This window comes from Enoplosus armatus, chromosome 11, assembly GCF_043641665.1.
Source record: "Enoplosus armatus isolate fEnoArm2 chromosome 11, fEnoArm2.hap1, whole genome shotgun sequence".
Taxonomy (NCBI): domain Eukaryota; kingdom Metazoa; phylum Chordata; class Actinopteri; order Centrarchiformes; family Enoplosidae; genus Enoplosus; species Enoplosus armatus.
This window is the reverse complement of record NC_092190.1, coordinates 6,476,400-6,548,488: the sequence shown is the minus strand read 5'-3', so window position 1 is coordinate 6,548,488 and position 72,089 is coordinate 6,476,400. Positions and strand designations below refer to the sequence as shown.

Sequence of the window (72,089 nt, the reverse complement as noted above, 5' to 3'; positions counted from 1 at the left end):
GCAATGGGGTGATGTCAGCTTCATGACCAGGGCTGAAGTCTCTGATAACAGCACGCTTCATTGGATCACACAATCCCTTACTTCACCCCACCGCCTGGTGGGATGACAATGGAGGGTTAGAAACACTGAGGCCCTTCACCAGCACTGATATGATGCCACGATCGACTACAGACTCTGCCAGCCCAACAACACACATACATCAAATCTGGGTAATGTGTCTAATGAGAAGAACATGTTTTGAGATAGAAAGCACCAGGCCAGTAGTTTCTTTTAATGTTAAGTAAAAGGGCGCCTCGGTAGCTCACTGGGTAGAGCGCGTATCACATAGGCTGAGGTCTTCCAGCAGAGGCCAGGAATTGATACCGGTTCGGGCCCTGCTGTATGTCCTCCCCTCTCTCTGCCCCGCATTTCCTGTCTCCAAGTTGTCACTATCTAATAAAGGCTAAAAAATGCCCATAACTTAACACTGCAATTGGATTCAAGTATCTAGTCTAATCATGAACAGGCAGTGCAGATGTCACTGGAGACCTGTATGGCTCAATAACACAGGGTGTGGAGTCAAGTGAAATAGATAAGGTAAAAGTTTACTTGGTTAAAAAAACACAACAGACAACCGGATCAAAAATGGCATAAGCAGGCAGGCACGATATTCAAAAAGGCAGACAAGAAGACTGCAACACTAGAGCTGGGAGGACACAATAAACATTCTGGAAAAAGGCCATGATTAAAGGGCAGGTATACATATATCAGTTGCCATTTTATTAGGTACACCTAACTGAAACTAATGCAATCTAATACAACAGTCTTGCAATAGAGGATCAAGGATCTTCCATGAAGGTTAAAATGTTCAGTTTTTGTTTAGAGAGGTGTTGATTCAGCTTTAACATTTTGGAGGATGTAGTTTGTGGTTTGAACTGTATTGATTTATACTGACAGGTGTTTCTATTATTTTGTCCAACACGTCTATATAAGTGAGGGTGTGCTAAATAACACCTCTCTGTATGTTGCAGTAGAGTTTAACAGCACCACAAACTACAGCCTCCAAAATGATCTTCAGTTGAATCAACGCCTCGTTCAGACCTGCTTCAACAATCAGTAACTTTCACTTTCACAGCTTTGGGTGCAGCTTTTTTGTGACTAAATGTTTTATGCAATAAATCACACACACACACACACACACACACACACACACACACACACACACATATTTACTGCCTTTGTGGCTATCCATGCGTCTTCTCTTTTGCTCTCCAGTACGGACAAACAGCCGTTGGACTGTCTGTGGGCATGTACAGTATGCTTGTGCATGTGTGTGTGTGCATGTGAGTTGTCTCATTGCTGTTTGTGATGCTGCTTAATTAACTGGACAGGGAGGGTTGACGGACATCTGCTCTCAGCCTGTCGTTTAGGGTAGCTTGACCCCCAGTAAGTGTGTGTGTGTGTGTGTGTGTGTGTGTGTGTGTGTGTGTGTGTGTGTGTGTGTGTGTGTGTAGAACAAGCAGGTATGGACATTGGCCAAGACTGCCAGATAAACGTTGGATCTCATGACCAGATGGTGCCAGCTAGCGTCCCCTCTGTAGACTGGTGACCGCTAAAAACACTCCCCTCAGATGTAACCCCGGTGCCCTGCATCAAACTGTCAGAGAGAGCAGTGAACCAGTCTGGTAAAGACACACAAAGCACACACACACACACACACACACGCCAACACAACAAAATGATGCGGATAAACCTCACGGAAAAGGCAAGTATCTTTTACTGAAATGTATTTCCATCCTCAATCAATGCCGAAGCCACAACCTGTTTGGAGAACAGAAAGACGTTTATCAAATAGCCTGTCAATCAAAACAATCTTCATTCAGACAGTTTTTTATACTTTAAACTTGTCCTGGGGCAGGATGTTCCTTCATACACTTTACCAAGTTTCCCAGGTGCACATGCAAAAGCAGAGCCCCATATCAGGGTCCTCTGCCTTGCTTCAAGCTTTATATCAAGGTTATCTAAAATTTAGAACTTAGAAAAATGACAAACAGCAGCCAGGATCGGTAAAGCTTATCTAATTTCCTAATTAAGATGATAAATTAAAGTCCAAACACACTTTTCCCCTCCTCTCTCCTTTGTCTCTTGTTACCTCCTTCTCTCCCCTTTTCTCTTCACCTTCCTCCTCCTTCCTTCATCAGTCTGTACTTTAAACTTTTTCTCTGCCTTCTTGTCTGTCTTAATCTGAAGCTTTTCTCTGCAGTTGGCAGTGTGCCTGGACTTTGCTCTGCCGCTGTTTTTGCTGCCTTGCTGTGAGCAGTCTTCCACTCGATCCTTCCCTCCCTCCCTCCCTCCCTCCATAAAGTTGCCACCACCTCCTCATCCCCTCCTATCACCTCCTCCTCTCCTGTATCTCTCCAACCCTCCTCCCCCACAGTGTCTTGTGGATTGGGTTGTGCGGAGCTGTCAGTCCCTGGCTGGGCCTGCCAAGCTGCACGTCCTGGTCAGAGGGGAGGCCGGGGCAAATGGTCGGGCGTTGTTGTGGGTCCGGCCGACCTCCCACCACTGAGCAGCGGACCCCCTCAACAGATTGAGCCTCCAGCTGGCCGGCACGGGGCCCGCCATGGCCCCATGCTGAGGGCACACATGCCACAAAGCACAAATTCCCACTTGCACACAAACACGCACACATACACCAACACACTAAGACTCAAACATACATGCAGACACACAAACACCAATCTGCAGTGAACTCACTCATTCACTGAAGTTTAAAGAAAAATGCACTAAACACAAGAGGATCTCAACAGTCAGCTTTACACAAAGCAAAACATACTTCAGCTGTGTCACAATTCATTTTTGAGTCATCTCATCAGTCCCTTCAGTTCTTTGTGATTACAGTATTTCAGTCAAAAGTGACAGCCACAGCTTCTCCAATCCTTTTCAAAAAGAAATAATAAATAGTCGTCTTTAAAAGCTATTCAGATGTCACTGATTCAATTGAATAAGTTCCAGTGACAGTGAAAATGACTTCTCTGTACTCGGTAATCTCTGTAATGCAGTGTAAGAAGTGTAAGTGTAAGTTCAGCGGTCCTTTCCAACATAGTCTCATGGATGTCTGTGTGACTTTGGCTTCTAAAAATCTTCCTCCAAAAACTGTAGTGATAAAAAATGGCAAGTACTTTCAAAATTTGACTTGTTTTTGTGGAAACATTGTGGCTTACAACTACTGCAGAGACTCGAGGTCGAATATGTGTTCATTCTTGCCTCTACAAGAAACGCTGTCTAATTGTTTAAAACAGTTCACGGTTCTCACAAACCCAGTGGTTGAGTAGAAAATTACAACCTCTATATACTTCTGCTCCAAACTACCATATTTTGATCCGTGAGTTGAGACTAAGATGGTTCTACAAATCTTGGTGGAGTCCGAGGGATGAACAGAGGGAGTTCTTCTTTGTTTATGATCTGTTACTGTAGTATTGTAGGTGTAGTCACACCTTGTTAGGCAGCCACTGTACCTATCTGTCCTTCCTCTCATTTACAGTTAATTCCCAGTTTGCCTATGTTGAGTTCACTACCTCTCTCTGTCTCTCTCTCTCTCTCTCTCTCTCTCTCTCTCTCTCTCTCTCTCAGCTAGGTGAAATTCTTCCTGTCTTCATTAGCTACACTTGCAGAGGGAGGTTTCCTGCCTGCCAAGGTCCTCCGGGCCCCCAGACACCAGTGCAGAGGCCTCCAGGGGCCAGAGGAGCCAGGCTGCACACTGTCGGTCTGCAGTCTGTTCTCCAGTTGTGACAGCGAACGCATCCTTATGATGACAATTAGTGGCTGTTAGAGTGCACAGATGAGCAGGGGAGGCAGGGGAGAGAGAGAGAGAGAGGGTCGGGGGGGGGGGGGGGGGGCAGGTGGTGCAAAAAGCAGGACACAATTAACAAACATGGGAAAAATACCCGCTAATGAGGACGGGCAAAGCTCATGGGACCTGGCGAGATGGAGGGGTGAGGGAGGGGAGGAGGGATTATGACTTTAACTCTACATCAGGGGAGCAGGGTGGAGGAAAGGGGGGAGGCAGAGCAGGAATTACTTTGTGACAACACACATATGAGGTTGAAAGACTAAGAAAGGACACTCTTCTTCATGGGTCTTCACAGGTCAGCTCGGTGCCTGGTAACTGAGACCTGATCTGGGACCCGAGTTGGGCCGAGTCCAAATTATATTCTGTCTAATTGGGTTGGGTAGATTGTATTGCTGCAGGTCCCGGGTCTGTGTCAATATGTCTAATACTCAAGTGGATCTAAGTGGACTTTTTATCACCTCTGATCATGTGGTGTGTCGTCATCATCACAGGAGAAAAATGTTTGTTTTATTCCATGACGGAGAGCATGAACTGTGAAGAGTGGGGAAAACGGAGACTGTCCTCCAAGAAGAATGCCAGCATAGGTTGTTTCAGCAAGTGCCCCACAACGACATCTGTTCACGTTGAAGTGACAAAGTCCTGTAATGGCTGCAGTAATTATGACGAGAGCAAAGCAGGAAGTCATGTGATTATAGAGCAACAAAGTTAAGAGAGAGTCGATGTTAAAAGCATGACCAAACAACCTTGTTCCATAACCTCAACCTTAAGTGTTTATTATTGTAACCATGATGGTCCCCCAACCTTAATGAAATAGTCAAGTTAACCCAGGAAGGCCCAGACAAATGATGTTTAAATAAAGTTAAATTTGAAAGACTTGTTGGGAAAATGACATGTATGGCTTCTCTTTATGTATGTTGGGTTTAGGCAAGTTTCCCACAGCTCTCTTTAAAGGGTAATTCCGGTATTTTTAAACCTGGGATCGCCTCAGCTGGCAGCTGCAAAAGGACTGCAATGGCTGGGCAACTGCACGTCCACTAAGTGCTTGTGCTTGTAGTGGTTGTTATCCTAAGTGTCTGACAACATTATGAAAAGGATCCCTAAGGACAAGGAAAAGGACATTTTTGTTAAAGAGTAAAAAGAACTCACGTTTCCAACGTTGTCTTCCTGCAACAACACACCTCTTGTGAGATTTCAGAACGAGACTTCTCCTTGAGCGAGACTTCTGTTTCAGAATCAGAATCAGAAATTCTTTATTGATCCCTGGGGGGAAATTACACAGTTACAGGTGCTCCCATTCAAGAGTAGAAAGTAGCTTAAATTTAGAAATGAGAAGTATGTACAAAAAACTCCAGCGCCCAACGTGGTTAAACAAAAAGGATCTTACTCTTTTCACCTCAAACTTAACATGACTCAATTTAAACCCTGAAATTAATTAAAATATTGCTAGACTATTTTTCGAACTACAGTGACACAAAATATAAGTTAAGTGTCAGTTTTGGCCTATCCAGATCATACAGTAACAACATTGGCAATGCATCCACACCCGTGGGACTATTTCTCTCAAGTTTTAATGAATCATTAAGGAGAAGAGACTCTGCAAACATTTTGGCTCGAAGCAATCACTGGTGTCATTAAGAAGGTACCTGTTTATGTAGGAGAGAGACTCGTTACTACTGACACTGCAAGTCAACAATCACTGCTCCATCAAAACCTCTTTTATCTATTAAGAAAATAGTTCCTTCCACTACAAATTCCTCACTGATGACAGAAAAAAATAGACACCTGCCGTGCAGTCTGACGCATGTTTCTGATCTCAGCTATTAACTAAAAGTTAATTTAAAGTTTTAATAAACCAAAATAATTCTTTTTGGCAGGAAGATCTTAACTAAGTTAGGTCAAGAGGAGTCCAAGCCAAGTTTCAAGTACTAATTAAACTGATTGACTGAAAGTTCTACGTATGTAACTTTTGCTGCACATGAATATATATTTGAGTTTTTCTATAATTAGCCACCAAAAGTCATATCAGACCAAATACGGATATGGAAACTAATCCCCTGCGTTGTATTGAGCAAGATTACGCTTTATTGCTTGTGATATTTGTAAGAGGATGATTGTGCTATTTCCTCTTTCAAAAGGTCCAAGTCTCCAGCTCTGGTTTACCCTTCGGGTGAACTTCAGCTTGACCTGGTATGGCATCCCTAAAACCTGAAGTACAGATCCTCTGCAATCCCACGACACCATCATACCCCGTCTTCTTCCCATGACCCACATCCAGTCTGTGTATGAGCTGTGCATCATCACGCACCGCATCTATTGTCTCCCAGCACAACAAATGAAGGGTTAATAACTGGCTAACCTAGAGAGACATGTAGCTAAAACAACAATAACAAAAACAACAACAATTCACAAAGCCCTCCCCCCAAAAAAGAAAAGAAAAAAAAAAACTGTGACAATGATGCCATCCAGGGAGCACAAGTCCTCTATTGTTGAGGGCTGACACGCCGTATTGTGCCTGGCAGACTACATTGCCTCATAGCAGCTGGGATGTGCTGGCAGGGGAAACAGGCCTGACTGTCATCAGCTGGGGGAGATACAGTGTGATGCAAGCAGCATTACATCACATATGATCCTCCAGGCAATCGCCTCTACACCGCTCAGCACTGTTTGACTGGCTGTAAGAGATGCTATGGGTTCATCTGAGGACTGACAATACAAACCACTTGTTTTTCTTTTTTCATCCTCAAAACTTCATTGAACACGTTTCTGAGAGAATGTGGACGTGAATTTTGATAGAGACGTATTCAAATTTAAAGGGTTTTTTTGGGATACATATACGAGCTTTGGAGGTCATTTTTGCAATTTTTAAAAGTTAATTTTATACCTTAAATGACTCTTAATCGTTTAATACAGATTAAGGTTATAGCTATTAAGCTTAATTAATAATAAGAGTTTCCCCCCACAGCTTGCAAATTAAGCAAACTTTAAGGTATTTCAGTCCAGAGAGACAAAGACTCTTTTTTAGGAGGTTTGTCTGCTCAAGACTTGGTTTGAAATTTGTTTCCTACAGACAAAATCCCCCCCCCCCCCCCCAGCACAAATTCACAAATTGCAATTCCAGGTGCTCCAGTTTCCTCCCACGGTCCAAAGACATGCAGATGAAATGAACTGGCAACTTCTATCAGGAGGCAGGTTTGAAACGGAGAGGAGAATAACAAAAAAAAGAGTTATCCAACTTGTATGTACAAGTTACAAGAAACCCCTACATGCAGCCCGGAGGAGCATGTTTCAGCCTTGAGTTCTGTGATAAACTGGCTGCCTGTCCAGAGTGTATCCCTCCTCTCCCCCAGTGGATATGCTACAGCTAACAGCCTGTGTGAATGGATGGATGGAATAACAAACAACCTTTAAAGGTCAGAATCTACACTTGTAGCACATTTTGTTTGGTTTATTAAACTTTATATTTACTTAATATTATACATTATGTACTTTGTTTTCTTAGTATTGTCATTTTTTCTTTCTCCATGTTGCAGTTCCACTATACCGCCACTTCCTGTTATTCCGTTTATGTGACACCTACGTCTATCTGTCCTGGACTCTTGCTGAGGTTTCTCTTTTTGTCCCATTGAGGCTTTTTGTACAAATGGAGGGTCAAAGCATAGAGGATGTCCTATGTTGTACAGATTGTAAAGGTCTTAATGAGGAATTTGTGATTCTGGACTATTGAAATAAACTTTTATTGACATTTATCAAAAGTATGAGATTAAATTGACCTTGAAGGATTAAATCATCTTCACAGACTTCACAAAAAAGACACATTTATCAGATAATTTTAATATCATTCCTAGTAATATTACATCTATACACAAGCACATAAGGTCACGTTTCAGTGTATCTGTGTGTGTGTAAAAATGCCCCCATAGATACTTGCACTGGTTTCAAGCCTTGTAAAATACACAGAATCTAATGTCTACAAGTCTTGATGCAATTAAAATAATGTCTCCCCATTATCTGCATGCAAACAAAATTAGCTACAGGGCTGTTCTGTCAGTTTTGAACTGATGAAAATGTTGACCTAATCGCTGCACTTACCACACACACACACGAACACAACCACAAACATGCACAGATGCACACAGACAAACAGACACACACACACACACACACACACACACAGTTTTCTCAGGCAGGTCCTAATTGCCTATAAATGTCAGTGTGAGTCAGTGTGCGATTGTCTTCTGGTAAATTAACTGGTGGGACTGGCACCTCCTCATTAGACAAGAGATACACGACACAGTGAGAACACAACACACTGGTCAACCCTCAGTTTGCAGCTACTGGCTACAACCCTGAACTCCCCTGGGATTTTATCAAAGACAGAAAGAGGTGGTGTGTGTGTTTGTGGCTGAATGCGTGTCTGTGTGCATATGTCTGTATGTGCGTGCACATTTTGTATTCATGCGTTTGTGCTCGTGTGTGCATCTGAGTCCTCCTGAGGGAAATTAGTCGTCTCTACCCTGCTCTATCTCCAGGTCCGTCCCTGATGTTTTCTCTCTCTGCCAGGACACTCCCACTCCCATCGGGCCACACTGCGGCTAATTGCTAAATACACTGGCTGTTGTTTCAGATGTTGCCAACAGTCTCTGTAGAGATAATTGGGAAACAATATCCAGAAACATTTTATGCTGTCTTTTACAGAACCAGCGCTGATCTGTCAGTTACAAGTTGACATGATCACATGAACCTTACTTTGTCTTAGACACCAAGATCCAGGTTTCTGCAAAGGAGGTTGTGTTTTTGGTCCAATTGTTGGTCCCATGTTTGACTGTTTTTGTTTGTTTATTAGCAGGATATCAAAAAACAAATTGTCAGAAGATTATGATTGTATTTGGTGGAAAGTTGAGCCATGACCCAAGGAGCAGGTGGTACGTTTTAAAGCATGCGGCTCTGTGAGGCTTTAGTTAGAGCAAAATGCTAACATCAGCATGCTCACAGTGACAATGTTGACGTGCTGATGTTTAGCAGGTATAATGTTCACCAAACCAAACCAACCAAATAACAATCATATGACACTGTTTAGCAGTTGTGTTTGGAGTATACTGCCTACTTCACTTCCATCTCGCACAAACCTGCAGTTGCTTTGTCCCACACGAAATGCATTTTTAGTAGCTGATGAGCCGGTTGTGTGAATTCATTCCTTTTAACTACAAAATAAATCTGAAAGAGGCTCAGATTATCTCTTGGTTGGAGTTTTAGTGGTTTGGTGAAAACCCGTCATTTGTGAAAGTGATGGGCCTGCAGACTACTATTCATATCAGCATCTGAATGGATCTGTAGCTTTTCTCCTTGACCGGCATCACTTTGTGAGAGCTCACACAGAGCACAGCGCCACTCTTCACAGCACTCTGTGAACTTTAGTCAGTCGTTTCTCTAAAGGTGTAAAAGCAGAGCAGTGAGCATCTTTCAGAGCCCTGGAGATATATATATATATATATTTATTATGTATTTATTATCTGCTGCCAATTTAACTTAATTTTCCAGCTGAAAACGTGTTGTCTGTCATTTCTGCGTGAAACAAACAAGCATTGAAACAGTTGCTGCTCCTTGAAACGAGTGTGAGAATAGAAGGTTTTCAGGCTGAGCAGCATGTATGAGCCATCTGTTAGACAGTGAATGTGCCTCTGCTTCCTTCACTGTGACAGCACTCACTGTGAATTACACTGTTACCGCCAACTGTCTCTCATACTGAAAAACAGGGACGACTCTGTATACAGTATGCTGATGGTACACAGATTATAGTGGTCAGCCTGTCGCTCATAGTCCAAGATAGAAAGAAAGACAGAAAAGAAAGAGACAGAAAGAAAGAAGTGACACCATTCAGACTGTCACATAAGTGTCTCCTCTGTGGGTTTGGATGCAGGTGTGTGTTTCGTCTCCCAGGCTGTGTTGTCTTTGTCTTTGTATGACACACTGAATAAGGACAAAACACACACATGAACACCAAACCAGCCAGTCTTGACTAGTCAAAACCAGCATGAAGTGTTTCTGTGTATCCTACTGAGGAAGGAGTAATCCAATTTGAATTTTTACATTTAAATTTTGATGCTTAACATGTTTTTTATTTCCTCATATGTGCGACTGCTTACGTTTTGCAGATTTCCACTGATATCAATACAGCCCACACTAAATAAAAGATGGCGCAGGATTTCTTCCTCGCTTAATGACTGCAGTGATCCTCAGCAGCATCACGCTCAGTGCTGCCACTGGTGGATGAAAGTTGTGTTCCAACAGTCTATGTTTGATCAGTTGTTATTGGGATTTAACTTCCAGCCACAAGTGACTGCACTGACACAATGCTCCTGAGCAGCACTCATCAAGACATCTGATGCCATCTTTGATTTATCAGGAGTTGTATTGACTTTAAGGGAAATCACACCCTTTTAATCGGACTAAAGCTGGATTGATAGTCAACACAAAAGGTTAATGGGAGTCCAGCTGTGCATGCCTACAGCATGACTGAAGGTAAAACGTCAGATTTTATCTGTTAATACCACCACTGCAACACTAGACACATGTGTCATACATGTTCAGGCTGTATGCTTTAATTTATATTCCTCACAGTATCTGTTTCTACATTCTTTAATTTGCTATGTGAAACAAAGTCATGGTGATTACATCCAGGTAACTTATGACGTTATTTCGTTATGTGTCATTACTGAATAGGAAACACAAGCAATCACTGTGCTTATGTTCATTCATTTGATCGAGAGTGGCGATTGTGGTGAGTCGAAGGTTTGCAGAGGAGATGGCTTTGCTAGATGTTTGTTACTGAAAACGAGAAGATGAACAAACTTCCTTAATGTTGTCTTCACTCTCAACAATTTCCAACGCCATCAGGAACGTGTGGGAGAAAACACAGGCTGACCAATCCCAGTTCTTGCAGTCCCATGCAGCCGACATGCATTTTTTAGAAGGTGCATGTCGGCCATGGGTTAGCCTACGCACGTAGCTGCAGTCGGTACAACGTAACCCCTTAACACAGTCTTAAGTCATGTTTTTGTTACTTTAAACCCGCCTGACATTGAATGTTTTTCTCCCAATAAGTCGTTAAGAAGAAGCCCTCTCTTCAAATTGTTTATGTTGACTTCAAAGAATATTCAATCATATTCAAAAAGTGCACAAAGAAAGTAAAGAGAAACACACACACACACACATGCAGAGAGACAGAAACACACACACACACAATGTGAAGCCTCAGACAGAGAAGGAGGATGTGTCTGAAGGCGACAGACTTTCTTTATTCTTTCTCTTTTTGTGTTCTCTCTCTCTCTCTCTCTTTCACACACACACACACACACACAGAGGCATCTCTCTTCTGCAGCAGCCTTTCAATACTCAACTGTCACTGAGACTGTATGGTGACCCGATCCTATTCTGCTGGTACACACACACGTGCATACACAAACACACACACCCTTTGTCCCTACTCCATATATAGTCTCTTTAGAGTTAAAGCTGTGTGTGTGTGCGTGTGCTTAGGTGTGTGTGTGTGTGTGTGTGTCAGTAGGAGAGCACAGGGACGCCAGTGCTTTTAGTTAATCTTTGCCGTGTCGTTGCTAATAGATCAATTACTTGGTGTTGCAGTGTGCCACTGGGTCATGTCAATGTCTCTGTGAATGAAATAGAGCTGCAACTAACTATTATTTGCATTATGGATTAATCTATTGATTATTTTTCCCAATTGTCTATGAAATCATCCGTTTGGCTAGCCTGTCCATCACGGTTCTGCAGCAGGTCATTTTTGGTCTTCTAGGTTTTCTTTTGTTTATAAAATATCAGGAAATTGTCCCCGTCACAATTTCACAGAGCCCAAGGTGACATCATCAAATTGCTTGTTTTGTCTGACCAACAGTCAAAAAACCCAAATATATTAAAATAACACATGAAATCCTCACATTTCAGCCGAAAGAAACAAATATTTGACATTTGTGCTTTGCCAAATGGGCAATATGTCTGATCCATCACAATTATTATTGATTAATTTTGTCAATTGACTGAACATATACTAAAGTGCTACACGTTAGCCTTATAATGCTAATTTTAACTTTAATTTTACTTTTTAACTTTCCCTAATGTGAAGACTTGAAAATATGAACAGCTCTAATAAAGTGTTGAAGTTGTTAATATTTAAATTAGTCTGCAGGATGGACTTTCCTGCACTGTGAAAGTTAGCACATGTATGACAGTGGGGTGGCTGTATGTTTTGGGGGTGGCAGCAGTGTGTGTGTGTGTGTGTGTGTGTGTGTGTGTGTGTAGCACAATGTTTGTACTGTGGGGGTATGCAGACAGATGGCCGGGACACTTGTGCGTCTGTGGTTGAACAGTCCCACCATTGTCTGTGTCACAGAGAGAGTGGATTGTTGTGGCGGGCCGTCACACTGTAGTGTCTGTAAATCTCACATGTTCTGAGCACCAAAACACACTCTGACTCCCAGAATGTGTCGACAGATCATTTATCTCCAAACGTGACCTTTATTTAAGACCCTATTTTTAAACCCAACCCTTTTTGACATAAGGTTATATTAACCATAAACACAAGGTTAACATGATTACTGAAGAGGGGTTTACTTGCTATGTCTTAGTTTTCACAGTCAGTTAACAGTCAGTTAACACACCGGTTTTGACTTTGGTTGTGAAATTATGAACAGTGGGTTTTATATTGTATGACACTTACACTACATGGCCAAACATACAGTATGTGGATACCTGAACACACAATGTAAACACTAGAGCATCATACCGGTATCAGAATAGATGATTGTTAAGTATCTCATTCAAAAACCATGAGTTTACACCAGAACCCTTAGTTCTAATGAAGGGAATAATACTACAGGGTACAATATTTAAGACATAAACAAACTTCCAACTTTGTGGCAATAGCTTGTGTTTGTCCCTGTTTCAACATGACAATGACCCCGTTCTCAGTTCGGTGTGGAGGAACTTAACTTGTCTGCACAGAGCTCGGACTTCAACCCCATCCAATACTTTAGGATGAACTGGAACACCTACTGTAAGCCAGGCTTTAATGCACCAAGCTTGATGTGTATGGTTGTAACATCACTGGTTTAATTCTGTATCCTTGGTAAGTAGTCCACCTTTCTCTCTCCCTGTATTTCCTTTTATTTTCAACTGTTAACTAATCCAATAAAGATAAAATGTCTTAAAAAATAATCCTTAAAAATAATAATTTTGCATAATGCCTTATTCCCTATACCAAAGATGACTCGTATGAGCATTTCCTGATCTGCCACCTCTACAACAAACAACACCAGTCCTACTGTGGTTCAGACTAAAGCAGGAGAAACATGTTAAATATATTTAAGAAGCATTTTTTTAATAAGCAGTGACACATTATTATATCCTCCGCTGCCACATCCTTCGTTTTCCACTTCTATGCTGACGATGCCCACCTCTTCAGGTCCACATGGACCCTCTCCGCTGCCACCTGCTCTCCCCTCACCACCTGCCTGACAGATGTTTAAAAAAAGATACAAAACTGGCTTCACATTACACCTTCCCTCCAAGACTGCAACCTTGGAGTTAACCATAACCCCGGCCCATTCTTTCCTCCCCCCGATCACCATTTACTGCTGCAGAATCACATCCATGCTTTCACAACAGGCTTGATTACTGCAACAGTATCCTCTATGGCAACAAATATTTGTTAGTACCAAAGCCCTTAACAAACTCCTGTATGTTCAAAATTCTGGTGGCCATTTGTTTACCTGTACCCACTCAAGAGACCATATCACACCAGCTCTCCACAAACTTCACTGGTTTTCTGAATCAACTATAAAATTCTTCTCATGACCTACAACACCCTCTGTAACTTAATTGTATCTCCCTATAGCTCCGTAATCTCCTCCACCAGTCCTCCACCCCCTCTTATTGCTGCAGGTCCAATGATGCCAAGGTCTTTCAATCATCTTACTGATCTTGTAGCTCTGCTGTCTTCCTTTACTTCTTGACAGATTTACATAAAACTAAACCTGGTGGAAGATTCACACACCGGCATCCCACACAGACAAACACATCAGTTAAGACCCAGAGAAAAACACAAGAGTGAAAATACTTTCCATTATTTCCCAGATCTGAAAATATCAAGCTCCAGTCGTCTTTATGTTTGTTTGCTCTGAAAAGAAACAGACATGTTTAAAGTGACACCTCATTCTAAAAGTGTACAGATGGGATCCAACACAAAAGAACTTTGAACCAATTATCATAATCTCTCTCTCTCGCTCTCCCTTCATTTCCCCTCATGATTAAACATGGGAGAGTTAAATCAGACGATTAGCATGCTGTCAGGGAGAAGTCTAACTGCTGTTGTGTTTCACAGTGTGAGAGACAAAGCGCTGGCCTGCACACCGACAAGCCTCCCCGGCCAGCTACAGTAAACTGGTAAACACACGTCTGTTTGGCTCAGCGGGGGATGACAAACACCCGCCGAGGAGGCAGAGATGAGAGGGCGGGAGGAACTGAAGAGAGAGCCCGTTTTGACTCTTTGGCTTCTGTGTCTCTTGGCGCCTAATGTCCAGAAATCTGGGGCCAAACAAGTCATTCTGAAAGGTCCCGGCGTGACTGCCAAAAGCCGAATGGATGGAGACAGAAGGAAGAGGGAGCGGGGGGGTAAAGGGCAGTTTATTTTAGAGAGGGAGATTGGACAGTGGACTCACCTTCAGTTTGTTTTTTAATTTTTAAGGTTGGAGGGAGGGAGTGGGTGGACACAGGAGAGAAAAGCTCTGATGAAAGAAAGTCCCAGTCGGATGCATAGAGCGGCATTTCCTCCACTATGTCTATTTTTATATCAGGACAGCTGTGAGTGTATTATGGCTGTTCTTGCACGCTGACTTAGAATAGAAAAACTTGGTTTGATATACATTTTGACACGGTATTTTCTGTGGCCATGGTAGAAGGTCTATTAATTTCTCGACAGGTGAAGTGTTGTGTATTACTGCGAGCTCAGATTTCTTCTTGACCAATGACATAACCCTTTCTACTACAGAAACCCAGGAACTTTTTTTTTGGTCCATTCGTTTGGACGTTAGAGTTTCCAAAAGAAAACTATGTGATAATTGTGATGTTGTCTCATCACATGCATTACAATGGAGTCCAAAGGAGGGTGCTGCTTCCTGTAATTGGCCCTTTAACACAGAGTGTGTCGTCGGTGACGTTTGCGCAAGCGCACTTTGGATCACCATAATTACGTCACGGTTTGCGCTATCGGAAATTTTCCAACGGTTTCTGAAAGCTGAGACGTTGCGCTTTACAGCCAATACGGTGTCATTACGGTAATTTCACTCGCGCCTCTCAGACATTTTGAGGCTTAGGTTTTAACCCTTTAAAACCTAAACCTGACTGTAAAGCGCAACGTCTCAGCTTTCAGACACCGTTGGAATTTTTCCGATAGTGCAAACCGTGACGTAATTATGGTAATCCAAAGTGCGCTTGCGCAAACGTGTCTCCTACGACACACTCTGTGTTAAAGGGATAATTTACCTAATCTGACAGACAGACAGACAGTGATGCACAATAAATACTTTTAGTTACTAGTTTAGGTCCTGGTCCTCTTTGGTTGAAAAGGGCCCAGATTGTCTCTGCATTGCTGTATACCAACCAACATACATGTACTCCTATTTTTCGTGCCCTCACTCAGTGACATTTGGAGGTCGTTGGTCTGAGTTGATGTCTGTCTCCCTGAAGCTCTCAACGAGGCTGATCGGCCTGGCCGCGAGCCTGCCGCGCCGCGCTTTACCGTGCCGTGTAACCATGCCGACAGGATTGGGCCGGGGTCCAGGAAGACAGTCGGCTCTGGAAGCTGTCAGCAGCAGCTCCGTTTGACAGCATGCAAATGTATGCAAATGAAGAGGTCCAGCCATGACACCTGCACACAGGAGGAATGGACCATGCCCTTCCCAACAGAGGACTCAGGATGGTGGGTACGCTGCCCAACACACACACACACACACACACACACACACACACTGCAATCCTTCATTAGTTTCTTTTCACTCACATTAAGAATTATTGTCCACAATATAATGCTTATATAAACAGCCCAAATCCACCAGATCTTTAAAACCTTTCACACAACCGCTCTGCTTTCTGAACGTATATATTCTTTCTGTAAATCTATGTTATGTTTAAAAGTTTCCAAAACATTCAGAATCATGGTGTGTGCTATTGTACTGAGTGTCTCCTTCACTTTAACCTGACAAACAGGTTAGTTATTTCTTTATAGGTATTTGTGGCGAGGGACTACTTGATTACTTGCACAAACAAACAAAGTTCTGTTAGTGCTGCTTCTTCGTTATACAAAATGGTATGACACAGCTAATATGACATACTTTCCTAATTTTGGACTCGGTTCTCTGCGCTCCTTCAAAGTTCAGCAGTAGGTCAAAAGCGCAAATTTGTGTGTCAAAGTTCACCCAAAACACTCAAACAATTGATTGACCAGAATTTGTCAACTTAGTGTGTCCACACTAAAAACTTGTTTTGTCAGAGTTAGTCCAGACTGACAAGATCCGACTTGATCAGTAAAATTGAATGTAATGTGGTTTACTGTGCGGATTTATTTGTTGAGGCTGTTATTTTTAATAATACACAAGTTGTAAGTTGCACCTGCATTGCATTATGGTTGACTGAAAACACTGCTGATTAAAAATACACTGCTCTGTAGTTGAGTTCTCCTCGTGTGATTGTTGAATATCACAGAGAAAACTCTAGTTGTAAGACAAACGCACTGTTTATCAGTGTTCAAGTGCATCCAGGTGAGTTTTCCCCTCATTATTGACCTCTAAGGCAGCACAGCCAACACACGTTCTCCACCTTTTAACTTACGGCGGAGCTTTTTCCAGGCGTCAAAGTAAAGTCATTTTGGTTTATTGTTCAATGGGTCAAACTCGTGTACCTGTGTGATAAAAATGCACGACGCTGCTTGGCCTCTCCTCGTTCCTCTGAAGTGTTTTGACTCCTGCACTGACCCTGCCGGCTGGTTTTGGCATTCCAGCAGGCTGGAGGAGAGGAGGAGTGAGCTGTGGCCCCCAGCAACCCCTGCACACACACACACACACACACACACACACACACACACACACACACACTGTCCTTGGGTAGAGGCGTCCAGGGTTTCTGCTGGTCAGCAGAAAGAGAACGGCTGTGTGATGGCACAAGTGTGTCTGTGTGTGTGTTTGGGGGGGTTGTAGCTGTCAGAGCAGCCCCGAGTGTGTGTGTGTGTGTGTGTGTGTGTGTGTGTGTGTGTGATTTAAAAGTAAGGAGAAGTGGGGCAGCCTCAGGGAGGGAGCTGAAGTCTAGTGGCTCTGGTCCAGACCTTGTACCATGTAAACTGCCTACACACCCAACCCTTCAAAAACCTCATATTTATGACACACACACACACACACACAGACACACACACACACACACAAACAAAGACTCTCCCCTTTGCCCTTGACTGTCTGTTTTGGTGTGTGTGTGAGCAGATGGACAGGTTCGTCGACCCTGAGGGAAGAGAAGAGTGTGCTTCTCCTACAGTCCCAAAATACAAACAATACACACAACAAGAAGATGAAAGAATAGTAACACAATTAAAACAAAAGAAGCAGTATTGTTAGTTTGGCCTGCGTTGTCACTTTTCACATATTAGTGTCAGAGTAAAGTTAGCAGTCTTAGCAGCAAGATGAATGCAATGATAAATGACACCATGTTAACATTCCTGACTTACATCAAGTCAACAAACACGTTCCCAGTTTAATATATGAGCCACCGTGACTTTGGGGGGAAAATATTTTACCTTTATTAAATACTACCTATAATCCTTATTGGTAATATATAATTAAGTGTTTCAGAATGACTTTCTTAACTTTGATATTGCTAACAGAGACATATTATAAAGCTTTAAACAGGCAACACACTTATTTAAGGTTTAAATATTCAAGAAATAGCATTGGGCCTGGGTGGATTATAATACAACGAAATAAACTTAAAGAAGGGACTTTCAGTTTTCTCCCCATAGTGCTCACAGCAAAAACAAACAATACATTTCTAATTAGACTGAATGAAAGGGACTAGGCATTTCAGGCCTGTGCTTTATCCTAACTACCTATGTCTCTTCCAGAAGTCGGCTATTTTCATACTGAAATACAACGCGCAGTAAGGAAAATGGTACATGAATACATATATGTAAATACAACAGGCTCAACCACAGCTAAGGTTCTTTTAAGTGGCTAAGCTAATGGCTTATGACTAAATAAGTTGTATCATGAGTGTAACAAGCCACACAGAGTAAACGTCTGGCTGCAACCACTAGCTAGGATGTTTATAATGTGGGACAATAAAATCCTCTTGTTTTTAAAAAAATCTTTAGTGGGTCATTTCAGCACAAAGCTGGTTACAGGATCACACGACGGAGATGCTCGTCAATGTAAAAAAAGTGAAACGAGAAGCCTCCTCTGCATCTCGCTCCCTCTCCTCTGTCCTGATGATTGATGACTCCACACACAGTCAGTGTTTGCCTTCTTCAGACCACTCTACGCTCTCGTATGGAGAAGATATTTACGGGTTTGCTGAGCACTTAAAACTGAGGAGACTCTCTTGTCTCTTAATGGTCCAAATCTCAATGATGGATGCAGCCCTCTTATATTTAAACATTTCAAATAAATGGCATTTTAATTCAAACTCAAATTGTAATTTGAATATTTTTCAGAATGTTTTGTTCTCACATCAGGAAATATGTGATGTATTTGTTTGTATGTGTCGTGTAGTTTGTAAATTATGGATACAAACTGAATGAATTATGTATTTTTAGGGTTGAAATTTGTTTTTATGAGCCACTACAAAGTTTGCAGCAAGATAAGATTAAAACAGGAACAGATTTTCTTTTAAATTATTAAATATTATAAAAAATAGAAAAAAAGACGTTCATAATATTTCCTAAATTAAACTCCAGCTCCCCCCGTCCTAATCTAGGCTATGTTCACTCATGCAGCAGTAACGGTGAAAAACTAACCCGTCTCCGGGAGCACAATGGCAGGTGCCCCCCTGCCCCTCAGACTCCCCACATAGACGGCGCTGTCTGACAAGCCCGCCTGCCAAACAACTCAATTAAGCAGAAAAGGAGGCAAGAAAGAGGAGCCCAAACAGAGGAGCGAGAGAAAGGAAGGGAAGAAAGAAGACAGGAAAACAGAGGAGGGAGAGGGCTGGTGGCTGTCAGGCCTCGTCGACACCCAGCCAACGTTTGGCGAGAAGCGACAGAAACACAAAACAAGAAGAAAAGAAAACTGATCTGTGATGTGTTAACTGGAATTCCTGCTTCCAAGGCCACCGAGGGTTCAGAGGGCAAACTGAGGGCCAGGGGTTCATTACCACAGCGACAAACACTCACGCACACACATTTAAAAGGACCATACCCGTGTTTTCACTCATTTTAGCCGACTTTCAAACTTCCATTTTAAGACTGCTCTAGAGTTTTATGTTATTTCATTGTTTTGACTGTACAGGTATCCTGTTGGTTCCATTGCTGTATGGTATTAAAATCAATTGCACAGACTTGTGATTCATCATAGTGAAGCGAGTTACATTATCATTGAATGGTAATGAAGGTTATTATAGCTTCACTTTGTTAATTGAAATAAAAACAAAACCAATGAATTCTGTAAAACTAAAATAAACTGAAATGGAAATCAAGTCTTCCAAAACAAATTAAAATGCACTTCACACACAAAATCAAATCAATATTATTTTCTTTTTTATTGTTTACTGGACTGAATCACAGAGGCAATGCAAGTTTGAGATCATGGATGGGAACAAAAGATTAATGGTCAGTGAGTGGCATCATATCATACAGCACAATTCACAGCGTAGGCAGCACGTGTTTGTGGACTGAAAACGAATCACCTTCAGAAATGTGTGGTCAAAATACCTGATCCTCTTTCCTCTTTATGTCCCACATATGTATGTACGTCATCCCCACTGGGCCAAGTTTTGATTATCAGAAATAACATTTGATTTGGACACAACATGCCACTTTTGCATACTAGCACCTGCAACATGTGTCTCCATGTGTACTTGCACATAATTGGATACACTTTCAAATATCACAAACATATGATTTAAGCCTGCTCGTTTTGACACTGTCAAGTACTCTGTCAACAGAATACTGCTATGAACTACACTGCATTGCATGTTGAGTCCCCATTTAAAACAATCCCAAAACTGGCTTGGCGTAAATCAGGTTTACAGGGTCCAATTTTATTCTGATGCATATTTTTGCTTTGGATCTCTGATTTAATGTTCGTGTTAGAATATGGAAGTGCAGAGGAATAATAAGACTGTCTATAACTAAAGGGTTGATTATCTGATGTACTCTGTACTGTCTTCTAACCATTCATGTTGGAAAAGGCTCCAGTCCCCTGAACAGGGTAAGTGGATAATCCAAAGAAATAACCTCAGTAATGAAGCGGTGCAGACTTTTTACATTAAACTGCCACCAGCAATAATAAGAAAAACAAGTGCAGACATGGTGTTTATGGTGACTTAAGGGAGACAATGGTGGCCGTGGGACCTCAGCACCAGGGACCTCAAAATAAATGAAAATGGTAATTTTGGGGTCTATAATTTTATCTTCTTAAAGCTACACACCTTCATTTACTTGAAATGTGGGTATTTGAGAGCGCTGTAACAAATTCTGGGATGATGACAAGTTAAGTGACACATTTTCGAGTTGCAATACCAAATCTGAGGATATGTGGTGGTTAAAGCATCGGGCCCTCGTGTGCTATACCATCCTGATATTCCCCTGAAATTTGGGGATTCCTGAGGCCCCAAAAAGACTTGGATCAGCCCTCAACAGAAGAGTAATTTCTCTTTTCAGTGGAAACTTTCCTGAGATGTGATTTTTTGTTTGCCCTTCTACCTTAATGTTTCCTCTTGTTATACATGCATCATAAATACATTTAACAGTGACGGAGGAGAAGGACATTATACATAATTATTACGCCCATAGAGTCTCAGTTTGAGTTTATGAGATTATTTCACTGTTACCACCTGCAATATTAACAAGTTATTCAACCTAATTCAGCTTTATATCACCCCTAAACCAAATACTTTGCCAACCTTTAAAAATAATTTCAGATTTTGTCAATGCGTCTCCTGTGACCACACACCATCTCGACCCATCTTTTGGCCGGTCGATGGGGGGTAATGAGGTGACGGCTGATGGTGGCCTGTAAAGTTGTAATGAGGACTGCGGTGTGAATAGGACAGAGGGCCGGAATGGGTGGGAGAGAACACGATGCTTAATGAGCGGGCCGGCGGGCTCAGCAGTAACCCTGTTGTATCGGCTCGGTCTGAGAAAAGAGGGGTGACAGAGGGGATCGGGAATTTCAGGGTGGGACAGCACAGGAGGGCCTGATGTTATTTAGGGAGGGGATGAATAAAAGCTGGGTTAGAAAGTAAATGGGGGTCCTGACCAGCCCCTGTGCTCTGCTCATTGTGGAGGTGAAATTTATGGCTCAGGACTTCCTAAGCCAAGGACTCCCCACGTTGACTGGTTAAGTGCTATGAAACAGTACGACAAAGGCAGGAGGCAAACAACACTCTGAGATGAGAGGCTGTAGGAGAGGGGACAGTGGAAGACAATGTGTACCATCCGCATTAGAGACACATGTTGGAGGATAAAGTGACTGGTTGGATACACAACATCATGCTTCAGCTGAAATGAATACACAAAGATATGACGGTGCTATTTAAAAGTCAGATGTGTAGCAACTTTTGTACGTTAGTAACATGGGTGCTAGCAAATATCTGTATGGCTAAAACCCCCCATTTTGTGAAGGCAGTTTGGCATTGAGTGTTAGAACAAAGCTCAACCCCCGCTGGTTCTGTACAGTTGATGATTTACTGAATGGTAGAAATCTGTATATGCAAAAGACTAGTTCAACACATGAATGGTTTGGCTCTGTTTCAGTCTTTGTTATGTAAGTAAAAAAGTACACAATGAAGTATCCCGATATAAGAAAAGATCAGATGAGGGGAAAGCAAAGAATGCCAAAGCACAAAGCATGTTTGATCCTGCTTATACAATGGCCAGACAAGAAGGCTGATATTAGATGATTCTGCAAATTACGTTCATTGACAACGTTTTAATATTTTATACATATACACAACAACACAGTATGGTTAAGGCTAGGCAACTAAAACACTTGCTTAAGGTTAGAGACAGATTGTGGTTATGATTAATAAAAAGTCACACAGTAAACATACTAACCATGTGATTAAAGTTAGAAAATGACTGTGGTCATGGTTAACAAAAACAAAATGTTGACTGCCGGTCATAATTCCTACAGCCACTAGAGGGCTTTGTCGTTTGAACGTAAACGTGTCATTTTTGGACATTTGCTCAATCGACTGACAGTCTCTTCTTATTATTGGATACTTTTTTTTTTGCTTGTTTGCAGTCACTTTAACCTATTGTTGTGTTAAGTTTCACCAGTAAGAGCTGGCTGAACTTTAGCAGCTGTAGCAAGTACAGTTGCCATGGTTACCTGCAGTCTATACTGTACTGACTGTACAGTAGATGAGGTGTCCCGTTATTGCCTGATGATCACTTTGAATGGCGTAATTTGATTCGCTGAAAAGCAAAAAAATCTGAGATTCGGCAGCAATTCAGAGATCTGGAACCAGGCTAGACCCGTTACACAAATTTAACATGAAACTGAAAGTGAGATAACATGAGCAAGAATTTTACCTTTGTGTAGTTTAAACCACAATGGACTCCCAACACATGAATGAACCAAATATTTCATCGAAATATGAAGGTAAGACAGTCGTTGTCTAAAAAGTTTAAACTTTAACCTTAAAATCCAACCTTAACATAAGGTGGATAAAAAAGAGCCATTATCATTGTCATTTTCTTATTTCTTATTTCTTGTAACAATTCATAGCTGCACCATCTGAGATAGATGCAGCAGAGAAAGGTTTAACAATGGAGAAACACAGTTACTGTGTAGACCAATACATACATAACTCTAGTGAGAGAAGCATACAAAGGTCCCACTGGAAATAAATGATTAAATTAAAGGAGATACAGACACATGTTGAACATTTAAACTTATTTTATATTTCTATGTTCTGTCAATCATAGTGTACACAACTGAGCAAAGAGGACCTTTCTCTAAGAACTCTAAGTAGGACTCATCGGAGCTGATTACTGCTGAATTTAAGTTAAAGTGTCTGGAAAAAAGCACTCTCTTCTAATGTATTGTGTTTACTTTTTTGCTACCTTGCACAGTTTTGGAAACTCACACCTGATTGTGAATCTTAACTGGGTATTATTTATACTCTTTCGGAACATTTGACATTTGTTTAAGCCTGTTTATGTCTGCATCATATGCTGGCCAGGTCTCTAAAAAGATTAAAAAGTTTTATGGGGTTAAATAGAGTAAAAAGTTACACTTCAAAAAAACAATGACCCAGGTTTTGGATGTGCTATGCCTTTAACGAGAGGAAGAAGCATTCAGTGCTAAGTCTGCTTCTCTGGTCGTTGTCCACAGGGAACGGTGTGTGTGTGTGTGTGTGTGTGTGTGTGTGCGTGTGCATTGTCTTACAAGCTCTCCTCACCCCATTGAACAACAGTGATGAAATGGAGATGAGTTAAAGTGCTAACACAAAGACTGACCAGACCCCTGCGTCGCTGCAACAATGAAACCACCAAACACGAGAAAGTGAGAGCCTCTTGGAGAAACACAGAGAAAGAGCAGAGAATGAGAGGGGGGAGAAATTAAGGAGGCTGACTTAAAAAAAAAAAAAGAAAAGAAAAGAAGAAGGGCTGAACCATCCTGAGAGCAGGAGGAAATGGATGGTGGGCAAAGGTGGCAGAATAGAGAGCAACCCGGAGAAAATAGCAAGGTAGCTAATCCCTCCGGAGATAAAGCAGCTATATGTAAATGAAAGACGTGAAGTTTGGCCACCTTACTTTGATCTATGAATCAGGCTCTCCCTCCCTCCCCCTCCTCTCCTCCTTCACTCTCACCCTCTTCTCCTTCCTCCTTTTTCCTTGTAAGAAAATCAAGCCTTATTGAGCTTAATCTCACTTAATGGCATCCAGCTCCTCTTTTGTCCTCCCTGATGCTAATAGATTCCCGTCCTTTCACTCACCACTATTCACATATCTACCCTCCATAATCCCCTTATTCCGGGGTAGCAATTATTTTGAGTATTTTATCAGCATTATGATTATGATTATTTTCATTATTATTATTCATGCAGGCCGTGCTAAGGGCCAGGTTGTGGCTGAGAATATCCTCCCTCCTACCAGCGCCTCTTATTCTCGTCTAGAATGAGGCTGCCGGCTTTCTTCCAGAGGGGTGGCGAGTTTTCAGGAGTGAACCCCATTCAGCGAGACACATTTTCTGGGCGTTTGAACATATTGTGGAGTGAGTGTAATGAGTAGCACCAAATCACCCATCCCGGCTCCTTAACACAGAGAAACATCAAGAATTTTAGGATGGAGGAGAGAGAGGGGGCTAATAATCAAAAGGCCTCCTTTCTGCTGAGCAGTAATTACACGGTTGGGTTTTGATCTTTTGCTTGTTGGGGCGATGAATAGAGGAAGAGATGAGGACTGTTTCACTATTTTGGGGAGGTGTGGAGGGTGGAAGAAGGCTTTTCAGCTCAGCATCTACGATGCAGGCCGTACGGTGCAGGGAGAAGTTCGCCCCCATTCATTTTCTATGAGTGAATCAACTCTCAAGGTATCGTGGGATAGCAGGCAATGCATTACTGACCAGAGAAAAGAGAGGGGTTGGAAGTTGAACATTTTACTTTTATGCAAACAAGGACTAAATTAGCCAGAAAGCTCCAGTTTTTCCAAAAAGTGGTGTCTCCCAACTAATTTGCAACAGAAAATAAGAAAATTTTTATCAACATAATGCAGAAATGTTGTTCATCAACATATCTGGTAAGTCACAAAATGTTGATACTGAAAGTATCAGTAAAATGTTCCTTTGTTTTGAGCCATATTTCCCTTTAATGGGGAAAAAAATGGAAGAAACCTCAGGACGAGCAACAGAAGAGGGATCCCTCTCCCAGGACGGACAATCATGCAATCGATCTTGTGTGTACAGAATACATCAACATAGTAAAATTACAGTATGGACAATCAGAATTACAAAATTAGAGATACATTGGCTCCGGGAGGATGTCGAGCAACCTCCGGTGCAGCCAAACAGATAGGACCTGAGCCACATGACCTCCTCTCCACCATGGAGACCTGGAGGGAGGACAGACTGCACAAACACACAAGAGGCACAACTCGAGAGCACCATTCACACAGACAGGAGAAAGGATCAGACTCACAGGGGGGGAGAGAGAGAGAGAGACAAGAGGAGAGGCTGAATCTCCTGGAGGATGAAGATCCAGATCCAAACAGGGGAGAGAGAAAGGTCCCAGGACAGCCGATGGTCCAACACAGAAGCCGGAGTGAAAAGAGAGGGAGAGAGAGAGAGAGAGAGAGAGAGAGAGAGAGAGAGGGAGAGAGAGAGAGAGAGAGAGAGAGAGAGAGGGCAAACAAGGCCTGAAGCAATTGAAGGTTACTAACAGAAGGTTAAGGCAAAAAGATGAGTTTTAAGTTTGGATTTAAAGGCCTTAATAGAGTCACACTGTCTGATATCAACAGGGATTATTCTAGAGGGAGGGGGCACGACAGGAAAGGGCCCTGCTGTTTCTTTTTAACTCTGGGGAGGACAGGAGGCCTGTACTCTGAGAGCAGAGAGCACAGGGTGGGAAATAAGGTTTAAGACAGGTTTGGAGGACCCATTAAAATTTTGTTGATCAGTCATTAGAAGCACATTAAAGTCTCATCTGACCTGAATAAGGAGCCAATGAAGAGAAGCTAAAATATCTTCCAATGTTTTAGTTATTGCAGTATTCTGAGGAAGAGGAAGCCAGAGTACTCGCTACAGAGAGAGGAGGAGTCTTCCTGGTGAGAGGAGGACACACACATGGTTTCTAGGTGACGCATTTATAAAGTGGACTGGAGTGTACGGTGTATGTATATAAATGCACTTTACCATTCAGTAGTGTAAACTGAACTGTACCATCAATAAAACAGTGACTTTGGAATACCACTGCCAATTAAACTTCTCAAAAAGAAAAAGAAAAGGTCTTCCTAAAGATATGATTGTTTGTTTGTTTGTTTGTTTGTTTTCTGACATGAACTGTTTCGCCCCGACCCAACAGTCATCTCCTCTTTGATTTACTTTGTGCATTGTATTTTGGGACAATATTGTCCATCACAATGCAAAACAATTAAAAGCACACTCAAAAATCGAGAATACTAATTCAGTATATTTATTGTTGTCACCTTTACCTTTATTTTCCAGGCATGTGTTGCTGAGAGCTGCCTGATCACACTCTGTTACACTCATTCAGCGGTTGGGGGTTCAGGGCCTTGCTCAAGGGCATCTCAGCGGCGGTAATGAGGGAGGGACGAGCGCTGGTCTTTCACTTTCCCCACCCTGATTTATATCACTGATCAAAACCAGTAAAGATCAAACCAGTAACCTTCCAGCTACGAGTCTCGGCTTCTCTAAACTTCAGTATTTAGCGTAACAGTATATAATATTAAATACTGATTATTCAATAAGCAACTATTAAAGTGAAAGGGAAAAAAAACAGGAAACAAGCAAACGTTCAAAGAACTGTTCTTACAGTATATTGCTCATTAGTGCATGGAAATACATTTTAAAACACAACTCTGCCGACTTTAAACCAGCAAGTCAAGTACAGAAAACTGAGCTTCAGAGCTTTTAAATACTATTATTTTTATTTCAGTCCTTGATGTGGGCCCTCTCCAGTTTGTGGGTCCCTAAAATTGTCACCATCTTTCACCCAAAAAGCAACAACACTTCTTGAATAAAGTATCACCAAAGCAGTCAATTGTTTCTCTGTTTGTGCCATTAGGGAAGTAATACAACTTATCTCTGAAACAAATAGGGGATTATTAGATTTACTTCATAAAGAAACTGGCCTTCCAAATACAGAATAGATCCATTAGATCAAAAAAGATCAAAAATAATTTAGAGTAATTGCAGTAAGTTATTATAAACATGTCAAAAATGTTAGAAAAATAACAATTCATATAAAAAAATGTTGCATACATGTAACAGTCATCAAGTCCGTTCTTCAGAAATCCTCTTCAACTTCAGGGTGTCACTTTGGGTATCTTGGAGCCGGAGTGGAGTGGCTAAATCTTGGCAGTCTACAGACTCCACAGGGGCACAGGGGCCCTCCTGAGGCCCCTGCAGAGCTCCACTGCATAGGAGCCAGGGAGGCCTCCATGGGGCCCGGAGACAGCAGGGAACATTTAGCAGCTGAGGATGATGAAGTGGAGGAAGAGGAAGAGGAGGCTGCTGAGGTGAGGAGGGACTCCTGGGTGAGGAGGAGCTGACTGGGGCCAGAGATGAGGGGCCACCCTCCAGCAAGCAGCAGCCGGGGGACCGGTCCTGAGTTCACCCCCATCCCGACACTTACCTCCCCCAGCAGCCGCCGCATCTCCTGCAGAGACGAACCCAGGAGGAGGATGTAGTTCCTGGCCAGAACCAGGGTGGAGATCTTGGAGAGCCTGCGGCCTGGAGGAGTTCCGGGCTGGTGGGACTGAGAGGAGGAGGCAGAAGATGGCGAGGAGGCGTAAGGCACCATGACTTCCCTCAGGGCATCCATGGCGATGTTCAAGTCCTGCATCCGCTTCCTCTCCCTGCTATTGATCTTCCTCCTGAGCTCCTGCTGCTCCTCAGGGCTCAGCTCCCTCTGGGGTTTGGTTGATCTTTGGCCACTCTGGAGGCCAAGCATGGGCGCAGGATTTAGGCGGGAGCTCAGGTTGAACCCTGGAGGGCAGTGGGGCAAATCCTGGACAGACCCGGGGCCACAGAGAGGTAGAGACTGCTCCTGGGCCCTGATCACTGGGTTTGACAGCACATTCATAGTCTCTTCAGAGGTGTGCTGGTCTTCGGAGTTGAAGTTCAGTGTAGTCTTATTAAAATTGTTTTCAGCAAAAGATAAAGTTTGAGAGACAAACCAAAAATAGACAAAGTCAAAGCAAAAAAACTTCTGCTTTAAAAAAAATCCACAAACAGCAAAAGTCAAATCTTCATTCCCTCTACCTGTTGATCTCCCATTTGCTTGCAGAAAACAGCTGCCATCCAGCACAACAACGAGCCACCAAACCTTTTTACTTTTGGGCTGCAGAGATTTCTGGCTGAGTGAGAGCTTCCTAAAGTGGCAGCTCAGTTTTATCTCATTTCCACAGCTGCGAGTGGTGAGAATGACAGCTCACACAGTGAGCTAAATGCTCCCCTCACATACCCCCACCTCAGCTCAACTCCTCCCCAACACGTTAGAAACTCACATATGCACGTCTGACTTTTTGACAGTTAAATGAGACACAACTGGTAGATGATGACAACACCAGCAGAATCCCATTGAAAATTTGAACAATTTAAGGCGAGATATATATCATTTAGTTAATACTGTAGGTCATCTCAGCATAAAAGCATGAGACACACAAGCACAATTCAAACACTCAGTTTGATAATTAATTATCACATAGTTGATAATTCCATAGTTTTGAAAGTTGTTTTGTGATTTTGTAGTAAAGTAAGTAAAGAGGCAGTTTTCCAAGAAAAGAAGACGATCCATTTTCTGCAGGCTGTACTTGAACTTGTATGTTTTATGTTCTTTTTGCTGCTGCCATCTTTGCCAGGACATTCCTGTAAAAGAGAATTTTAATCTCAGTGAGCAACTGTCTGCGTGTAATGAAGTTACCAAATATAAAAAATATATACAGTATAATACCATTAGACAAACAAGCAGAATTAATAAACACAACATAATTGACTACAAGGAAATGAGAAAATGCAACAATTACAAGTATCATTTGGAAGATCTGAGCAAAATGTTTTGGATTTTTCAAATGAAATGGTAGATTTAAATTTTTGTCAGTTTCTTTGTAAGTTATTCAATTTGTGAGGCGCATTGGATTTCTAATTAGCTTTACTAAGGTCAGATTGAACAAGTAGATTATCTAAAGTCGTGTGTCCTGATATCAAATTTGCTGGTTTGTTTGTTTGTAGAAGTAAGTAAAGAAGCAATTTTCCAAACACAGAAGGGGATAATCCATTCCATGCAGATATTGTAAGGATGGAAAATTCAGAAAAGTGCAACCAGGAGGAGTGACAGACAAATAAGAGTCTCAGTACACAACAAGTTAGTGAATAATGGTAAACACGAACATTGTCAATCGCGAAATATCTATTGTATAGCCATAAAATCATTTTTAAAATATGACATTTATGGTCCCGAGAGGATAAATCCTAATGACTTTGGTGATCCTCCGAACATAAACAGTTAGCCAGTTAGCATTTTTATTATGAGCATGTTAGCATGGTGATCAGAGCCATCAGTGTAGCTGTAGACTCTTGTTAGTTCCCGACAACATGAGTAACATTGTATTTACTTGTTTGTGTGAAGTTAATTGTAAACACACACACAAAAAACACAAACACTGTGAGCTTAATGGAATGTACCACAAGAGCCATTTAACAACTTGGAAGCCATTAAAATCATCACTACTTTGTTATGTGACAGAGAGCAGGTATTAGCAGTATTAGCAGGGGTACTAATCGTGTCAGAGAACAGTTTTGGCAGACAGTGAAAGGATGCATCATTGTGTAGCAGGAGTTAATTGATGGTTTTGAGGTGGACGCCATTGTTGCTCAGTTCTGAGCGGCTACGCTAACCAAACTGGCTGGCAGAGAGCTGGGCACGGTTCCAGACGGGCAGACAACAGGCCAATTGACTCCAACCACAGGTGAAGCTGGCGTGGGGCACCGAGCAAGGCTGGAAACCTCAAATGTGCCATTCATGAGCCACAAAAAGACCCCGGCATCACTCCGTTGCACAGTGAGCCTGGCCGTCCTCTTTTTGCACTCCTCACCCCCCCCCTTGTAAAGCCCATCTGAGCGGGAGAAAAGGAAGGCAGGGGGAAGAGGGGAAGGACAGCACCGTTACAAACAGAAAGCAAGTTGTTTACGATGAAAGCAGAAGGAGATGCAGAGGAGGAAGACCCTTTCTTTTTTCTCCAGCCGCTCTTCTCTTGTCGTTCAACAAGTGAAAGATGTGTGTGGAGGCGCTTCCCTTCCCTGCCAGTGGTCCGGTGGCGTCCGGCTGGTGCTGTGATTGAAGCTGAATGGACGGCTGCAGACGGACAGGAAAGAGAGGGCCTCATGAAAAGAGCCAGGCGGATGGCCCTCACACCTGCAGGAGAACAGAGTGCAGGCAGCCAGGATGAATGTGTGCATGTGTGTGTTTGTGTGCGTGCCTGTGAGCTCAATTTGATTTCTAGTGCTCGTCTAACAATGAGAGGTAATAAACTGAGTAGTGAAAGAAAACAAGCCGTGATGGTTTTGAGTGTATTTTGGGATCTGGTTTCAGTGTCAAGAGAGAAAAAAAGGACACCTGCGAGGAGCCACACATACAGAAGTCAGAAAGGAGGAGAAAGAAAGAAGCTGGTGTCTACCAGAAAAGTGCACCTCCCCCACTTTTTTATCCACCACTTACAAGGGAAAGAAAAGTGAGCTTGATTTGGGGCTGCAGCCCAGCATATCCGCCTCCCAGCTTCCAGGCTCCTTTTGATGAGGCTGGACCAGGGCAGGAGCACCGGTGGCTCCAGGGCAGGGGGAAGACTAGTGTCTTTATGGTGGAAGGAGTACCATCCATCTGGGCAAGGCCGTCCAATGGTGGGTCTGCACCTGGGAGCTAAATGCCTCGTCTGTGTGGAGCCATTTCCTGCGGCTGACAGACAGGAAGACACCTCAGCCAAACTCCTGGGTCAATTTGTTCCCCAATAGAGCCTGAAGAATACACCCAAAGTGATACCACTGAGAAAACAAAACGGTTACAAATTCTTTTCTTTTTTGGCAGTTTTTAGTTTTCGTCAAAAGGACAGAATGAATATGTTTTAAAAAATGCGTTTTTGATTAGCTTTTTCTTTTCTTCATTGTGTGGTTTCTTGGTGTTTATATTTATGATTTTGAACCCACAAATCTCCAGTATGGATAAGGCGTATTACTTTGGAGTTTTTTTTTTAATCAATTTTAACTAAATAATACCAAGATTTTTTATATGAACTGATTTCAATCCAGATCAAGTTTACAAGTTTACTATAAATAAAGTTTAAGGTAATAAGGTTTTGCAGGTTTGATTCTGATGATAGGAAATGAAGCGAAAATTGTGTAATTCACCAGATTCACTCTGAATAAATACAAAATAAAAATGGCATTTGTAAAAATGTTATATTTCAAAATTTTTACCCCAGATTTTGTATTATTGATTTTTATAATATGCTCTTTTGATATTAATAAATAATCACCAATAAATTCACATATTATTTTGAGGGGAAAATATTAAAAATATTGAATCCTCAGTATGGACCACCAGAGCAGACGTTTCCTCATTGAAACACACACAAAACAACCTCTATTGGCTCATTAATTGAGTACAAATTTGCATAATTATAAATCAATGGATATAAAGAGACAGTTTCACAAATTAAGTCAAGCCACAGGCCGGCTGCTGTAGGTCCAGACACAATCTTGACTTAATGGAGTCAATTTACGTCAGGTGTCTGATTGAGCTCCTTTGTGTGTCAGTTGATGGTGTGTCGATGTGTTTGTTGCCTCGGAGGGAGGACTCATCATGCTGTTAATGTCTGAAGAAGGCTCTCCAAATGGGCACGATTACACAGCTATTTTCTGTGTTCTCATGTGTTTGTCACTGGCTGTCAAAGGCTCCTGAATGAAACAAAGTTATAAAGAAAATCATTTTCTGTGATTGGCTTGCAGTTGCTTGTTGTGTCATTAATCTGTAGTCACATTTATATTTTACTTGTAAACGTTGTTTTATCTATAAAGAGAAAAGATTGCATTTTACAAAACCTATTCTGAAAGATAATTGTTTTAAGTACAGTGATTTTTAAGTGCTATGATGAGCTGATGGACTAAAGGCAAAGAAGCTGGAACCTCAGACACCACCCTGATAAAGGCAAGATGGACAAAAACATTTGGTCAATAAAGCATTCCATGTTGTGCAAAATGTGGTACATTTTCAATGTGATTTAAACAAGGCCTTTTACCCTTTGTGCCTGGCCATGGTATAAGCATTATAATCTACTCACAGGTGTGCTGATATAGAAATGAATGGATTTGGGTGAAAGAAATCTACTACTGCAGTCCCTTCTCATCTCGGGACACCTCACCAAGGTTGAATTACTATCCAGAAAAGGTGGCAAACTGCTCTGAGGTCCCCGGACTACAGGGGCTCCAAAAGCAGTAAGGTTCATTTTGTGTCACCAAGTTCATGGTAATTTCTTTAATTTTAAATTAATGTGGGAATACAGTATGTACCGTCAAAGCACAATGAAATTATATGAAATCATGGAGCTTGAAGACAGGTCCTGAATTGTTGTACAAGGGCCCCTGCATCAAATCTATATAAGTGGAGGTTGATCAAATAATCACAAGTTAATTGACACCATAAACATGGGTCCAGGTTTTTCCAACATAGGAGTACTGGTTTCTGGGATTATGTGCAAGCAACTGTGTGCACTGTACTTGATGGGTACCACAGATCATTTTTGCCCAAAGGCCCTCTAGCTTTTTAACGCAGCCATGCAGCTCACCAGTATCACCTCCCTTTCTCTTCCCTGCATTGATGCAATACAGTTACTTACTTCTTAGACACTAATATTGCGCTCAAATATCTTACCAGAAATACCCAATGTCAACCGCTCTCTGCCCAACAATAAAAATGCCAAAGCACAGTGGACAGGCAATGGTTTGCGTTACTTTGTTAAACAGACCAGACCAAGTGCTTTACCATTAGCCCATTATTTGTTTCAGGAATCTGAATACATGTTACGCACACTGGAGGGACCCAAGTGCAGGACACGGACAGTGTTAGGATATGGTGAGGTTTTATTGTTAAATGGAATCTGGCAACAGGGAAGAGTGAAGGTAATGTGGGATGAGGCTGAAGATGATCCTGGACACAGAGAGGCAGGTCTTAGTAACAAACTGGTACAGAGCTACGGAATAACTGATAGATAAACTGAGTAGGCCTTGAGGCGATGAGTGGCTGACACTGGGAACAGGGGAAAAAACACAAGGAAACACTAGGGAATGGCTGTGGCCGTAACAATATTCAGGAAAATATAAATTTATACAGAAAGAAAACCGTGCCACCAAAAAGTACGATATTTTAGAGCTCCCCCAAAATTTCTCAAATGAGGCTTTCTTCGAATCTTGGGTAAAGACTCAAGAATAAACGGAAGTTCTAGCCATATTGAAAAGTTTGTAAATTGCATCAGACTTTGTCACAGAGAAAAAACTTGTTCTGGGTTGCGATAATCACAACGTAACCCTACAAAACCCTGTCTGGATTAATAAACAGTATTTGTGGTAATTGTTTCGCTAACCAGAACGTTAAACAAGGAGGTGCACCTGCTATTGCCTTTACATCCCAAACTGTCTTGTGTTTACAATGTGCAGAGAGAGTCTAATGAGAAATTAACAGTTGCCAGTGACTGATTTTCATGTGTCCCTGCGGGCAAACAGGTGCAGTAGCAACAATGGAAATATAACAGAGCAGGACTTTTCAGAGGGAAAAGGCTGCTCTGCATCAAAGCAAGGACGGAGGACACACTCGTCTATTCGCCCTAACTCCTGCTCTGTGAGGCCTGGCCAAAGACATGAGAAGATTACAAGCTGTTAATAAGGTGGAACCAATCGGCTGAAGGTCTGCTTTTGTCCTTCCCAGCATGCTTTGTGAGCGCTGGCCTGGGATAGTCGGCATTTGGTGCTGATCATAGTGTGGCAGGGATAATGAAGGTGGGAGGGGTGTAAGGTTTAAGCCCTCGGGCCCTTTGTGAAAGAGAGCCTAAATGCTTCACTCTCAATAGCTGCACACGCTCAGTTGGTCACGGTTGTTTAAATACAGATGGACATTTGCCACATTCATATTTCATGCTGCTAAGTGCTCCACTGACACTTTCTGTCATTACATTTTTGTTAGTTTTGTTGCGTCTGATAGCAGTATTCCTGCGAGGTCTTGATGTGTTGTTAATTTCAAATTATTAATTGTGACATTTAAACATATTCTTGAACGTTTTCTAAAGTTGAAAACATTGATTTGTTTGCAACAGTAAAGCCAAAATACTCTAACCTAAATCATTGTGGCCGTTTTAAAACATAACCTAACTCAGTGATTGTCTATTGTTATAGCAGATGTTCCTCTCTGAAACAATGCCACCAGGGATTTCTAGGATGGTTGCTAATAGGGGAGTGTTAGTTAACCCGTCCCCCACAAAGTATCCTTAAAACCCCCCGATCCTATTTAACCGTGACAATGATGGATTCACAGACACTAAACTTCTACAGGAATCCTTGTCAGAAGTCAAACACAGAGCTCCTTCTTCTTCTCACCAAGCGATTGAGGCCAGGAGCACCCCAGTTAAAGTCTGAATGTTGTGGGGGCGGGTTGAGATGTTTCTTTTCGGGGTTTTATTAGCAATACAAGGCCAAGGGTGGCTTTTCAGGGGTTATGCCCATCTGTATGGAGGGCGGTGCAGCGAGACCAAAGTCACTCTTAAAGTGAAAGCTGATAGCAGTATGATGGATGAGGATACACGTCCCAGAAATTAGACTTCTGAAAGTGAAGCAGTTTAGTGAGGGAAAGGGGAACAGACATTGAATTTGTCTCTGTCAAATAAAGAGACTACAACCAAAAATGGCTGCAGGGTGGAAATATGACTTCGACAGCATCCACTGACTGCATCTGTCAAACCTTTTCCTTTCCCATTTGAAAGGATAAATCTGGTTTCCTTCAATGTGGGTCTTATTTTCTTAGTTTTGGCTGTCATGTCTATCAGTAAAAATGACATTGTGCTTAACAAGTTAAATACAGCAACATCGCTAAAAAGAAGTCAGGTGGAAGAAACAGGACCTATCAGATGATCAGACAGATTAACAAACCTCCAGGTCAGCCAGACTTATTTGGAAGAGGAAACTATTATTACCCAATCTGTCTGTTGTAAACATCCATCACAGTTAAAACTTTAACCTACTGTACTTGCTGTAGTGCACTCATTTTCAGTTTTACCATCAAGAGTTTTAGATGGTTGGCTTGTTTACAACACAATGCTAACAGGATCCAAGATCTCAGCAATTCGTTTGGAGAGTACCTTGTTAACTTAAGCGTTAGAAACGATGGCCAAAACTCCACGCTATGTGGCTATATTTTAAAATGCATATTTTTCTCTGGCCATCCGTCCAAACAGAGTTGTCATTTCTCAATCTCTGAATAAATATTGAGAATATCCTTCAGAGTTGATGAGTTTGAAAGTGCTGATGTATGATTTTCAGCCTAGACAAACATGGCTGTTTATGAGCAATCATTAAAATCAAAGCATCTAACAGTATTTTAAATTTATCCACATTTGTGAGGACATGGCCTGGTTGGGATCGTCCCTGGGGGCCTCCCTTTAGACACATTTCGCGCTCGACACCGCGAGGCAGAACCAGGACACGCTGCGGGGATCACATCTCCCAGCTGACCGGGGATCCACCAGGAAGAGCTAAAAGATAGTACTGGTGGAAAAGGTGTCTGGTGATCTATTTGCTCCTGTTTGCTACACCCTGAACAAAAGGATGGTCTTTGGATCAGAGGATAAATTAAAAATTTTAACTTTTGGGATTCCACCACACTCATTCTACCGCAAATATTTAATGTTAAACTACAGCCTGTTTCTATGTCACTTTAACCTCTTAAACACCCAATTTTCATCTCAAATTCCCAACACTTCTAGGAAACTATGTAATGCTTAATTAAATCTCAAGACGCCATGTTTTTTTATGGCAGTCACTATTCCAAATAAAAAAAGACATTTTCTGACATATTTGGTATGTTTGGAAACTTTGAGGTGTTGAGTAGAATCGTTAATATATTTTATGTGCTCAGTTGCACAACAATTGAGTTTGCACCCACTGGTGGAGCTGTCAGAGTTTAAAAGGTTAAGTGATCTGTCCATGGTGGGAAAGCTTTTCTCCCACTTTTTTCATGAATAGAGAACATTATTTTGCATTTCAAGACATTGTTCTGATTTCACAAAATCGTGGCACGCCATGCTGGCAGATGGATGCAATGGATGTAAGATGATTCTTTCAGGCATTGATGGACGCATCTGTCAGCCTACACCCTGTATCACACACACACACACACACACACACACACACACCCTCCCCTTGATGCAGCCCAGAATCTCTCTGCTATGCCTTACAACCTCCTCCTCCTCCTCCTGCAGCTCATTCACCTCCCACTGTGCTCCTGCTCCTCACAGCCTCTCAGCACATTAAAATCCCCACTAAGACCTGAGAGATCAGACTGAAGCAGCCACCACTCTCCCTTTCTATTCAGCCTCCACTCTGATTAAACTGCAGCAGGTTTATCACAGATGTTGTCCAAACTCATGACTGGCCTCCCACTGAGGAATGTTAACTACCGAGACTGTGATAGCAGGTGATTTTTTTACAATGATATTAATTAAATGGTTAAAAACAGACCTAAAAATGGGGAAAGGAAGTTGTGGTTTACTTCTGTCCAGCTTACTTGTGAATCAGATGACAGCCAGTCTGAGTGTGGTGCTAATTTGATTTATGAAACAGGGGACCCCAGGGGAAGCAACAACTCGGAGAGCAGACATATGTTGCAGCGCAACATGATAGCAGGCCTCAGTAACTTGACAAATTGGGGTTGCAGTTATTAAAACATCTCATGGTGGCGTGGCTGCTGTGGAGGCAGAAATAATCACACTGGACTGACTTAACCTCGAACCCAAGGGAGTTATTTTATGGCTGGACGTTAGACTCACAATGACAATGTTAACTTGTTGATGTTTAGCAGGTGTAATGTTCATCATGGTCGCCATCTTAGTTTAGAGAGTTAGCATGCCAACATATGCTAACACTAGGTGGTTGGTCAACAATGTGTGTGATTGTGACATGTGAGACTGTTGCTTGTTTCCTGTTTTCTACTCTGACAGTCAACCTTGGTTTCTGTTAACTATGACAACGGTCGTGTCCTAACCTTTGAAACCAAACCATGGTCTCTCCCTAATCAATCTTGCCTAAACCTAACCAAATTTGGTGGCAGATCGGCCAGAACAGCCATAACAGCCATAACACATCACTGTTGAAACAGTTGGTCACAGTTTCGCAAGGCCCCCATCACCAGGACAACGTCGTCGGATCAGAAAATGGCTAAAACTCAAGTGCGAGTACAGATCTATTCATCAATTTCCCTCAATGTAAGACATGTCAGAAAGGTCTCAGCATAGATTCAAAACCTGTGTGTGTGTGTGTGTGTGTGTGTGTGTGTTTCCCAACAGCACTTTAGTTTCCCTGAATCCTGTCATGTTGAGTTTCTTTGTCCAAACGTCCCAGCTGCCAGCAGCCACAGCCAGGGGGACAGACATGAGTGTGAGCTGGTCAACAAACCATATGGGACGTTATCCACACGATACACACACACACACACACACACACACACACACACACATACATTTTGTTGGTCCCCGAAATACAAGCTTCAGTGTGTGTGTCTATGTATGTGTGTGGTTGTGTATTAGAGAGAGAGTGTGATGTGTTCGAGTGTATATATTTGATGATAATTGTCACACATAACACAGTTTTTAAAGGTAAGGTGTGTTTTCAGGAATTTCATGAAAAGAAAATGAAAATGGAAAAACACAATATTTCAGATCTGTATTTCTCTTTAGACTAAAAATGTAAATTGTTTTCAGGACTATTTCTTTGTAAAAAATGCAGTTCCAATGAAAGAGGCAAATATCTCTAAACCTGCACAAATAAAACCCAAATTATTGGCATGGCAACATACACTACGTGGATAAAAGTATGTGGATTGTTTAACAGGTAATTCCAAAAACCATGGGCATCATGCTGCTCTATCAGTCTCCACTTTGAGGTTTTTCACCAGATTTTGAGACTGGCTGCAGGGATCTGCTCCCATTCAGACACAAGAGCATTAGTGAGGTCCAACACTGATGTTGGGCGATAAGACCTGACTCTAGTTCACCCCAAAGATGTTGGATGGGGTTGAGGTCAGGGCTCTGTGCAGGCCAGTCAAGATCCTCCACACCATTCCCTTCATTGGAACTGAGGGGCCGTCTCCAAACCATGAAAAACAGGCCCAGACCAAAAGCCCAAAAAAGTGAGTCTAATCGCTTGGTCACTTCTGTCTGTACACAACTCTCCTCCTCAGCAGCTCAACGGACTGAAAGATGACACTAATGAGAACTTATTATGTTAGCAAATGTGATGCTTATGTGTGTATATGTTTCTCAGATTGGGGGGCAGGTGCACAGCCCACACCATATCACTCTCCTGAATGGCATATAGGAGGCCCTCATCAAAGTGCTGTCCACCCACCAGACAACTGGCTCCCACTGGCCCCCAGCACACCCCTCTGAGACCTCTGTGTTTCTGCATTGGTTGATTCATGTTCTAGTCCTGCACTCCTCAGATTCACTTTGATGTTTAATCCCATCCTGACTGTGTCCTCCTTCAGTCCGCGGAGCCGCTCGGCCAGTCATGAATATCCAAAGGTCTGCTTACTTGACAGGATTATCCCTCTTTTCAAAGCCACTGGGGACGATTCTTCAGCCACAAAAAACACACTCAATAGATCTTCTGCTCTCTCGCATTGTTTCTTTCGTTTTCCTTTACTCTCTCTCTCTCACTCCCTTCTGTCTTTGTCCCTTTGGGCTTTTACTAAACACATTGATCCACCCGAGTTCATCTGCTGCTGTTCATAGATTGTTGGACAGACACACAAACACACACAAGTATTGTTAAGTTGTGCAGTATCCAGCATTGCAGAAATATCCTGATGAGTTTATAAATGGTACAAAGTACCTGCACCCCACGAGTATCCTCACTTCTTATTGTGAATGTCACCTAAAACAATATGAATCCTTTATTGAAATAGTTTCAGAATGCCAGGAGACTCACCAAATGCTAACTTTAGCTGCGAGCTGCATTTTAAATCACACCAAGGCTACAGGTGTTCTACATAGTTCCAGTTTACAAACCCAGGCCTATAATCAGTCAGGATCAGAATCAGCTGCTGTATACTGTAGGAAAAGGTTTGGATGCTGGGTACTACAGGGGTGCACAATAAAATCAAGCACAAAGCATCTCTGAATAATTTCGTTTGTAAATCAACACCAATGTGATGTGTAGTAGTCTAAAAGTTATAAAACAAACACATTAAGCTTATTAATCATGAATTTGAGGAGCACAGGACTGGGACATGAATGAGGTCTAACTAAGGATTCTTGGCTCTCATACACTCTCAACTCGTAGATCTGTTACCAGCATTCCTGGACTGTATTTCATCGTCTCACCAGGACCTGAAACAACCTGATTTTTGTTTTTGTTTAAAGTGCAGGTCAGATATCTGACACCCACAATATCTCCCAGTTGGTGAGTCTACAGCCACAGTAGCAGTTCTGTGATAATGTACTCGTGTGACATGTGACATGTGACGGTGGTATAATACAAAAGTACAATGTTTACAGAGGAATACCGTTTCCTGCTTTCACCATCTTAGTTTAGCATGTTAGCATTTTCAGGCTTTGACCTGATGGTGCACAAGATGAAAAGTCAGGAGATCATCAAAGTTAATATGATCCTGAGGCACTGACGAGATATTTAGCTTAAAACCAGGATTCATCCTCTTGGGACAATGAATGTCTGTCCAAACATTTTATGGCGATGCATTCAAAAGATATTTCAGTTTTGGACCAAAGTGGTTGACGGTCAAAGTGACAGTGCCATCCCTCGAGCCTCAATCTTCTCATCTAAGTTTTTGCAAGAAAGTGAAATGTGTGTATTTCCCAAAATGTCAAACTATTCCTTTAACACCATACAAAACAGCATAGCACATGAAAACCTAACCAACTGTTCTAAATCCTCAGCTAAGCAACCACTTGTCATTGTTTCTTTGTGTGTGTTAGAGTCCATCACAGTGTTTAATGGTAGTTAAGGATGAGCAGATGAGGCCGTGTTGGAATAAACATCAGTCCCATGGGAAAGAGTGACCTCTGAGGTCTCATATTCACCTTAGAGCTCCCTCTATTCCCTTGTAAGTGTTAAATCCTGCCTTTGTCTCTGACAGCTTCTCTGTTTGTTTATCTTCTCTCCCTTATTCCTCCTTTTCTCCATCATAGACTCTGTTTCTCTTTCTGTTATTCCGCCACCTTTGATGCATCCCACCAATCTTTAATCCCTTCAGCTAACACAACATGATGCACAGAGCTGAAAGAGTGTACATCTGTGCAGTGTTTTCGGGAAGGTTTAAATCCAGTTACAACAGTGTTAGACTGATGCTCCCCTTCTGTCCAAAGTTATGAATATTTAAATTGTCACAGAATCAACCTCAGACTCTCAGCATCAATGGATAAGTCAGCCTGCCACCAACAGTGGATAAGGAGCTGTTTATTCAAATCCAGTCACTGGCATGTGAAGCCCAGCTGCTATTGGCTGGAGTGTTCAGGCAGAGCTGAAAAGATGCTTCTCACTCAGGTTCTCTTTTAACTTTAGCACCATGTTTATCCGGGTGTATAGAAGAAAAACTCCCATGAGTGTTAGATGTGATTGTATCAACTTATTCCTAAAATTTGTCTCCAACAAAAATAAGAAAAAACTTCACCATCTGAATGAATATAGCTACTATCTATCAATCACTGTGGACTAAAGTTACATTTAGTCAAATAAATTAACTCCCTAAAATGTCTAAAAAGGCAACTAATTAAAGTAGTCGTTTATTTTAAAAGCCATGACAGCTGTTTATGTTGAGTTTATCTGGAGAAATATAAGAAATGCAGGTGCCTCCACACACGAGGGCTGGAGGGTTGGATAAGGATGAAAATGATGTGGATCATATGCTGTGGCTTTTGCGGTCACCGGATGTCAGCCCACTTTAACGCCTATGGGATATTTTGGGCTTATATATTAAGTGTGTTCAGACTGACTGAACGATTTCTTAGTTTTTGGCCGACCCTGCTAGAAATGATTTTTGATTTCCAAGGGGCATTATCAACGGGTGCGCGCGACAAAATGCCTCTGAACGCTACAACCAATCAGAGCATCGGCACATGTGACGTTGCTAGGCTAGGTAGCTAGTTCGTTCCAACATCCAATTCATATGGCTTCTAGTTCAACATAATACACAGACGTTTGGCATGACAAGATTTAGAAGCCAACACTTACCATCGCCACAATGGCGCTAAAACCCGCCCTATATTAAATAAATGTTCCCAGTGCATGAAGGTTTGGAGAATTTGCAGATTATGTTATAAAACCTTGGAGTTTTTCGTTCCAGTTGAAACATTTTCAATTCACGCTGATGCGTCTTTGCCTCAATATGTGTCAGCTTGTGTCCTTGCTTTGACTTGCAATGCAATCACACCACCTCTAAAAGTTACTTGCTGGACTTCCAGAGACTTGGAGAATCTGTGACTAGGAGCGGTAAAGCAGTTTGCTGCTCCTACATGTCCAAGTTATCAAGAGCAGTATAGATCAATGTTGAAATTTAGACTAAAGACAGGGAATCATGGGGGAGAGGGAGGTCTAATTATTTTTGCAATATGATACTTTGCAATCTATGTTAACTGCGTTTTGCACTGACAAATGGTGCTTGGGCGGCTGTGGGGCAAAGGCTCATGCGGTAAAGCAGATGTTCTGAGAATAACTATCCTACAGTTTATGCCTTCATGTGCCGTCAAAATGTTTTGTTAATTCTGAAAACAGCTGTGTGGATTATTTTGTGTTAATTGTCCCTCAGTATCGTCAATCTGTTACATTCAGCCTGTTATTTTGAGATAGAGTTAAGTAGTTTACCTTTTTTGTTCGACTGTATCACCTGCAGAACTTAATCAGATGTGTCATGTCCTACTACAGCTGGAGAAAACAAAAATGATAGCAAAACTAAAGATACTGAAACATTCAAGTTGAGAAAAAGCGAATGGGTCATTGCATGTAATTGTGTCTTGTGGCTGCACTAAATTATCAAACTACCTATGTGTCTGTATGGGGACTAACTGGAGCCTCTTCTATCGTGAATGTTTCTGTAGATGCAAAATACTGAGATTTTACAGAAGGTCCCTCTCTTTTTTACTCACTGTGACGTTTTACATAAGTGACAACTGTCTACCATCACACTCTCACTTTGAAGTTGTGCTGGAAATCTGTCAAGATGACAAAAGCCGTCAACATTTTAACACTAAACCACAGGACAAAGACTAAATATTGCCTCAAATAGCAAATCACATTGTCCAGGGAAACTAAGTCATCAGTTAAAATACGTTCTTTTGTCCATATGAACAACATCTGCAAGCTGACCAGAGCTAAACAACTGGATTGATGAATGTGCTCTTCAATTTTCAATTTAAAGTGAAAGTACAGTGTAGCATAGCATAGATGTTATTTCTTATTGTTATATATGAGTAACCGATGAGTTGGCATGTTAACATTTGCCAGTTGTTATACAACAGGTGTGTCACAAACTGTGATATGTATCATAAGGCCTTTTTCTCTTTTTGACATGTCACAGTAAGAAAGAAATAATAATAAAATTCATTGTCATGCTTCAGTTGCAGGGTCCTGGTATTGTGCACGCTGGCTCACTGTCACACTGTCATAGTCTACTGGGACACTTGAACAGAACAGAACCACCATTAATGTTATTAGTAACACCAGTGCTTTTAATGTGTAAGTCAAAATGTCTGCAGACACATTAGAGAGTGCACTAAGGACTTGGATGATGGCGACAAACTGTGTTTTGATGAACAAGGAAGAGATCTGAAGTCCTTACAGCCTATAGAGCCCACTCACACAGGTGTTTTCACTGATTTTGTCTGATTACACCTCCTCTGAGGATTGCGTGGCTCCGTTCAGACTGCGGCATATCGGCATGTTATCATAGGAACAAATGCACACACACTGACAAAACACTTGAAGAGGCTCTTCAGATACAAGAAAGGGATCAATTTAATTTAATTAGACCTGAGCAAAGTCTATTCAGACAAATACAACTGTGGGCCTATGAGCCATTTGAAACAAAAAGTTGTGTGACATGAAAGTTTGACTGAATTAACAGGCAAAACTGTCTTATAAGACATTTTTCTGCCCTGAACTTATCAGTATTTTGACATAATTTAAGTCACATCCACCTTGAGGACAAATGAACATGACTGATAGCTGAAAATTGCTCCTTTTTGTGGTTGATGACCTGTTTAGTGTGTCATCAAATATGGATCCATCTGACTCTGCAGGAGAGGAAGAAGTCAGAGAGAATACTGTCTAATGTGGTGTTGAAGGGAAAGCTGTGAGGAAAGTGTAACGGCTTCTGAAAATGTACATAACTATACTCAGGCAAAGTAACATTTTTAAATATAAAGTAGGAATTTTAAGAGCAAAGTAATTCCAGGGATTTGGGGTCTGTTATTCTAAGATGTAATATGTGTTCACCTTTTAAAGAATGATTGTTTTATATATTACCTGTAAATAGACTGTTTTTTTTTGTTTGTTTGTTTGTTTTTTGCCGTATTGCACCAAATGACCTCCTCCTCTCTGAAACGTCCTACAAAACGCTGAAGGACTTTGAATAATTCAATTTCAGTAATGAGACGAATAAACAAATGCATGCATGAATATTCAGAGATTTAATTCATATCGTTCCAGCTTCAAAAGCCTTTGGAAAACATTGCAACAGGATGCACAATCTGCTATGCAGCTGCTACCTTTTCCTAAAGTATACCGGCCTTTACTCATCACGGGCTTCTTTCTGCCAGCAGAGCGTTTTGTGCGCGTCCTTGGCTGCTGTTTACACGCATAGTTTGCAAAGCTGACGATTCCAAACGCAGTTTTTCGTGGTCACCCTCTTGTCACACAGGTTAGAAAACTGAAAGGTATTCAACATTTGGTAATATATACATCTTTAGCTCATTGCAACAGATAAAGTCTGCAGGATGAAAGTCCAGCTGGGCGTACAGGTGTCTGTAAAAGTCAGCAGCTGAAGTCACCTTGTGTGCAACTGTGAAGGCTCACAAACACGGACTTTGTCAGTCAGACTTTGTGGTCTGAGTATCATCCAGCAGGAGAGACGAGCTCAGAACGAGTTGGTTTCATGAGGACACAAACGCTAATATATCATAAAATATTACGATTGCATGAACATGTTTATTGTTTAGGTTTTTATCCATCAGAGCTCAATCTAAGATTTTCCAACTGAATTCTTGTTTTTATTAAATAAATTCCCGTTTTTCTTAGATGGGCGTATTCATTTTATGTAGGGATAATAAATAGGTTAATTAGGTAACATTAAAGTTATTGAAAAGTCAAAAGAACCAAATGCCTGTATATTGCTTTATTCTATTCTTTTATCTACACTAGTCAAGTCAATTTAGTTATATAGTTCAAAGTCACAAAATGGTCTCATTTAGCCAAGAATCCCGAAATGAAGCTATGTTTTTATTTAGTGAATGGCGGCTAAAAGCAAAGCTTGATGAAGGACCTTTACATGCCATTACTCAACTGCTAAAGGTTTCCTGCGTGTTTCAAAATGATACGAACTGTGATAATAAAAGTCCGTTTCCAGGTGGTTTTTAAGCCTAAAGTACATCAGAAAAGAGCTCTTTGATGTTGGAAGTGTATCAGTCATTCAGCATGAAAATACAGTTTGCTTGGTTTGTTTGATGTGAAGATATTGTCTGCAATGCTGTTGCTGTTCAGTGTTTCTATCTGTAGGCCTGTTGGTGTATCAGTGCTGCTTTAATGTAAGAAATGTCGTATTGTGTGTGTAAACACAAAGATAATAAGAAACACATCACCAAAGACTTTTTCACTTTTCAATTAATCGTCTTTATTTTACATTTCAAACCCCAACATAATCAGAGAGTCATCTGAAACTTCCGTCCAAAATAAGTAAATAAATATCATTTTCATTTTTTTATTAAAAAAATAAAGAAGTGGTCATTGTTTGCGTCGGACAGAGAGAGACAGCCTACTGGGGAGAAAACAAGGAGAGAAGCGTTGAATAAGACGGATAGAATAAAGCAGGTGCAACACGTGAGGGGAGGGGGAGTCTTCCCACACATTAACAAGACTAATATATAATATCTCCCACTATTTAAACAGAATAATCCATCTACATATTTACACTATATTTTGTGGTTTGATTTGGGACATTTTCCCCCTGCAGGCCCAACTAAGCACCAGCGATTACATCTGATCTTTAAACATCTGTAGAGACGCACAGGTGTCTGGGCCATCCGTGAGCTCCAATGATAAGCTTAAGTTTTGTTGCGCTTTAGGAGCTCTGAGGGGAAACACTTGTTACAATTGAAGTTAATTACCATAAAACACTAAGTTAGTTGCAAAACCCCAAAGTCCCGGTGAGGAAAATCAATGCATTGGTCTTTACTGGCTCCGTCGACGCAACGGATTCAGCGACGAAGATAAATAAAAAGCGTAATAATGAGGGGAGAGAGAGAGAGAGAGAGTCTGTAACAACCCCGAAAGTTCGTCTCCTTTCACTTTGGAGTCACTTGGAGTCGCTGGCCAGCCTCGGCATGGTGACGGCGCTCATGCTGGACACATGCGGAGGCGGGACTTGGCACATGCTGCACGGACAAGGCATCCCGGTGCCAACGCCCCAGTGCTGGAAACTGCTGCCCAGCGGCCCTGCACCTGCAACGGGCGCTTTGAGGAGTCCGTGATGGGGTCTGACAGAGGTGACGGCGGCGATACCGGGTGCGGACAAAGAGGCGGTGGAGACTGCAGCCGGTGGGAGGAGCGGGTGGTGCACAGCCGGGTGTGAGGCGTGGGAAGCCACCGGGTGTCCCGGCAGGGGCCCCGCGTGTGTCATAGTCCCACAGGCTGACGGGTGGAAGCCGCCGTGGTGTCCGCTGCTGCCGTAGATTTCGCTGACCAGCCGCTTCATCTCCTCCAGCGAGTTGCTCAGCATCAGGATGTAGTTTCTAGCCAGCAGTAGGGTGGCGATTTTGGAGAGTTTGCGCACCGATGGCCCGTGCGCATAGGGCATGACCTCCCGGAGCCCGTCCATGGCCACGTTGAGGTCGTGCATCCTTTTCCTCTCGCGGCTGTTGATCTTGAGGCGGATCGTCTGCAGCTCGCCCTCTGACATGAGTTTACGGTCTTTCTTGGACAGCCGGAGGAGGGATTCCTCGTCGGCGGCGGAGAGGCCGCGCAGGCTGTGGATGTCTGACGGAGAGTCGCTCTGTGTGGAGGACACGGCGCCGGAGAAGCCGTGCACTGATTTCTTCAGGGCGGACAGGAAGATGTCGTCCACCTCCGGAGATGACGGTCTGCTCGAAACTCGGCTCGTATCAGAGTCCATGGTTCTGGTCCAGAACGGTAGTCTGAAGAGAAAAAACTTTTTAAGTTAATTCACTAAGATTTCATGCCACCACCAGAAAATAAAATATGAAACAACTGCTTATTTTATCCGTTTAATTCATAATTAAAGTAGGCCTATGTAAAAACAAAATACGTGTTTGTTTGTTTTTTATTTAAACACGGCTTACAAGTACATTTCTGGCATCTTCATCTTTATTTTCATATGAGATCATCAGATAAGGAATAAGAGACACTAAATAAAGGAGAACAGCCGTAAAGTATTTGTAAGATGACACTAATTCTCTATCAGAATGTCTAAAAACAAATAATCAAACACGTACCAGGAGTGTTTTTCCAAGCGCGATGGTGAGAAAACCTAAACGTCAAATCCACTTGTTACTCCAAATCGCATCTGACAGCCCATTTGGCACGCCAGCGTGCGACCGCAGGGTTTTATAGCGGGCTGAAGCTCACAGAGGCCGGGTCACCAGGACAACGCAGTTTCTGTCCCGGCTGCCTCCCTGCGACCAATCAGCTCCTTGCAGGGAGGAGGAGGGGGGAGGGGGGGGGGGGTGACGGAGGGTCCTCCAGCCTGATGTAATTACCAACACACAGCATTAAGTGAAATCAGACACACTCCCTCCTACATATGGCCCCTTCTTGTGAAAATGTTGGCCCGCGTGTGGATGGATTTTATTATAATAACACAGAGAATAAGCCACATTTTGCCTTTCATAAGTGAAGAGTCATTTGTATCCGGGAACACAATAAATCAGACCGAAATTTAATGATTTAGATGAATTATGATTAATTCGTTTTATTCAGAAACTGACTACATAAATTGTTTAAAAAAAAAAAAAAGAAATGAATGAAGATTTGTTTTAATTCAATATCCTCTCATTTTTATTAATCTACACAACATTTGAGCCATCATCCTGATCGCAAATTCGTTCCTCATCTCTCATTATTTTAATTTAGCTGCAGCTTATTCGACCATAAAATCACGTCGCCCCTTCAAGTGAACAGTAATAACGGGTCGAAGCCTAATAAGCAGCGCAATATGTTTCCTGCTTGCAGTTTTGGTGTGAATGCGGTGTTTTCCGTTTTTACCCGCTGTCGACCAGCAGCTGCCGTTAAAGTGCATCTTTAACGTTAATTAATGAAGTGTGCAAAATTGTTTTTAACGGTTATGATCCGCAACATTTCAATTAGTCTGCCGTGAGCCATCTCAGTGTGGCCCGCTGCTGGCGCTCAGACGGCCTCTGGCTGGCAGAAGGGCCCAAACCGGTGATTTGCTCTCGGACGTAACTGAAACTGACAGCAGCATTGTCCTGAAATATGACGAGTGGTATTGTGCAGTCAGACGCAATCAGCGCTAATTGCCTCTACAAGTTTAGGCCCTATCTGTTGTTCTGTATTTAGGCTTCAGTTACTGATAAAAAGCCTATTTGAGATAACTGTAATAACGTTAATAGCTTATTTCACAGACTCTCTGTAGAGTTTAAAAGGTTTTAATTTAAAATAATATAAGTTTGTGATCGGAAAAAAAAACAGATTTTCTGTCTTTAAAAAAAAATAGCAATAACACAAACAACTGAAAACGAAGCAATTATTTTATTCAAAAAAATAACCTTAATAAAATGCAAATGTATTGAAAATGTTTTCTATTTGTTTTCTGTGGTCAGTTAGTTCCAGTTAGTTTCCAGAATTAAGGCTCTGTGCTGTTGCCATGGTTACCTGCAGTTTAATACACCTTGCGCACTGATTTAGAACGTCGGTTAAACAGTTAACCGGAACTATATTTGAGGGGGGTCTTTTTTTTCGATTTAACGGTCACCTGCCAGCCAATCAGAAACAATTTCCGGCGCCGTAACACCGTCAGTCAGGTGTCACATCTTTCCGCCAACGATGTCACAAAATCAAGGTCGTTAGAGGTCGATGAATTTTATCTCACACACACACACACACACACACACACACACTGCCTAACCCCCTTTTTTCTCATCATTATATTTGCTTGTTTTCTCCGTCCTCTGTCCGTTGCCTTCGCGTGTTTACTCGCGTTAAATAAGATTATGGTAATGAAGGCGGTTAAAGTGGCATTTTAAATCAGGAGGTTTGTATCTGTGCCACCACTTGCTTCGTTAGACATTCCCACAGTCTCACTGTTGCACAGGATTTACAATGAGACACACAGACTACAGACTTTCCCTCACATCTCATGCATCATTATCAATTACAATTCTCTAGTCAAATTATCTACCAGGAATTAAGGAGGCTTTGTGGTAGTCTGAACCCTCACATGCTGTTTCAGAAATAATAATAATAATAATAATAATAATAATAATAAATACATAAATCAATCTAATAAATCTCCTAGTCTTAAACCACAGATTTAGAAAGAATTTCTCAACCTTTTACACATGACTCCTATTTAGGGCCAATCATTTTATGCAACAGAGTTGTCAAGTTGCTACAGGATAGAAATGCTCTTATTCTAAAATAGTATGTGTCTCAAACTTTTATTATAAACCTATTAAATTCATTTAAGCACATCATCAGCTTTAGAACACCCTGCAAGCCCACATGGAGGTTGTGAAACTCTAGGTTTTGAAATTAATATCTTCAAATTTCTGATATTTCAGTTGACCACTGATGTTAAAAGTTATCACCTAATTGAGTTGTTTAAATCTTTCTGTGTTCTGTAGATAATCTGAACAAACAGAGGGCCTTCAGTTACACACCATACAAACTCACTGTGTGATTTGTGGCAGGCAAGTACATTTCCTGGATAAAGCCTTAAAATGATTTTCTATAATATCTCATTATTTTCCTCAAACATTACACCCATGTGATTCCCACACCATGAACATTAATCTGCTGCTAAATCAGCCTCCACTCTTCTGGTTTCAGCCTTTCCAACAGAGATTTGCTGCCATTCAACCACAAGAGCATTAGTGAGGTCCAACACTGATGTTGGGACCTGGCTCACAGTTGGTGTTCCAGATCATCACAAAGGTGTTGGATGGGGTTGAGGTCAGGGCTCTGTGCAGGCCAGTCAAGGTCTTCCACGCCAAACTGGGAAAACACATTCTCTTATGGACCTGGCTTTGTGCACGGAGGCATTGTCATGTTGAAACAGGAAAGAGCCAAACACAAACTGTGGACTCAGTACTCAGGACTGGAAGGTCTTTTGTCAAAAATATCATTGCATGCTGTAGTATTAAAGTTTCAATTGATTGGAACTAAGGGGCCTAAACCAAAAGCACACAAAGTATGTGGACATGGGTGTTTTTAACATTTCCTCTTCCCTTCCAACTTTGACTCTCACCAACTACACCATCATCTCCGTCTTTCTCCCTCTCTCTCTCTGTCCATCAGTCTGGGTGGCGGTAGGCCCGGTGCCGTGGTGAATACCAATAGTGAGAAGGAGCATATGTGAGCCATACTTAATCCTGCTAATCTGCCTCCAAAATAAAAAAGAAAGGGAACAAAAAAAAAAAAAGCAGAAAAGAGAGGAGGGTGGAAAAACACGAGAGAAGGTTTCTCTTTCTGTCTGGGGAGCGGACCGGCTGAGGCCAAATGAACTGAAAGACATGAATAATGTCCTGGCTCTCCCCCTCGATCCCTTTCTCTGTGAAATCTTGGAACGAAATGAAGCAAAATTCTCGCTTTTGTTGAAATCTGTAGTGAGGAACGTGAGATGCCGCCTGCCGCCACCACTGCTGTTACTCTGTGTGTGTTTGTGTGCAACATTGTCTTCCTAGTTAGATTCACATGCAGCTCTCCTGCAGTAGCGATTTACTGTACATTCAATGGGAAAGTTAAGTGCCAGTACAGGAAGTGGAGTGAAATTCATTACACCAGCGTGTTTGCATCCTGTCTCATTCAAGACATCAGAATTGTAGCTTTTATTATTTAGGGTCAAAGTTGCAGATCTGAATGTTCTTTGTGAAGAAAAACAAACTACGGAAGACAGTATGTTTCCCCAAAAACGTATTTTGCAAGCAAGCATATCATTTGTGGGAGATACTGTCTGTGTGTTCCGAGGTCACAATGTCTGCAAGTCCTCAAATTCAGATAACTCAGGTCAGGTTTCAAGTTCAAACACATGAAAAGGCACCTGAAGGTAAAAATCTCCAAAAGAGGCCAGGTCTTCCTTCTCTTACAGACTGATGTATCTGTTGAATAGCAACATGGGCAACAGGTCTGGTCTTCACCAGGTGAAACAGATGATCAATTGGATTAAGGTCGTGTGAATGACTTTGCCAATCAAGAACTGTTAGGCCTTAAAAGCACCTAGGCTGCTGTGCCTGTATGTTCAGAATCAATGGGCCTCATGCGATGACATTTTAGTATTCTTATCCTAATACTTTCTTCTTTATTATTTCTATTTTTTTTTCTTATAAACCACAAATGTGAACCTCATCTTGGTGCACAAGTCAGAGGATCACCTAAGTCAGAGGGCTTTATCCTCTGGAGGCCATGAATGTCTGTACCACAACACAATCCATCCAATGGTTGTTGAGATAATTCAGTCTGGACCAAAGTGGTGGAACGACAGTTCGCTGGCTAAAAACGGAAATTAAAATTGTACCAAGGTACAGAGTAAAACTATAGGGCACATAAGGCACATAAGGAAATTAATCTGAAAATGTCCTTTAAAAATAAACTCTTGAGAAAGTACTTAACAGTTACAACTTCCTACCAAACCTGAGATCCTCAGTGGAGTTCTTCCAAAGTCAGACCAACCTGGTGACTAATGTACAGGTGCATGTGGGGTGAAGAGGTCACTAATGTAGGCAAGCGCAGTCCATCTAACGCATGATGAACCATGTGGATCCTGGCTGCCAAGGGAGACTTCAGGCCTCTGTGTCTCAGGGGCTGGACAGTGTTAGGTTATGCTGGCCGGGGGCTTTATCTCTACAACAGCTATTAGGAGGTAATTAAGTCCTAACACTGCAGAGCCTCCCATGGTTACTATAACATAACTGCAAATGGGAAGCTTACAAGCTCCTTTAGACGGCATGACAAATTGAATGGAACTCATTGGGCTTCGGCTATTATTCCAGCGGCCCCATCTGGCTGGGAAAAGATAAAGGGGATTTGCTGGAGGTTGTGAGGGGTTGAGCCTCCATGCTCGGTGTGTGTGTGTGAGGGATAAGGAATGAGAGGGGGGTCCTGGTCCAGTGTAAGGGGTGTTTTGAGGGTTCCAGGGGGATTTTTTTTCCCTCCTCTTTGGTCTGAGCCTCAATTCAACAGGCAGCCTGAGATTTGCTTTGGCCAAATGTTACAAATGTTTCGACAACCTGGTCTCTGATCCTCGGGGGTCACCCAGGAGGGCACGGGGGTACAACGGCTTTACGCCCAGAGATTTAACAAAGCAGCATGGGGATGAATATATTCACACTTGTATTCACTCCCTGGGCCTCCAGATGCTTGTTTTAGGGAGACGGAGACTAGACTGAGCCGCACACTGCCCAAAGCAGGCCAGCTGGCGGTTTGTGTCCATAGTACGTCCGTGACCAAACTTGTGTGGACAAAAAAGTGTCACGTTCACTGGAGTGATGCTGTTAATTGTCAACAGGGGGAAAGAGGGTGAAATTATTATTATTATAAGTTTTTTTTACGATGTTTAGAAAGTTCTGGAGTATATTTAGACTGTGAGGTTTTGTCTTTGTTTTCATGGTTTTAATTAAAAGTGACAATTGAGCCACATTACAATCTACACACTTTTTCTCCAATAAATCAACTAACTAACTCTATGTCCACACTAATGCAGGTGAATTTGAAAAGGCTAATTACGTGTCAGATGAGGTTCCATCCACACTGGCATTGTCAGGTTGCTCTAAAAGCTCACTGTCCACGCTGAATCTCTTCTTCCTCTTCTTCTTCCTCCCATTTTGGTAGGCACACAACAAAATTACTTTAGCACCACCATCTGGTCTGTTGTGGGGTTGAATATATCCATAGCAAGTTAAAACTCTTTTTTTGTCACCTGCAACTGTCTTTGAACCCTGATTTTGTATTTCTGTGTTGTTGAACTCACAACTTGCCTTTGACATATCTGTTTTTGTTGTCGGGCAGCTGCAATTGTACAAAGCTGTTATTTGATCCCAGGTAGTTTGTCTAGTTATTGGGCTTACATGGTGTTCTTACATCATAAACATAAAGATATGCCAAAACGTGGAAGAAGTCAAACATTTTAACCTTTAAAGATTTGTAACATTGTTGACCTGGAAAACTGCTTTGAAGGTAGGTAGACACCGTATTTGGAAAGAGTCAATTGTATACTCTGCTGTGCAGTGTACACTGATTATTTTTACACCAGGACATTATTTTTAAAAATGACTGCATACATATGTCACATTGTTATATTCACGCGAGTTTTAATAACACCAGCAGTCCATGAAAGTTCTCCATTGGGATGTCACTGCCAGGAGAACAGTGGGCATTTTCCAAAACTATCCAAGCTGGAGAGCGTTTTCAAAAAGTTTCCAAAGGTGGAACATGCCGGCTTTGTGTGGATGTACAGCCTGAACAAAAAGAAAATTCATCTGTGTTATTGTGGACGAGGCCTCAGTCCTGCTGAAAGTCACTGATAGCCCTACAGTATCCTCAGTGCTGCATCACAATGGGTGTAAAGGGGTCTAATGATGGGGATCTGCCAGGCTTAACAGGCTCTCATTCAGATGGCGATTGTCAGAAGGCCGGAGACAATAGGCTGAGGAATAACAATGGTGTACACAAGGAGCCCAGGCCATCCCCGTTCTGCTGCAATTAGCGTCATATGGAGGGACTGAGAGGCTGGGTTACATTCCTTTACTCTCACTACCAGCCTCCTGATCCCATCACACACACACACACACAAGCTCATCATCCCTAACAAAGGGGCGGACTACTTTATTACCACCCCACTGCTAACCAGCTGTCAACCTCGCCACGCCCCCCCCCCACCCCCCACCCCCCCACCCCCAACACATACACAGACATGCACTCCGCAACCCCTCCCAAAATATGTTTTCACACCTTTTGGGTTGACTCTGGAAGTAGATGGCAGGTGTTTTTGTCTGGAGTGGTTTTGGTGAGGTCAGCTGGTGTTTCCCATCCCTGAACTGAACATGGAACTTTTTCAAAACAGTCTTCAGAGTGATTATACAGGGAAAATGAACAGTCTTGGTCGGAGAGATTTCTGCGTAGCAATGTAAGGAAGCCTTCGTGTTGCCCTCTGTAGGTCATTATGTGAGTGTAGCCAAACACTCAATACAGATGTTGATTTATTTCTGTCAGAAGACTCTCAATTAAAGCTGGCTGTTACTCATCAAAGTGAATGTTCAGATGTGGCCACTTGGAGTAGAGTCCTGTAAGTCAGCACCACAAATGGTCGGACTTGAACGCAGGTTGTGAACAAACATTCTTGTAAACCTCTCATTTGGAAGCGCATTATAATGGAAGTCCACTATTATCATACATTGTGTTGAAAAACGCAGTGAGCACACGGCAACAGTAAGTATAGGTCGAAGCTGAACCAATAAGGAGCACTCTGGGATAAAAGTGACATTTTGGTTAATGACTTTAACATTCACTCACAGTTTCATTTCCAAATGAGCAAATTTAACTTAAAATTGTTAACTTGGTGATTACTGTGGTAGACTTATAACCTGTTCACCATCCCAACGTGTGCTGGAATAGGCCCACTGCAACCTTCAACAAGACCAGCAAGTTTAGACGATGGATGGATGATGGATAGATACTGTGATCGCCCAAGACTGTAGCAAGAAAAATGTTGTCATAACAAACAGGAATTATGGCCAAAAAATGGAAAAATTACCTAGATTGTAAAAAAAAAAAGCATTCATGTTCATATTATATATTATAAGTGACCTCTTGCAGCTATACAAATAATGACTGTCATCTTTCACGAACAATGGCAGTAGCATAAAACGTTGTTCCTATCGGCAGGAAACGGTTGGCATGCAAAGTGGGCGACTTTGACACCACAGACTTCATTTTCATGTCCCATCTCCTGGCAGAGAGGGCTGAATTCCCTCACACTGTCGACACTGATTAGAGAGACAATGTTTTGGTCATGGATGCCAGATTAAGGTCCATGACCAAAACATTGTCTCTCCAATCAGTGCTGATAGTGTGAGGGAATTCAGCCCAGGTGTCTCTCCCCAACTAACATTTTAACCTTGGAGGTGATCTTTCTCTCAACTTAACCAAGTAGTTTTATTTACCTAAACTTAATAGGTAGGAGTAGGTCTGTTTGAATGGCATGGACTGAGCAGACGTTAATGGACTTTGGGGCTGACAGAATGGACAGGTCTCCAGAGCAGGGCCAAAGAGCCTACAGAGCTGGAGATGTGGGGGGGGGGGGGCACACTTGGCAACTCGACACACTAGCTCTCCTTCAATTCTTCAGCAATTATGCTGTCATCAAGCCGTTTTGCCTTTTTGAGAATGAAGAGAGGAACCTAAATAAGGGCCACGCTGGTTTAATTAAACTAATACCAATTCATGTTCCAGCAAGATGCTTGAGGCGTCATTAGAAGAGGAAGGACAGAAAGGGTCTGTTCCACTGTGTGTCAGTGCGCGTGAGTTTATGCATGTATACCCATTTTGTATGTGAGAAATTTTGAGTATGTGTGTCCATGTATTTGTGTGTACCCTCACTTCCAGTCCATTGAGCTGCAGTGCTGTTGCTGCTGCCCTGGTTTTGGTCCAACAGAACAGAATGTGTGGAGGGAAGGAGGGAGGCGATGGGAGAAAGCAGAAAAGAGGAGGAGGAGGAGGAGGAGGAGGAGGTGGGGGTCTGATTGGAGGGGGCTGTTTGTCACTGTGAATCGGCTCAGGGTGGTTCACATCATCTGGCCATTGATGGCCGCCCCTCCCCTGTTGTAAAACAAGCTCCTGTGGGCCTGCCTGAACACTGAGGGCATTGTGTCCCACCCTCGCAGGAAACATACCACCCAAAGTGCAGCTACCCCCACCACCGTCCACCCTCAGCATCCCCAATCCTTCTTCTCTCTCCCTCCATCTCTCATCTTTTCCTCCCTTGCCCAAGGCCATGATGTTAACCTCGAGTTGGAGGTGAATCAGCAGAAACCTGGAGAAGAACGAGGGAGAGTGTGATCATTTGAGAGCAACAGGTAGGACTAATGAAGCTGGACTGAAGGATGGAGGGAAAGAGGGAGTCAGCAGCAAGTGGTGGAGGCTGAGGGAGGTGCAGAGAGGAAGACGGATTCGAGGGGCTGGTGTAAAGGGGGCGTTCCCCGCGGTTTCCGTAATATGGAGGGCTAATGGGAAGATTGATGGATTGAGACAGCAAAACAAAACAAGGGGTGGTGATAAAATGTAGAGTGGGGGATAGAGCAAGTAGGGATAGGGCTGAATGGTGTCTTGAAGCCTCAATTCTGTGGATGTGTGAGTGTGCGTGTCACAAGGCCAGGAGAAGGAGGAAAATTTACTGCCTTTGGGGGCAGGGAGTGGGTGTGACTCGTTCCCTAATTACCAGGGAGGTCTCGGGATCTTTGGGTACAAGACAAGTGTGAAGGGTGGGAGAATGAGACAGGATACAAGGGGTTAGTGCAGGTCAATGCTGACCACCTAGGATGCCCCTTGCAAAAGACGTGCACCCCCATTCCATTTCAACCCTCCCGAGTGCCCTGGCTGAATGCTATAAATAAATATCGTGTCTTCTCCTCTAAAAGCTGATAATTTACTGCCCACCCATTCCGTTCTGCCCATCTCTTCTCCATTTCTCAGCGCCGTTGCCAGGCGGTGAATGGAGCTCGTCCTTTGAGTTTGGAGGGCCAGGCCTGTGTTTTCTGGAGGGGCTGTCCTCAAAGTTTGGAGCACTCTGGAGTGGACGCACACACACATATGCTTATATGTTGAAAGCCACACATGCTCCTTTATCAGCCACCTCTAAAACAGCTACGCACATGGCAAGAATTTGAGGGATTCTTATGGGAGTAACCTGTTGTTCAATACAGGCGAAGAGAGCTAACTCTTTTCTTTCCTAATTAAATCTGAGACTAACAAGTGCTTCAGGTTGATGATTGTTAACTCTGGATCAGAGTAGAAGGCAGACATGTCAATATGTGCGCTCTCTTAATTCTCCTGCGTTGTTTCTTTGCATATTCCTCCAGATAGAAACACCTGTTTGCGAAAAATATTTGCTTCAATGTTGGTTGTTCTTGGACTCTTGATCTCATTATTTAATTTGTTGAACCTATAAATGTTTTATGGCATATGTACTTTGTAGATCTTTCTTAATACCAATATGTACATTATTTGGTTGTATTTTTGTCAAAATAGGCCAATGCGAAACGCACTGTTCACTCCTGGTGTAGTGATTAAGACATGGACCATGTAATCTTAGTATCTGTGTTTTCATTCTGGCCTTTGTTGCTATTTGTAACCCCCTCTCTATCCCTGTGTTTCCTGTCTGTATCTCTACTCAACTATCCAATAAAAAGGCAAAACTGCCAAACAAATTCAGTATAAAACGTGAAGTGGTGCATTATTCTCTTTAGTGCAGCAAAATGTTAAAGGGAGGACGTCAGAGTAGATGGATCGGCATCAAAAGTGTCCCATTGGACGTTGTAGCAATTTACAGTATGACACCCTGTTGCTCCATCTTCTATAGTGCTTAGTATTTTCCACAGGGTCCCTCCACCACATTATTTTTTTTTCTTCTACACTTTTAGTTTCTTTCTCTTTCTTGAGGCCATCTGCTTCCCTGGCATCCTTGCCTGCATCACATTCACCTGCAGGAACAGAAAAAAAAAGAAAAACACACAGAGAGCGTGCAACTGAGACAGATACAAGTCTTTAACTGCCAGTGCTGCCATGGTGCTGTTCACTCAACTACTGTAACGCGACAGAAGACTGAGAGTGAAAGACTGAGAGAGAAAAAAAACAAGAATCAAAGAGAAGGAGAGTGCGTTGGCAGCTTCTCTCTGCTTCTGCTGCCATGGCAGAGTCAAACAGACGCTGCTAAGAAATTTTAACCCTAACAGGGGGCACAAGGAGGGCAGATAGGGATGGGAGAGGGTCTGTTCGTGAGGAAAATAGTGTCTGTATTCCCCATTAAATCAGTGTTGTTGAGAAGCTTGGGCCTTGCCAGTAAAGTGGAGAAACGGCAGTGGCAGCTGCACCCAGTTCAGCGCCTGCTGACAGAGAGGGGGCTTTTGTTTGCAGCACAGGCGGCACAGTGAACAGCATAGGGTGGCATGGTCTGGAATGTGACATTATTGTTTTTTTTAATAGAGACTGGGTCAAAATGGGGCATACTGAGGGGGCAATTAAGAGAGACATTTTGTGTGTGTGTGTGTGTGTGTGTGTGTGTGTGTGTGTGTGTGTGTGTGCACATATAAAGCATATGTGTGAGTTGTGGCCAGTACTGACCTATAGCCAAGTCTCTTTTTTTGGGCTAAATATACCTGCAGCTTGTTGCGTGAAATGTAAGTTACATCATGTACAGTGTAAAGTCACCACTAACTTTTATGTTTTAACTAGTCAGTTTCACTTTAAACTCGTGGGTTTGTTCTGTTGCAGCACTTCTACTATAACTTAAAATCAAGACATTGTCACAGATAGTGTGTATATTATTGGGTGGGTAAAATGGGAATGGTTTTATTAAAAAAAAAAGTTATGTATACGATCATGTGTACACTAGCTAACATATAATACAACACATGTTTATCTGTTACCTTATTAATAAATGAACAATTATTACTTCTTCTGAGTTTTACTAAAGTGAGGATGGCTGTCACACAAAAATATTGGCATAAATAATAAAAACACAAACAAAAGTATTTGAAAAACATCCATCTTGGCCCAAAGAAAGCTGCCTAAGTCAACACCTGAAACAGTTAAAAGTTTCTGTTACAGGCAACAAAGTGACGCCAGTGACAATTCTCATGTCAAGTCAAAGCCAAATAAATTGGACTAAAGGCAGTATTCAAAATAATGAGCACTATGCCTATAGCATGAGGCAGTCATAAACAGTGTTGGTTGATCACTTTGGACTTATGTCACATGATGCACATGAATGCTTATGCACACATACACAGACAGCTATTTTCCACTATCCAACAGTTAACAAGTCAACACCTGACTTCAATCTGGCAGCACCTGCAGCGAACTCCTGTGTGCTCACAAGTGCATGTTTACTTGTTTGTTTGTGTGTGTGTGTGTGTGTGTGTGTGTGTGTGTGTCTGCATGGATGCATGTGTGTGAGTTTAACAGGCAGGTGGTAATGAGGCAGACTGTGCTGTACTGGCTTCTATAATGAGGTGGCAGGCAGTGAGGGATAGGACCAGTGCCACTAATGGGCCCCTATAGCCTCTAATAAGCAGTAATTATAGTGTGTGTTTACCAAGTGGCTCCAACGGGGTTGAAAAGGTTACCTTCACACATAGCTACTCCACTGCTGGCCCTCCCACCCAGAGACACTAAGTGACAACACTGGAAAGTGCTTTGTGTGTACTGTATGTGTGTTGGAATTAGCATGTATGCTAGTTTGGGAGGTGGAGGAACTATTATAGGGGTTGTGGTATTTTACAACCAGGCTTTTCATTGTCATATAGTTTTGTTAATATACAAAGCTTAAGTCCTGCCTTCTGGCTAGCTCCTGCTCCGCCTGCTTCTGTAAATCAATGTATTTTTCATCATTCTTTCTGACAAGCTGAAATATGAAATATTACAATCCATATTCTAAGATAAATGGATAACCAATACTATACTGGAGAGTAATTTGACAACATCAAGATACAACAATGATTATATAAGCATTCAATATTTATTAAGCTTTCAAAATACTAAATATGTCTGCAGACAAAAATGAGCGAATCTTAAAAATCGTGCAATCGCATATGAGTGCACACAAAAAGACAGAGTGGCTGTAGACGCAGCTACACAAAATGAAAAAGGTTTTAATTCGAGTCAAAAATGTTCACTTATCCTGAAGCTTTTTGACTCCACTTAGTAAGTGCACAGTGACAAGAAGGAAAACTGGAGGAAAATGTCAAGAAATTGGAGGTCCTGGTAGGTTTTAAGATCAGATCAGAACACAGTCTGTGCCAGCTTTGTGCACTGGCTCTTTGTGGCAAATAAACACAGGCTGCCAAAATACTCCAGCATTCTCAACAAAATGCATTTAATGTGAATGCTGTGTCATGGCCGCTGACATTAAAGTCAGATATTATTCTTCATAGACAGAAAAGAGAGACAAACTTCCACAAAGTGTTGACACACTCCAGCTATGACGGTGGAGAAACAGAAGTTTAGATGTACAGTATGATTTTATGAGGAACCCCATGGCCCCATGGCAGCCAATCGGGAGCCTGTTTCATACAAAGATTTAATTTGACGTCAAGTACGGTCTATCAGCCGATATAGAGAGTATACAGTGGCCATCAAGGGAAGACTCCCTAAGAATAATTTTACTGAAATTTGTTGTGGTACTTTCAGACTGCGTCTCCCCTTCGGTTGCTCTCTGACCTCTACCCAACCTCTGACTGACCCTCTGAAGACACTCTGCATTTTGGGGAAGCCCTCTCAGTGACCTCATCAATCACAAGACCAGCAGCCAGGCAGCAGGTTCACCCTCTTTCTCCAGCTGCTGCTGCTGCATTGTGTCCTTTCTGTCTCCTTCTCTGCATCGATATGCCGCTCTCATTCTCTTCTTCCACTCTTCTTCTTTTTCTCTCATCGCGCAGTCAAAGCGCACTGTGATGATTAGTGTACAGCTGCCAAACCTGACAAACTACACAGTGTTCCTGCATGTTGCTGCTCAACAGATTGATATCATTGATGGTGAGTTCCCATTATCGCCGTCTTGCATTCACTTGTTCAACCCCTCATCTTCCCACAACTCCTTCCACATTGTCTTCTTCAGAGGTCTCGTTGTTCTCCTCTCATCTCCTAAATTCTTGGAAAGACAGAAAGTGGCAGAGTAAATGTTCTTCTGGAGCTGCTGCATCAACATACTGGAGACAACTTTAACCTAAATGTCTACTAGACTACAACTAAATGTCACCACTCAAAAGAGTACACAGTACAGGTGGTGCAGCCACTGACATACTGTCTTTATGTATGTTCTACTAGACGACTGCATGATTTGATGGAGGATCTCTATGCAGCAGTGCAGGAATTATCGCTTTTCCCATACTTTTGTGTACTGTTGCTCTGGGACCTTTTTTCTGGTTTGGGCCCCTTAGTCCAATTACAAGAAATCTTCATCATACTATGATATTTTAGTCAATAAAGTTCTTCCAACGCACAAAGCCAGGTCCATAAACAAATGGGTACAACCTTGTCACCAGACCAGAACGTCAATAAATTTTTTATGATATACAGTATGGTTAAGGTTAGAAAAAGATTGTGGTTATGGTTAATAAAAAGGCCAACGTTAATTGCACAACTGTGACAGGATACAAACTGCGATCTCCTGCATGAAAGGCAAAAATGCTGGAAGTTCAATTCCGTGGATCCTGGCCTGCACAGAGCCCTGACCTCAACCTCATCCAACACCTTTGGGGTGAACTTGAACACCAACTGTGAGCCAGACCTTATCACCCAACATCAGTGTTTGACCTCACTAATGCTCTTGTGGCTTTCAAAATCTGGTGAAAAGCCAGAAACCAGAGGAATGGAGGCTGTTTCAGCAGCAGATGGTTTTGGAATGACACGTTCTACATATGGGTGTAGTACTTGCTCACATATGTTTGTCCATATAGTCTGTGTCAATGACCTGTGTTGTGTGCTCGGCTATTCTGAAACAAAAAATAAGTGATAACTGACGGTTGAATGTAAGTACAAAGAGATATAATGGGATATTCACACGTCTTTCTGTCTTTGTCTGACAAGCTTCACAATGACGGTAAGAGGGAGACAGACTGTAAGCCAGCTACACAATGTCTTGGTTTAGGCAAGATGTAAAAGAAAAGAGAACTTAGCCTGATCAGATATCAACAGTCACTCATAAACACTACACAAGCTACTTTCTTGCTTTCGGATCTCTAATCCAACATTAGTAGCAGGGTCTTTGCTCTCTTTCAGGGTGGTATTCCTCCAGCCGTTGGGCTCATCTTTGATGTGGAGATGAATGTGCAGGATAATGTCGATCCACTATCTCACTGGCCATTCACATGTCATGAGAACAGCAAACCAGCGAAAAGCAGGGTCTCTAATCTGGTGCCCATGCTGGGACAGGGCCACGAGTTCGCTCACAGCACAGTGGCAATGATGTGTGTGTGTGTGTGTGTGTGTGTGTGTGGTGTTTGTCTTGGGTGGAACTCATATTATAAGTAAAATCCCTGCACTCAAAACCCTACTTAAGTAAAAGTACCAGCAGTAAACTTTACTATCAAAAGTATTCATTATGCAGAATGGCCCAAGCTACCTTAAATGTTTTCTTGGTCAAGGTGGAGCTGAATTTAACTTTTTATGTACTAGTTTAATACATAGTAATGCATTAAATGTTTTAATATATGCTCATATATCTATGTCAAATAAATATAAAAGAGTAAAAAGTACAAGCCAGATGTCTTGAATTGTCGTCCACATGTTTTTTTTCAGTCAAAGTCAAACTGGTCAGGTGTTGAGCTCATTTATGTTGACCAACCATCTGATGCCATCAGAAAAAACTTAAGGGGGGAAATTTTTCATTCAAGAGGGCATGGTCAAACACAGTATTAACTATGTATTTTGTCATTTAATTCAAAGGACTTGTTGGACCACAGGTTTGGTTGTTCGATCCCCAGCTCCTCTTGTCCACATGTTGAAGACACTGAACCCCAAATTGCTGCCGATGTTCAAGCCAGCATCTTACATGGTAGCTGGCTGCCACTGATGTGTATGTGAATGAGCAAAATTATAAAGGATAAAAAAAACATCCATTTTTTCTGAATATATCAGCAAAATTGATGTCAGTTAATTTTCTGTCCATCATCTAAACAAGTAGTTGTATTAGCGCTATCTTAAATTGTCATTTTGTCATTTCACTGGCTAAACACCCAACACCTGAATTGGCAATTCAGTCTGATTATGAAGCTAGAAGGTGCAATTATTCTCTCTTTTATTGTCCTCATGTACAAGTACCTTGAGTTCATGTATTTAGTTACTTTGCCCCACTAAGGTTTGTGCACATGTCCACGTCATGCTCATATTTGTGAGGGAAAAAAAATGAGGCTACATGTGAGTAGCTGAGTTATCACTTGGCCCATCGCTGCTTTTCCATGACAATGAAAACAAATCCAGCTTACACTCATTTCTGTTTTCTCTCAGACTCTGTATGTGTGAGAGAAAGCCTCCCTCTGTCCTCACTCTATAAAGGCTTGATCTCTGCCTCTGTTGAATATGTTAATCCATCTGGTGGTCCCCCTGCTCTTTCTCTCTGCCCACGAGACCCCCACTGCCCCACTCTCCCTTCCCAAGTAGGGGAAAGGGGATCTGGGATACTTCAGCGGAGGCTTGGTGGGCCAGGACTTCATCCCCTGGTTGATTATGTGTGGTGGAGAGAAGAGGGAGAAGGAGAGGTGCACGACGTAATCCTATTGACCATCCCTGTCCCATATGGTGAACGCACTGGCCTCTCCAGTGGTACAGTCGGTGGAGTGGCAGGGCCAGCTTGCCTCTCCAATCAGGGCACATTTTCACTAAAGCTCCACATCTCACGCTCTCATGTGGGATCACTGGTGTAGAAAAGACGAGGATTGTTATGTTAGTTTGTCGCAGGGATTTGGAGTCCACTGCCATCTGATTACAATTTCGTTAATATACAATCAGTCATGATCAACACAATGATTATAGTTGAAAGATTTACCATTTTACATACATTTGTTTTTATTCCACAACTGAGTGGCTAATGTACGACAATAATAATAAGCACAAAATCTGATTTTAGACAGGATTCATGCCTGCTAACCTTTCCTTTCTAAATCCAGGGGATTTTAAAAGAATAACAAAGAATGTCATTTTAAAAAGCATTTATTAGAATTGTCATTGTGGTTAGATAATATAAAGAGAAGGTCTGTTTTCCACTTGGATAGATATTATTTCACATTCTTGAATTGAGTAAATTCTCCCTCTCTCTCCCGCACTGAAAAGATTTGTTGATAAAAATAAAGGATCTAATGTGGAAACTCATGTTTTGCCATTTTATGTTTTCATCTACATTTTAATGTCCTTTTGATTTAATTTCTTTTTTTTACTTTGCATTTGCTTTTTATTCCATGTTCTTTTTTTTCTTTTCCTTGTGTTATTCAATTAAGGTTTATTGTTATTATCAAACCAAGGGAGAACCCAAGTGATATAAAAGTGCTAGATTTTCATAAACACTTTGAGATTCTCTGGAGAAAAAAATAAAAGCGGACACATGTGAGTTGGAAGGTATACATCATTATTTAAAATACATTTTTATGTATTATTTAAAATAGAGACTTGAAATTATATCATTACACACTAAAGTAATTTGGTGTCTTCTACCAAAATCTGGTCCAGCAGAACTGTCTTCAGACACCAACAGTAATGTCCTTTTGAAACAACATGCACTTCCAGGTTAGTGTCATTTGTGAAATCGACAAAAGCAGCTAATTTTACAACAATGTGTTTCTGAGTGTTTCTGCCGCTCTCTTGAACTGCATTATGTTGTGAGGTGTTACTCTCCTTGTATTCCCAACATCATATCGAAAACATAAATATCAGAATATCAGAAGCCAGTGGGGCACCAATATCGTGTGTGTGTGTGTGTGTGTGTGTGTGTGTGTATATATATCAGTGGGGGGGGGTCTGGCCTTGTGTCAGCAGCAGCCTTAGCGTCTGTTCGGTTGTGGTGGAGGTGTGGGAGCCCGCGGGGGGGGTTTTGTCCGCAGACCACTGTTACAATCCACGTTGGCCATTCAGCCCCAGCCATGTCAATTGGCATATGGTTGATCCACCTCCAATGGGTTCATGTAACCAGAAAATGCTGCCTTTCAGGGACCTGCATTCTCCATCAAGCGGGTGAGATTAAGATGTAATGTTGCTCTCTCCCTCCACAACAGGGGGTCAGTGGAAGTGACGGGGAGAGGGGCACGATTAGGACACGTGAGCCTGCAGAAGACACCCTTGAGGCAAAGAGGGGATGTTGGGCACGATGGTGTTAGCGTCGTGCTTTCCACAACACAAAGAATGATAATCATACAATTATGTCACTTGGTTTGATTGTTGTTAAAACATGAGTAAACCGTGTTTCTCAGAGAGACTTTTCCCAAGACACAGAGGGCGGCAACTGTTGATTATCTATTCTTTAGGCTCAAAGTTTATTCTTGACTTTGAAAACAGCAGTTGACTAAACAATCATACATCAAGGTCTGTTTATTTGCTGTGGTGCTTTCAAATTTCAATTGTTTCACATGATCTTCATCAGCAGATGGAGCTTACTAGTTGTCATGGAATTGTAACTGTTCAAATGACGAGTTTAAAAGTTGCCGGCCAGAGGCAGATTGAAACCAAACTGCGCCGCTTAACTTTTGCTTGGATGTCTCGATTAGTTTAGTTTTTTGTTTTTTGTTTTTTTGTCCTAATTCAGCTCATTTAATCTTGTGTACCTGCCAATCAAATATTTATATGTTTCCTGTCACCTGGGGAAAGCCCACTTCAAGATTAGAACCAGTTTAGATATATTTGAATGCTGAATAGCTCTGCTTAAATCTGCAACAGCTGATTTTCTGGCCACTTGGTAGCAGCAGACACAAGTTGTTAACACTGACATGTAGTTGATATGGCATTTTGTTAGCAAATAGTTGCTTATTTACGGCTGTTACGTAGCAACATTATCATTCATTTGAATCCGTGTCTCTGGCCACCTGATGAATATAAGTCCAATATTTACTTTCTTTTAGCTCTGGTTTCTCTACCAACTCCTGAGGGAAACATCTGGCTGTTTAGCTGCTAAATGCTCCACTATGTTCACCAGCTAGTCACTAACTGTGTTTGTCTGCTGTTTGCTGTTGAGCAGGTAGTGTACAGTGGATTTTTAGAGGTTTTTCACTGAAAACAGCTGCTGAACAGTGACACAATGAGCTGAAACTCACTATAGAGTTTTGTAAAGCCAAGGGGAGCTGCAGATTCAGGAGATAATTCTCTGCAGGTTCATTACTACAAGTGACCCCTTTCACAGTGTCACACTGTCATTTGATATATTATTATAAAACTGTCAATTATAGCTGCTATTAATCCATTCTTCACCACAGGCTATACTTTAATGTTGTGTGGCAGTTGTTTGTCCTGCTAAACGTTCATATACTGTGCAGTAGAAAACAAAGCCACTCTTTTAGGGTGGCACTCCCGCAATTTGTTTTGTCCTCCATAATGTTAGAGAGGATGGTCAAAATTGATGCAGCTGAGGCCGAGATACCCTGACTTTTAGTCCCGAGTATGAGTCAAGCTCCGAATATCGCTGCGTCCTACACACCATGACGCAACGCAGAAGCATATTCATCACCCACCCCTCCAGTTTGTTACACAGGTATTCTGTAACGTCTCGAGCTCAAGCTGAGATCACCCTGATGACTTTGGAAAGCTCCTTCCGTGGCCAACTGTTACACAACTGTATCCACAGGGTGAGTAGTACTCCTCACGACATGTAAATTGATCCTCACGTGTGAAATTGATGGAGTGCCCCTTTAACGGAGCGGAATGAGACATATTTGACAAAGTACCAGAAATGGTCAATACCAGTAAATCAATAAAAAGTCTTCTGGTTCATCTTGGGACAAATCAAATTTTACTGACACACAAAATTGCACCTCTACTCCTTCTCAGGTGCAGTCAAATTCACAGTTACTCAACAAAATATCTCTAAACTTCTGTTTTAATCTTTCTCTCTCCATCTCTGCTTTACTTATGAGTTCCATTTTCTGTTTCTCACCAACAGAGGTGGTATTATTAGAGCAGCTTATCAGGAGGCCTCACACCCACACCTGGTAACTCCATTGTCCAGCTCGTACACAACACTTCTTACCACATCCCCTCGGACTGACATGCCCATACACACACACACACACACACGCACAAAACTGTCACTCCCCTGTCAACCTAATTTGCTCCTAACGTGGAGAATGGACACGCCCTCCTCCAATGAGAACAAATCTCTCCCTTTCTCCCTCTGTCTCTCAGTTTCCCTTTCCTGCCTCCTCCCCCCCCCCATACACACACACACACGCACACACTCCCTCCAATCTTTGCTTCCTGCCTTTTGATATTGTAGCCATCTCACTCATGCCACCAATTAGCGACATAATAGACCAGCGGGCTGCTGCCTGCTGACTGCTTGGACCTCAATGATCCACTGCTGCTGAAGGGACACAGGACAGATGTAAGGGCAAGAGAGGGGTGTTATGAAGTGGCAGGGCAGACAGGAGCAGAGGCAGGGTGTGGTCAGATCCAAAAAATGCTCTGTTCCTAACCAATTGTCCTTCACCCTCAAGTTCCTCATTAAAAACTGTGAGGGCAAAGTACATCAAGGCAAAAAGTTTCAGTAATAAGGAATATATAGGACCCCTGAAACACTTAACAATAAAGTGTTACCCTGACTATCTTTACCATTAGGTCTAATGGAGAATTAATTTCACAAGCATTTCACAAAAGTATTGTCACCAACTGGCACAAGGAATGTGACAAGCAGGGAGTCCATGCAAGACATTTACTTAAAATTAACGTTAACACAAGGTGGAGGTGTTGAGGTGCAAACAAAAAGAAGATGCATGGTGGATGTCAGCATAGGAAAGGAGAGACAGGAGTGAACACATGGGCCAGCTTTTATAGCTTAAGGCCCAGGTGAGCGTAATCAGCAGACAACCCTCCATGTCAGCCAATAGCCTGCCAAGGTTAGCCAGACCAGCCTCCCAGACACAGTATTAAACTAAATATTCAATCCAGTTTTAACAGCCTTTATTTTGAAAATCTGAAGATTCATTGCTTATATCAAGTCTATCTTACTAGTTGAGATACTATAGTGGTCACATAGTGTTGTGGTTTAATCTTTAAACTAGTTTAATCATATCTTATCAAGCCAGACACTAGCAAATGTCTCTGGATTACACAATATTTTGCTTTTCACAGTGTGTAGGTGCACCCAAATTGATCACCAAAATCACACAATCCTTTTCTACAGGAGGACGTACCACAATCACATTTGTGTACTGAGACCATTTCAAGAGACTGAGCTCATTTCACAAACTTTCTTTCCTGTACAATTAGGCAGGGAGAGCTCTGTTTATAAGAAGATGGAAGGAGCAGATGATTGTCACAGTCAATATAATGAACAATGATATTTCTCCCTGTTAATATCCACCGTACTTCCTCCATGTTGTTGTTAACCGATTGAGGATTTGGTCTAGTTTTGAGTTTGGTTCACATCATCTCCAAGCTGAGAAGATCTGTGTTATGTAGGTTAATACCCAATGCAGTGAAACCGTTCATTCAGACAAGACACACCTCTGACTGTGTGTCTGGCTGCAGGCCTGTTTCTGTCTGCCTGTCAATCACTTTTTTTCTTGTGAAAATTGTTTCCTACATTGTTTCTAACAGTGAGTAGAAAATATCTCATGAACTGACAAAATGTTTGGATTAATATTGTTTTATATTATACTCTCATGCACACACACACTAGTCTCTGTCTCCAAGCAGCTAGTGTGTCATTAAAGGAGGCCATTGTCGCTGATTAATTAATGAGCATTTTTTTGTTCATGGTAAACTGGGATTAGCATATTCATAAGGGCAGACATCTTTCAGACAGCTTTGAGCGAATCTGGCGGGTCTGTTTTCTCACTGTGTACTTGTTTGTGCCCATACATAACCCCTGTTTGTTGACCGGAGTCCTACCCCATTAACTCCCATGATCCTCCGTGTCGCAGACGCAGAGATCGAAACACGAGAGAGAAAGAGAGAGAGAGAGAAGCAAGACACATATGGCCCCATTTTCACACTTGAGAGAGCACGCCCCCAGGATTACAGACTAAATTGGTCAGGGTTACAAACTGATTACCATGTCGTGATGCATCTTTATTCTCATACATAATAAACAATGAGCGACTATTAAAACATGTTGCACTCAATGCCCCCCACCTCCATCCCAACCAGACTAATCAAATTAAAATTAAAACGGAGTAAAAACTGTAATCACATCGTGTAAGTCCTGTAAGGACATCGTTTATTATTTAACAGTGAATATTGAATGTGTTCATTTACTTAAAGAGGTATATTAATTTGATAAGGACCCTTTAATGGGTCTTCAAATTCACTTTGTGGCCTTCTGTTTATAGAGGTAGGGGCTGAAATAAACCCATAACATCTGTGTCTAATCTTACTGCAACTTACTTTGAGCTTGCTGAAATGACTGCTTATATAAAGTTTCCTTTGTCATCGTTCTTAACAATGTATCAATAATAATGAACAACAATAATAATGATATTATTATTACTATTAAAAATCTCTGATAATCAGAGTCTTTGTATATGCGGTTGGTCACAAGCTATTTGTTTGATGTAACTTTGACAGTGATGTCTAAACTTCATGTCATCTTAAAATGCTTCTGCTCAAATGTACAGATTAGACAATATAACGTTCAACACACAAGCACACAGTGGTTTCAGTGTGTCAGTTTGAACGACCTGTAAGGAATTTCAGATAGTAAAATAAATGTGGTAAATATAGAGTGAATACTAATGAACTTACTAATACCTTGACGTTCAGTAAGTTCAGTAAGTATTCCAGCTGATTAGACCTCTGCCGAGGTTGACGATGGGCAGATCTATGCTTTGAATTTTGTCAGGCCACCAGACTGAGAATGAAAGTGAGGTGCAACAAAACCAACAGCAGAGTGAGGGAGATGTCAATCAAGCACGGTCTGAAGCCCACATGAGGCTTCAACAGTCTGAGTCAGCCAAAGTCTTTCTTAGAACAAAATTCCAACGTTTTGTTTCCCTGGACATTGTTTCCTGTCTGAGCCGATACTCCAGGTAGTAATAGGACGAAACAGGAGAAACTAAACCTACATGATATGCAAATATACTGGAGAAGAGGAATAATTACAGCGACCAGCAACTCTTTAAACTGTGAACCTATCATTTACTTGAGAGTGCAATAATAATGATTTTCCTTTCAACTTCTTCTACAAGCAACAACAACAAGTTTGACCATCTAGATGTTTTTTGATCTGTGTTTTTTGACTTTGCTAACCAGGTCACATCACTGTCAACACAACAACGGCATGCATCATAATGGGCTTGCGTGATAAGATGATAATACACTGCAAGACGCCAGAGATTTGTTGTAAAATTGGGGTACAATGAGGTAGAATCGGTGAGAAGGACTACTTTATGGAAATATGTCATTCACAGGGTTTTCAAGTATCTGGATTTATCATTCATTAAATCTACTGTAGTAGCTACAAACATATATATAACCCTATTGCGATAATAACGTACATGACGGCCATTGAGGTCGACCTGCAGGGTGACCCCAGAAGTACAGTAGCTCTGCAATGTGAAAGCCTGTTGTAATGGATTATTGTGGTAATGACTTGTTTAGACTTCCAAATAGCTGCTTTAGTTGTGTTCAAGTTGTTTAAAATGTTTCATAAAGATGAATTTTCCTTTAACACACTTTACTGGGGGATAGAGAATATTCAAATATTGTGCAGTAACTTGTGTCTTTGTGTATTTTTGGCTGTTTTTATTAGTAATTAGAGCACTACTATGTTCTTGTCCAGTTAATGATGCAGAGAACTTGGCCGCTGGCAGCCTGATGGGACAGTAAAAGGCCAACTGTGAGTCACTTATTTTTTTCTTCGTCCCATCTCCTCCTCGTCTCTCATCTTTTCTGATCATCTCTGCCTTATTAGTAACGTCCATCTAACTCTCTCTGACCTGTTATTTCAATCTCTGGCCACACACAGACAGACACACTTATATACGCTCACGTCAAGACGCACTCACACACATTCAAACGTGCACACAAGGACACAGACACACACACACACACACACACACACACACACACACACACACAGGGGCACTGACACACTCCCCTACTCACCAGCAATTTGTTGCCTGTGACATCACATTGTGTGTTAAAGCCGTACTGGCACCGGGCTGCAGCTTCGTTAACTTTCCTCTTTAATGAGCAGTTTAATTGAGCTGTCTAGCAGGCCACCTGTCGGCCTGCAGCCTCATTACCATACTAATGGACTGGGATTGTTGCTGCTCTGACAGCTCGGGCTGCACGGCCCTAACAGGCACTGAGGAGAGGGAGAGCGAGAGGGAGGCCAAGTAGAAAAAGGGGACTGGAGGCCACACTGGAAGAGAGGGATTACCAAAGAACAGGAGAGTAAAAACTGTAACAAGGAGAATAGACTTGAGGCTGGCAATATTTTCAACAAATGCCATAAAAAGACTAAAACCAATAATGAATTGAACCTACTAACAAGACTGTCTGTACATCCAAAGCCTGTTATATCTTATTCCACTGTTCCATTGTGCCCAAAAACAATTAAAAACTCATCCGTGAGCCACAGCGTTGCACTGGGTGACATGTTCCTTCATTACCTGAACTCACACACTGTAGTTTATTTTGACTTAATCCCATTTACACCGTCCTACCGCTGTAAACAGTCACAAGAGCACCAAACGTTGCTGAGAATAGTCCAACAAATGCACATTTCCTCCTGTTTGAGTTACAAAGACCACAGTACCCAGCTGTTTTTTACGTTTTGTGAGCTGTCTTCAGTAGACTTAGACAGGCAGGGTAGGAAAGAAAAGGACTGCCAGATGGACTAACACACTGTTGATTTTGTTTTTTTCATGGGATTTGCTGACAATAAGAAGGCTGTACGATGCTTCAAAACTAAGACAACATCTTATGGCTGCAGCTATATTTTAGGTGTCTCGTACATCCTTCTAAACACATTCCACCCAAATTCTCAGTCTCTCACATACTTGGTATCTTTGGAAACTTTAGGATCTCTACTAGAATTTAAAATAAAGATTTGTGTGTTTTAACAAAATTTGGCTCCTGTGAGTTTTTAAAGATGGACCCACCAGTGGAACCTTCAGAGCTAATAATAATAATAATAATTATAATAATAATAATTGTTCTCTTTACTGTCTGTAAGTGGAAGTATATTCTGAGCTGACCTTGTCACTAGAGAACTACTGTTTAATGTCAACTGTTGGACAGTGTCTATATATTATACTATTATATATATTATATTATTATATAGACTAAAGGCTGATACAAGAGGTATCCCATTTTACAGAGTAACTTATTTATATTGTCTTTAAGGTTACTGAATAAGCGGGGATTCAGACCAAAAGCAGCTTTGTGTTAAAACTGCACCTGGCAGTTACACAGGGATTAGATGTGTTTTCTATTTAATAATGTAAACAACGCTTGTGTCAATCATGATGCAAGAAAAATATCTTCAGTCAGACACTGAGGGGACCAACTGGGTATAACGTGAGTGATCAACTTATGTAGATCGGAGAGGATACACAATGGACCAAAGCCATTGGCAGACACTGCTGAGCTGGTGTTTTCACTGTTGCTGGTTGACCTGAACACCAACATGAGTTGTGAACATCTCTCAGTGAACATCCAGT

General features: G+C 42.0%; 2 protein-coding genes across 2 annotated transcripts; both read right to left on the bottom strand.

Annotated features, from left to right (window-relative positions):
- Nucleotides 1–27,097: 27,097 nt before the first annotated feature.
- Nucleotides 27,098–27,868, bottom strand: olig1 (oligodendrocyte transcription factor 1). Its single transcript, XM_070915348.1, has one exon. It carries the CDS (start codon nucleotides 27,866–27,868, stop codon nucleotides 27,098–27,100), a length of 771 nt encoding a protein of 256 aa, XP_070771449.1.
- A 17,751-nt stretch (nucleotides 27,869–45,619) lies between these two features.
- Nucleotides 45,620–46,858, bottom strand: olig2 (oligodendrocyte lineage transcription factor 2). The gene is given in 2 exon segments (XM_070915076.1): nucleotides 45,620–46,457; nucleotides 46,776–46,858. Coding segments are annotated over 2 exon segments (921 nt in total).
- Nucleotides 46,859–72,089: the final 25,231 nt, after the last annotated feature.

Bases quoted from the DNA above. Each gene is read 5' to 3' on its own strand.
- olig1 (XM_070915348.1), bottom strand. From the start codon at position 27,868: ATGAATGTGCTGTCAAACCCAGTGATCAGGGCCCAGGAGCAGTCTCTA.